The 72089-nt window shown below is 35.4% G+C and overlaps 3 protein-coding genes and 1 non-coding gene across 4 annotated transcripts; 2 read left to right on the top strand and 2 right to left on the bottom strand.

Moving 5' to 3' along the window:
- Positions 1–25148: 25148 nt before the first annotated feature.
- On the bottom strand, positions 25149–27127 carry LOC132286626 (photosynthetic NDH subunit of subcomplex B 4, chloroplastic). The gene is made up of 6 exons (XM_059788986.1): positions 26909–27127; positions 26772–26816; positions 26474–26633; positions 26296–26351; positions 26118–26189; positions 25149–25380 (listed from the first exon to the last, which is right to left on the bottom strand). Exons 1-6 carry the CDS (start codon positions 27008–27010, stop codon positions 25249–25251), a joined length of 567 nt encoding a protein of 188 aa, XP_059644969.1. The 5' UTR covers positions 27011–27127; the 3' UTR covers positions 25149–25248.
- Positions 27128–27248: 121 nt separating this feature from the next.
- Positions 27249–27322, top strand: TRNAI-AAU (transfer RNA isoleucine (anticodon AAU)). Its single transcript has one exon. It is a non-coding gene; the product is annotated as a tRNA-Ile (tRNA).
- Positions 27323–29306: 1984 nt separating this feature from the next.
- Positions 29307–35585, top strand: LOC132286625 (2-hydroxy-palmitic acid dioxygenase mpo1). The gene is made up of 4 exons (XM_059788985.1): positions 29307–29893; positions 34990–35052; positions 35139–35210; positions 35300–35585. The coding sequence occupies exons 1-4, from the start codon at positions 29549–29551 to the stop codon at positions 35414–35416; spliced, it is 597 nt and encodes a 198-aa protein (XP_059644968.1). The 5' UTR covers positions 29307–29548; the 3' UTR covers positions 35417–35585.
- On the bottom strand, positions 35449–37333 carry LOC132286623 (pentatricopeptide repeat-containing protein At1g59720, chloroplastic/mitochondrial-like). The gene has a single exon (XM_059788984.1). The coding sequence runs from the start codon at positions 37238–37240 to the stop codon at positions 35678–35680; it is 1563 nt and encodes a 520-aa protein (XP_059644967.1). The 5' UTR covers positions 37241–37333; the 3' UTR covers positions 35449–35677.
- Positions 37334–72089: the final 34756 nt, after the last annotated feature.

Here is a 72089-nt window from a genome sequence, read left to right as displayed (position 1 = left end):
ATAATCTTCCATAAGAAGCTAAAGGAAGGAACAACCAGAAACTCTTAGGAAAGAGATCAATATTACTGTGATGCGGATAATTCAAGTTGCTTGTTTTAAATTTAGCATTTGAACTGGAATTTTAAGTTTAAATCATATGACAGTGGTATAGGATTAAGCATCACAATTAATATAATGTCGGTTATGCTTAACAGGAAATTAGTTGATGTTTGCAAGTCATTATGTATAATCAACTAACCGGATGATATGGAGTAGTTTAAACGAGCATGTTAATTTTGATATTGATATTAGTATGCTGATAGGGGATTAAAGAATGGATTACACTTATTATCTGCGTTCTTAAACTGTTAGAGAATCATATGTTGTTCATATATGACAAGCTTGCAATTTATATATTCTTGTTGTACTTGTTATAGATGTGTGGATATTGATATTTATAATATCATCTGTATTATAAACAGTTGGATGGATGGTGTTATACTTGTTATGGATTGGTTGATATTGATTTTATCTCATTATTTGTATTATCAACATTGGATGGATGGTTTGTATGCACCGGTATGGGACGGTGACATACTAGGGGGATTAGCTCAAAAACGCTAAGTCCTATCTACTCTGGATTAAGGGATAGATTAACTACAAAAGTTAAGTCCTACCTGTATTTTGTGTCAGATCACTAAATAGTTGAGTGACACTTTTAGTTTGGAACGGATTTTAAATATATTTTTATGGTGCCACGATATGAGCCTGAGTCTCAGAGTCGTTGGCTAGGGAGCATATATGCATTGGGATGCATAGCTGGCTATGATGGTTGGATGTGTACCCTGCTAGGTCTAGGTAGTCATGCCCACCTCAGGTGTATTTTGCATGATGCCTATTAGTCAGGTTGAGACGGGCCTGTAGTCCAGTGAGAGTCCTGTAGTGTGATTATATATATATGTATCTACGGACTATTTAGTTATTGTTGGATTGGTTAGGATGTACATGCGTATCGGGTCTTTGCTTGGGTAGTAGTAGTATAGAACTTGCTAGTGGGCCTGACCCACTTATTATTTTTCAGGTATTGGATGTTTAAGGTCTTAGAGCTTGTTCGAGCTGAGCAGAGATGATTTTTCATTCTACCAATGATGTAGGACTTCTTTCCAGATATTCGATTTGGGCTTTTATCTTCAGTTATTTATTTTCGTTCGGTTTGGATTTTTATTAGGGGTCCACTGGAGATGGATTCCCGAGTTGTAAACTTATGAAGTTTGGATTGTCAAAGTTTAAATATTTATATTTGAGGATTTTTAATTTAGTATTCCTTTAGCTTATTATTATTTCTTAAATTCATTTTGTATTCTGTGTTCGATTAAATATTAATTGTTTGATATCATTCAGATCTGTACTCGGACTTGATCACCCGTGGCTCTAGAATCGAGGGGTATCACAACTTCCATCTTACCCTTCTAATGTAAGTGGATGTAACAAATGTTATTTATGGAGTTGTACCTTTATTGTAATACTTATATTCTAATTAAATTACTGGAAATAACATCAAAACGATTTCATATGTGTCGTTGTAATTAATTTATATGTAATGTAGGAATTATTTCGTAACAGAAGTCAGAAAAAAAAATTACCGTTGAGATAAAAATTTATTTTATAATATACACGTGTACACCTAGACAACATAAATGAACTTTAAAAAAACGTTTTAATGATCCGGACGTGGGAACTTCCACCTTACCCTTCTAACCGTTGTTATATTGAAATGTTTTGACTATTTAATTGCCCTAGGCAAAGTATAAATGGTTAATTCATGTGTCTATTTATATCGCCATATCTAATCGATGGATGTATTCGAAAGCCATGGATTCTGTTCTACAGACTGCGATTGAAGATGTGGTTAAACGAGTTGAGGCTATAGCTTTTACAAACAGTGCGAAGAAGCATGCATGGTGAGTTATTTTTATACTTTACAATTTACATGCATTATCGGGTTATGGGTCTTCATTAATGAAGTGAGGAATATAGGTGTTGTTTGTATTTAAAATGCAGGAAAATGATAGAACTGGGCACGGAACCATGGACGATGAGTCTACAGCGATACGATGCAACAATTGATTTACTTGCACGTAATGGACCAGAAGAAAGTATCCTAGCAAGACGTATGTACCTGGAACAATGTTTTCAATCTAGGGATCATGTTGCAAAGTTCATTAGGGGAGTGGTATGTTTAGTAAGATTAGGTGTACTCTTTTACACATTACACTTTATTTATTTGTAAGGTCTAACATGCAAAAAAAATTGCACAAGTTGATTGGATTGTTTACAATGAAAAAATAGGGTTAGCTTTCCTCTGTAGAAATGGTTACCCGTTCCTCTATCCTATGTGTATTGCATTATTGTTTTCCAGTGAAGCGGACAAATAGGCGGGGATTAATTTGTTAACGTTGTTGAGGACAAATTCAATACTGAGCCCTTCTATCAAGTCTGCCCGTAGAAAGATGTTAACAATTATTCAGAGGAGTTTTGTCTGCAATCGGTCATTCTTTACGCATGTTCCAAAATGTTGTCCCGAAGGCAACCATTGATTGACATTGCTGGATCATAAACATGGATGTCATCAATTGTAATCGTTGTTGGTGTGATTTAAATATCATGGTTTTGCAAGGTCGTCTTTCGTAACATCACATAGAAGGATTATTTGGGTAGTTCTGCATTTTTATTGGGTTTGTGTGTGGGCTTTCGGCACATCACAATGGACTTTATTTATTAATATTTGTAATTCTTATTTAATTTGTGTATGGATATTTGGGTAGTTTTTATTAATTTTATTTTTAAAAAAATATATTTGGGTAGTACTGTTTTCATTCTATAATTTTTTATTTTTTACTTATGTGAATTGTTCACATCCGTCCTTTTTTTCAGCGGTCCCATTACCCCTTAAGGTATGAATTCACACTAACCTTTTATAAATATATTCTTTATATATATATATACATATACATATATGCTTGAAATGTAAATTTTTCCTTGCAAAGGATCCATTCCCACATCACATAACATATGTCACAACTTTATTTATGTTTTAAACATGTGTCACAACTACATAACATAACATAACATGTGTCAAAAGCAGGTTGCTAATGGATAACCTATTTCCTGTGTTTCAAAGAAAACAATCAGCATTCTACAGGGATATTTCAATTGAAACATCGTCGCCATATCTGAATCGCTGCCGAGCACCATTCTGTTGACTGTGTCAGGGATAGAAGCATATATGTTCATGGAAAAAGGATGTGGAATAGCACGAATGAATGGCAATCCACACAAATCTTCTAAAAATTTCAGGTAACCATATCACATTTCTGATTTCACCAGTATGCCGACCACAGTGAACAATAATGGAAACCATGCCGCGAATGCAGTCTGAAAAGAAAGTGCACATAAACTAGTTCAGTGCTCAGACTGATAAGTATAAATTATATATACACAGTTAAGATAAAAAAAAAAGTATAGTTAAGATAGGAAAACTCACCAACTTCTCGGGTTGCAATTTTTTGCCTTGGAATATTTCTCGGGCTGCAAGAAGCTGCCTTGGATATATTCAGTAAACTGAATAGTAATTTGGTGTTGGCCACTATTAACTTTTCATTTATACCCAACAACTTCATTAAGTATACTTGTTTTACACAAATATCTTAGTTACTAATGCAATGCAGCTGCATCTCTTTTTTTCCGAACAAGTAATTAAATACAGCATTTACACTCTGTTTTGACGAACAAGTAATTGATTGTAGGTGCATCTCTCCTTTTGTCACACAAATCTCTCTGATGCATCTCTAAATGCATTTATGTATGGTCAGATATGGTAGGTACATTTCCACCCTATAAATTTCATACATCATACTATTATACTAACTAACATTACAAATATATTTCATATAATGTAAGAACAAATTAATAGTTATATTACATTTTTACACTATTTTTTATTTCAATAAAGATAATAATTTATAATATTATTTAGTATGAACTTGGGATTATGAAATATAGTGATATTATTTTATTTTGAAAAATAATTTAACGTACATAATAAGATGAAAATAATTTAGAATACGGATTCGGGTTGCTACCACATAAATCCAAATCTAACACCAATTATATATGGGTTCATATTTTTCAACACAAATCCAACCGTAATTGTGAAATGTTAGGCTATTTTGGAAATATTTTACTTTATCTATTAAGGAAATTTTGACTTTATCTATTAAAGAAATTTAAGAATTGGAAGAGTAAAAGAGAAAATAAAAATAAAATTTTAGGAACTACAAAATTGAGGGGGGCACTGTAGAATTGTTTTTATATATACGGATAAAATATATAAAATTACCAATTATATTATAGCCAAACATAGCTTAGCTACCTAACTAGATATTCGTATTTATAAAACAATATAATTATAATATTATTTTTATGAATAATAATATAATTTTCAACTTTAAAATTCTTGACCATTGAAATACAACCGTTACAACACTGACATACCACATTGATATACACACACACACACACACACACATGCACACAAATACACACACTTATTTCCCAACTCCTACTTTGATCTTTTTTCTGTTGGGTGGTATCCTTGTAACATAGGTCTTGAATGGCTGAATCCAGTAACAATATAATACGTCGTTGGGGTGAAGTGGCACACCCAAAATGTTTCTGTGGAAAATTGAGTCTCTTGCATGTTTCGCAAACAAAAGAAAATCCAGGGAGGCGATTCTTTAATTGTGCAGCAAGACGTTGTTCTTTTTTTGTGTGGGTGGATTCACCAGCACCTGTTCAAAACTCAGTTGGTCGTGCAACTACTTTTGCTCCTGCTCTAGACGATGATCTTCTTAATCTAAATTTGTTAATTGCAAAAGCTTTCTTTATCTTCTTTGTTGCAGCAATGGTCTTCCTTGGATTAGCGGTTTTTTACTTCTCCTCACCTTGCTGCATAAATGAAATCTGATTTGGACTACTACTTTTGTACTGGGGTGATATGTTATGTAGTTGCATAAATGAAATATCAGATCGCATTACATTGGCCGTTATCTTTCTGCATGTTTTTTTTTTTTACATCATACTGTATTAGCAACTAACATCACAAATATTTTTCATCTATTGTATGAACATATTTATAGCAGAACATTTATTTATATTATATTATAACAGAACAGTCATATAAATAATTCAATGCATTAATCTGATTAATTTAATTGTCATACAAACAAATGTTTTATAATCTCACTATATGTCAACTGTTACTTAGATATACCATCACAAACACATTTTTATCTGATTTAGCATACATCATACTGTATTCGTAACTCAAATCACAATTGTTTTTTTTTCTATTGTATGAACACATGTATAATGTAACAGTTATGTAAATAATATTATACATTTTTGCCTACATTATAGTTTTTCATAAATCAACATTACAAATACATTTCATGTCGTGTAGAAACATATTTATAACAAAACAGTCATATAAATATTATATAAATAATTCACTGCATTTAGTTGATTAATTTAATTGTCATACAAACAAATATTTTATAATCTTACTATATGTCAACTGTTACTTGGATATACCATCACAAACACGTTTTTATTTGATTTGGCATACATCATACTGTATTTGTAACTCAAATCACAAATGTTTTTTTATCTATTGTATGAACACATGTATAACGTAACAGTTATGTAAATAATATTATACATTTTCGCCTACATCATGGTGTTTATAAATCAACATCACAAATACATTTCATGTCGTATAGAAACATATTTATAACAAAACAGTCATAGAAATATCATATAAATAATTCACTGCATTTATCTGATTTATTTAATTGTCATACAAACAAATGTTTTATAATCTCACTATATGTCAACTGTTACTTGGATATACCATCACAAACACGTTTTTATCTGATTTGGCATACATCATACTGTATTCGTAACTTAAATCACAAATGTTTTATATCTATTGTATGAATACTTGTATAACATAACAGTTATGTAAATAATATTATACATTTTCGCCTACCTTAAAGTGTTTTATAAATCAATATCACAAATACATTTTGTCGTGTAGAAACATATTTATAACAAAACAGTCATAGAAAAATCATATAAATAATTCACTGCATTTATCTGATTTATTTAATTGTCATACAAACAAATATTTTATAATATCACTATATGTCAACTGTAACATCACAAATATTTTTCATGTACTGTACGAACATATTTATAACATAAAATTGCTATCAATAAATGAATAGACGTTCTATTTATCATATGTTTTTACCAACTAACATCACAAATACTAATCAATGGTGAGTACCAAATTCTAATTAATGTTATACAGCCATCAATGGTAACATATAAACAAATATTGGTTTTTTGTTTTACATTTATTCATGGAAGAGATGCCGCCAGCGAGTACAAATCATATCTTTTTTTATTCCTATCGTCATCAATCAATTGTAGTAGTGTCTCTGAACGCATTGCTTTTGTGTCTTCCTGCAACATTATTAATATTGTATAAATAAATGAAAATATCAATTAAATTACTTTAAATATACTTGCATGTAAAACTTATCAACATATTTACTTACATGTTCAAATTCACGGGAAAAACATTCCCCATTCCACGTCTCCATAAACCTCATCACATAAAGCCCATATGATTCACTGAAACGAAAATGTAAACACAAGTCAAACCGATCAACTGTATTACAATTGGTTTACAACTAACCCGCCAAAACCGTATAACCTCATGTTTACATGAAACACATATTCAATTATACATACCTGTCAGGTTGCTCGGGTATTTTCTTTGGTATGTATGTACGATATTTTGTCAAATTCTCACCAACCACAATCCCAGCAAACTCTTTCTGTTAATTAAAGCAAGTTTTTTTAAAATATATTGCCACTAAAAATTCTTTATATCAACTGAAACTGCATATACGTACCAACAAATTAACATATCCTTTACATGTATGGGTTCTTCCCTTTGAACAAACGTAATCCACCATTCGCTTGCGACGGTTTACCACAAACAATAACCAATGCCCATCTATGCATGACGGGAATAATAATTGCACCAAGATCAGTATAAAGTTAATCATACAAAAACCAAGGTTTAACAATTTATATCCAATAAATAAAAGACATACTCACCAACTGTGCTTGCATGGGACGTGGAAGAAAAGTCATCTCAGAATCCTTAATGTCTTTTGACCAGACTTGCTGCAGGACAGGCCAGTGTCTAGTTTTAGTTTTTATCTTCATCACATTGAAATCAGTTATGAACTGTACCACTTTACTACTAAAGCATTACTTTTCCCCAGCAGGTCCTTCCTCTATGTTTAGTATATTCCTAAAGAAATTAATCATCTTTAAATAAATACATTTAATTTAGATAAATTCAATTTGTACCATCTACAAGCATAACTATGCAATAGTAATGTGCGAAATTCCTTCAACTCACATCATCGGACAACCACTTATCATAGAATACATTTTGAATCTGATGACGACTTATAGTGCGACCAAACATGGAAACGATTATTTCACTGAAGAGACATTTAACAACAATGCTTGTAAATTAAGTATCATACTCACACATTACATATAAAAAAATGCAATAATTATTTAAACGCAAACATATGTAATGCAGAAGATGAAAAGTGTGCATTAAAAAACTTACGAACTATCTCCATCAAACTTTCCCACATATGTCAACAACATTTTCTACTCCTTGGTGAGACGAACCATTTTATTGTTTTTCTTTACATAGTGAGCTTAAGCATATCCACAGCTCTTTATTTTCCTCTTCCCCCTTGCAACTTTTACAAGTCCTTCATTTTCTGTTAACTCACTGTCTCGACAACTGGCCGCAATAGCAACATTCAACTCATTATTTTCCTCAGTACTTAGCAACAGACTGTGAGTTGGAGTAGAACAGCTCTCATTCTTTTCACCTTGCTCCTACTCATTATCATCATTACACTCTTCCTCACTTCTTTGATCAGTTTCTTCATTTTCGCTTCTTTTATTGCCATTGCCAGACTCTCCATCATTTTTTTCATCCTCACTGGCCTCATTGCCATCCGCAAAGTCTCCATCACTTTCTTCATAATCAGCTTCCTCATTCTCACCACCAGTTTCTTTATCCTCAACTTTTTCATCCTCACTTTCTTCATCCTCAACTTCTTCATCCTGAACTTCTTCATCCCCACTTGATTCCTCAATACGGTCAACATCATCATCATTACCATTTACATCACTTGGTTGCCCACACAACCTATCATTCTTCTCTTTGTTCTCCCTCGACAGTTTTGCTTTTTTCGCATGTCCCGCTTCTTGAAGGCAGATAAAATTTTTGTTAGGCTTCTTTTGGATTTTAATACATTGAATTCAGCCATTTGTATGTCCATTCGCACTTTAGTTATGTAAGCCTGCGAAAAATAAGGACAATTAATTCACATAACTTTTGCAAATATATCCTGTAAATAGAGAAAATGTATTTTACAACACAATTACCTCCACATCCGAGTCAGAAAAATGATAATCATCAAAATCAAAGTTTAAAGAAGGGCCAAAACCATTTTCGGCTTGCACATCATTACCACTGCTACTGCTGCTACATGTCTTCGGCTTCAAAGGGATCAACTATTTCCATTTCATATTTAGATAACACTAGTCTATCATCAAATTATAATATATATATATTTATATATAGATAACTATTTTCAACAATACAAAATACTATTCGTAAATAGACCTGTCCATGTCCAAAACCTCCATTACCTATCTCCCATCTGATTCGTGATCGTACAACCTCTGATGTCCAAAAACCAAAGCTTTTAATATCTTTCTCAGGATAAGCTCAGTATTGCGTATCACAACGCATCAGATAAAGCAGCTGATTTAAAAGACCAATAATTAAAGTAAATAGTTCTTCTGTTTCATAAAATTAATATGTAATTCACACATATTTTAAAGGCAAATGTATAAAAATCATAACCAAGGATACCTGGAAAAAAATCATTCAACCACCGTATGACTTTTTCAGCTTTCCGTCTCCAGATGGTTCCAGCATTCTCACCAAACAATCACGGACATATCCGCACGAGTTATAACTGCTAATTGCATTCACATCATCCACAGTTTTCAACAAGCCCCAATGACAATCATTACGATCGGTGGGACTGAGTACAGTACTGTAAGCAAAGAGCACAAATGCTCGCTTGAATTCATCCATTCCCTTTACCGTTAAAACTTGCTCTAACAATACATCTTGGTGCATTCGATCAGCTTCCTTATAACCACCTTCATCTATCCACTTAGAATCAAGATGCTGATTATTTTTCGGCACTTTTGGAACACCAAATGGTATGCCAAGGATCGAGTGGATATCAGCTGAATGGATGGGTATATAACCTATGTCCTCAAATTTTATACAACATTTTTCAGAGTCAAATTTTTTGACTAAATACATACATAATTCCCGGGACAAAAAAGAACATTTAAGTTCCAGCAATTTTCTAAATCCAAGCTCCTGAACATCCTTTATCTTTTCCTCATCAAGCTGTGACACTGCTTTGCAGAACTTGGAAAGAGAGCATTTGTGCCAGACACCTTGGGTCTGATTGATCTTTTCCTTTTTCTTCTACTTCAAAGGCATATGATTATAACACATCATGCATACATTCTGGGTTTCGTCATCAAATAAAATATTTGCATTAAAATTTAATCACCCTTTCTTTTTTTGGGGCCTTTCTTTCTTCAGGAAGCTTGTCGTACTCTTCCTTTCGTCTTGTACACTCCCTGATCCATGGCTCTTTATCAGCAGCAGACTTTGCATTCCATGTCTGTCTAGCTGATTTGTGCACCGCAAACATCATTACCTTCGATAACCTGTCATGTTTTGAGTGCTCTTGCCAGTACTTTCTAATGCACTTGGCTCTTCATGTATGCATTGCATATTATCACAACTTATTTTTACATGTATCATGTATGAATTACATATTGCATCAACATATTTTTCTAACACGTTAAAACAATTAACTACCCAAACTCAGTTTCACAATTCATAAATTAATAATAAGAACCACAAATACTTTCAACATATATGTACGAAGATTTGCATATTTCATCACCTACTATTTGTAACGCAATACAATACAAAAGTTAGACAAATCAATTTCTTATACTCACAACTTATCTAAACATGTATCATGTATGAAATTAACTTATTATTTTTATTGAATCAACATATTGACCTAACAACTTAAAAAAATTAACTTCCACAACTCAATCTCACAATTCCTAAATTAATAATCACAACCACAAACACTTTCACTATATGTAGGAAGATTTCATATTCGGAAACAGCAAATTATTATTATCACAATTTTTTAACACATGTATCATATATCAATTGCATATACCATCATATTTTGCCTAACACGTTTAAATTAACTTCCAAAACTCAATTTCACCATTCCCAACCACAAAATCTTAAATAAATTTCTAAACCCTAAAACAAACAAACTGATACATAATCAATGTTTACCTATACATTAAGAACACTGTGGGAGGCCAGTTCACCAAATCCTGCTCGCCATCGGAAATACCAACACTGCTTCATCCTTCACCTGAGGTTTGTCCTTTATGTGAGATGTTTTTTGTTCTAGCGTCATTGGTAGAAATTGACTTCTTCTTCTTAGATACCTGGGACGTATGTTTATTGGATTCCTTCCTCGCAATAGATTTTAACCTAACCATTAAATTTTTAAATTTCCAACTTCAGACGAAGAGGAGATTACTGATAAGCACCGAATATTATATATTCAAGAACCCTAAATTGCATTAGTTAAGTTCTTTATTTGTGTATTTTATGTAAATTATCTTCATTTGTGCATTTTTGTTTATTTTCAGGTTCATTGGCTTAAAAGAAGCAAGAATGATGTTTTGTTGAAATTTTGAATGCAAAGGCACAATGCTGAAGCTTGGCAGTAGTGGAACCTGACTTTTGTTGCCATTTTTGACCTAGCAAACTCAAGAACTGGACTTCCATCATAATATAAAATATTTAGAGCTCTTAATTAGCTTTCTAAATCTTCAAATAGTTTGTCATTCGGAGCTCGTAGCAGAGAGTTATGGCCTTGTTACCAGAGGTGCGCAGAACTGCCTGGCAGCAATGAAATTCTGCCTTGATCTTCATTTTCGACCAACCATCCTTGAGAATTGGATCTCCACCAAAACATGAAGTATTTAAAACTCTGAATTAGCTCTCCAAATATTCAAACGGTTCATCATTCGGAGTTTAGAGCGCAAAGTTATGTCTGTTTAACCAAAGTAGGTCTGGGCGGAGCAAGTGAAGCATGGAGCCTTTTACACTAAATTCGAGTGCTCAAGGCCTTGCTTTGAGTGCTCGAATTTTGGGCAGATTGTTGTTTGGGAATAGCCCATTTCAGCCACTTGCACTCTACATTTTCTAACTTTGGATTTCCCTATTGATGAGGTGGTTGAGGATGTCTTTTGGGGAAGAGAGAGAGGCCTTATCTATAAAAGAGAAGAGAAGGGAGGCCACACAAATGGATGATCCTACATTTTTACAAGATAGAGGAGAGAGAAGAGAGCAAAAAAAGGTGTGTTCTTGAAGCAAAGGAAGGAGCACGAAAATGGAGTCTTTCTTCAAGCTTCCTCCTTCCTCTAGTGCATCAATGGGTAACTAAACTCTATCTAGGGAGGTGATGAAGCCTCCCCTTGTTGTTCATGTTCTAGATTAGGTTCTATTTTGGGGATTTTGATGTATAGATTTTGGTCTTTTCATAGTTTAGAGCATATTACTTCTTGTAATGAACTCTATTATGTTTAAATGATTGATGTAAGTTATTTAGCTTGACTTGATGATTCTTACATTAATCTTATTGCTTGTATTCTCATGGTGACAATGGTGAGAAAACTATGAAATGTTTTCAAGGCATGTTGATAGAAAAATGGATAGTCTATTGCTTAGGAACTTCCTTTGATGGGTTATGCTAGTTTCCTACTTCATGTGCTTTGTCGTTTGCTTGAATGCTTGATGGTCTTTAGCTTAAGATAATATATTTGACTCTACATCCTAGTTTAGGTAGTTCAATGTGTTAGCTTTTGAAGGATCATTCTTGTGCCAATTTAATGGATCTCTTAACAAATATATGGTAACACCTCTTTTAATGGAGGATCCTCTAAAAACATGCTTAGCTCATTTTAATTATGCGGATTTTGATGTTGCCAATTCCATTTGGGAGGTGAATTCTTTGCTTGATATTCCTCCACCTATTCACTCTCTTCTTTGGGCAACATCAAATGTATCACTCTCTTGGGAGCTTGCATCTCATCCCATTCCCTCACTTGAGTTGTCTCAAGTTGTTGAGCTCGAACCGCCGGATAAGTGTGAGGAGGATGTTGAAATTTTGAAGGATAAGTTGTCGAGCATTCCCGTGCTCAATATGATCCTTCAAAAGCCTTTGCTAGGTGCACCCTCACCTACTTCCTCTTCCTATAATCCAAATAAGCCCCATAATCCAAAGTTCTTCATTGAGGATGAAGAGTGGGTTGAGGTCTTTCCGTTACCTCTTTTCTACTTTTGTTTTCAAAGTCTTCCTCCGCTTTTAAAAGAATTATCCTATCTGGGGAAATATGACTCTCTAGAGAGACATGGTATAGGGTAAGGAGGACCAACTTGATCTCGGTGCGTTTAGCTATCGACGTTAAATTTAGCACCCATAGGGAGCAATTCTTTCTACTTCAAGGCTTCCCTATCTTTTCAATTGCTCGTGCCTTGAAATTTTCTGGAAAACGGTTTAGAAAAGCCAAAAGTTTAATTGTGTTCCACAATTTTAGCATGGCTTCTTAAACCTTCTCAATTCTAATTTCCATTCCCGGAAGTTTCTATTACCTTCAAGCAATTTCATTGGCTTTGGAATGCTACTCATGTGCATAAACTCTCATTTTTATTGCATTCTTAAAAATTTTCTCAAAAATTTTCAATGAATTGTGTAAGGTTGCAAAAGCTTGAAGTGATGTGGAAAGGTTTGAAAATTTTCCCAAATTGTTGCAAAGTTTGAAAATTTTTCATGCATTGGAGTGATTGTTGCACAATTCTTGCAACAAGTTGAAAATTTTCTCAAAATTTCCCATGCATTGGAATGAGGTTGACAAGTTTGCAAAATTATCCAAGCATTAGAGAAAAGTTGCCAAGTTTAAAATTTTTTCTAAATTCATCCAAGCATTGGCGCAAAATTGCAAAGTTTGAAGAATTTTCAAAAATTAATCCATGCATTGGATTGACATTGCAAGTTTTAAAAATCTTCCATGAATTGTGTGATGTTGTATTGAAGAGATGTTCAAAAGTTCCAAAATTTTCAAATTCATTCAAAATCTGGAAATTTTCCAAAGATGATGCAATTTGAAAATTTTCTTCAGTTCATTCAAACATTATGAGACACAATTTGAAAATTTCCAGAAATTCTTCCATTGCATGGGAATGACATGCAAAGTTTTTTTGTGTCCAAGTCGCCAACTTGCAAAAATTCCTGGAATGATGTTGCAAATCCATCAAAATGCATGAAAATGCATGCAATAGTGCTCACTATCTCCCATAGAATGAGATTATAAATGCAAATGCATGGAATGATGTTGCACATAAATCAAATTGCATCCAATGCATGCAACAGTAACCACTGATAATGTATTTAGATTGCATGCATTCTTTCATCTCCAAGCCACCGACTTTCCATGCATGGACTCCATTTTAAACAGCTTCCATTTCCATGTTGCTCACATTACACATTCCATTGCAATGAATTCATTTTCGAGCCTACTGATCCAATTTAGAGCACTCTACTACCAAGCTTCAAGTACTCGCTGATGCCCTCCAATTTCAGCCCTTCATTTGCAGCCACTGCCTCATTTTCGAGCCCTCTCAAGTTCCTTTGGAGTGCTCGCAGCCACATCCCAGCAAACCCAAACTCTCTGGCTTCATTTCGAGCAATCTAAACTCCAATTTGAAGTGCTCGACCTTGCTTGAATTTTGAACCCCAAAGCTGCTGAGGCTACTGGTCCCAATTCGAGCACTCTACTTCCATGCTTAGAGTGCTCGACCACTTTTCTCAACCAAGAAACCCAACTCCAACAACCAACATCCCAGCAATCACCTTCTCTCACCTCATGCATCACTCTATCTCGGCTCCAACCAAACAACCCACTCCATGCATCCCTCTCACTCCCCATGCCTACCACCACTCACCACCTCACCCGAACCCATCAACACCCCTCTCTATCATCTCTCAACCTCACAACCATCTCACCCATCCATCTCTGCCAACCATGCAAACTATAAACCATAAACCATGCCTCCTGCAACCAACCCCTCTCCAACACTCTATCTCTCTCGGCAACACACCCAACACTCACCACCCAACCAACCCCATGCAAGCTCACACCATTAAACCAACCTTCTCACCATGCAACCAATTTTCTCTCTCTACCCAAACCCACAACCATCCAACCTCACCACTCCAACTTCTTATCTCGACTTCCTTCCACCTCTAAACCAACCTCATCTTAAACCCACCTCAACTCCTCAAGAACAACCATCTCTGCAACCCCTCTCCATGCAAACCAACCCACCCCATGCATTCACAAACCCACCTGCTCGAGCTTGCTCAACCCTCACCTTCAACCAACTTTCTCTCTCTCTCAACCCAAGTTACCCATGCAACCAACCATGCCTGCCCCTTTGGAGTGCTCGACCATCCCCTGCATCCATCCCTCACTCTCTGCCGGTTTCTCGAGCACTCGAAGAAGGCATTTCGAGTGCTCGAGCATGCTCGACACCCAACCCAGACCTCACCTTCTCTATCTCAGCAACTACACCCACCACCACCCCTCACCTCCATCAACCCACCCCAACCCTCACCTTCTCACTCTCGGCATTCCCACTCTACCTCCCTCATTTCCCTCAACCCCAACCTTCCAACATCATGACTCTATCACCCCAACACCCACTCAACCTCATGCATGCCCACCTCTCGGTTTTCACCAAGCAACCTAACCATTTCTCTCTCAGCACCTTCCTCACCACCCAACCATCTACACCATGCACCAAACCAACCCCACCCCAACTCCCCTCACCAAACCATGCCACCCTTTCAAGCATGCAACATCAACCACAAACATACCACTACACACCACAACTTAGCTCCCGGCATCTCTCCACCTCACAACCAAAAACAAACCACCCAACTCTTATCAACCCACAAACCCACCACCATTCACCCTCAACCACCTTTAACCTCCCAAACCTCCACCTCTCCACCATGCAACCACCTCTCACCCTCATCTTAACCAACCTACTCCAACACCCACCCCACCTCTCGGCAACCCCTCCACCCAACCACCCTCATCTCACCCCACCTTGCATGCAAGCATGCACCACCCCCCCACCTTTGGCATGTAAGTTCAAAAAAAAAAAAAAAAAAAAAAAAAAAAATACATAATACTTTTTATATATATATATATATATATAATATTATTATGAAAAAATAATAAAATAAATAAATAAATAAATAAAATAATAATAACAATAATAACTATACTAAATTAAAAAAAAAAAAAAAAATTTAGATTTTTATCTTGCACTAAAATTCAGGTTAGTATTTTTATTTCTATTTTGGTTTTTCTTATGAGACCTATGCTTTTACCTGTGTACATTAGTTCTGTTTCGATAGGTCTTCCTGTCCAAGTTTGGGGGATGCGTTTGCGCATTCACATCGATGGATATTTTTGCATTCGTCACTCCACTTGGTAATATTGTTCTTTTACCTTCTTTGCTCTTATTTTGTTTCACTTGTCTTCACACATTGAGGACAATGTGACATTCAAGTTTGGGGGTGCAATAGGACATTTTTGGTTTCACATTTTTGTTAAGCAATGATAGTATAACTTGACACTTGTCGGAGATGAAACATATGTTTAATACCTTGTGTATAGAAGCAATTGAAATTTTTGAAAATAAAGAAAATTTGAATTGAAATGATCATGTAGATTCAAATTAGTCTGTATAAATGTCTCAATTAAATTCTCGTTGGATTTGACACTCTTTTAAGCTTCACAATGCACAGATGCACATTGGAAACTTAACTGTGAGGCATGCAACTTAATCGACCTTGACCTTGGCCTAGTTAATCTAATTTGATGAACCTAATAGATGAATATCTTTGGCATGATTTAAGTTGTCTATAAAAAAATAAAAATAAAAAAAAAACAAAAAAAAGAGAAAGAAAGAAAATAATGACCAGTTGACGTTCGTAGCCTTTTCAACTCAAGCTATTAAGCCCTAGGAATGTTTCTACACTTAGCACCCTAAAGCCGTCTGGTTTGGGAGTTGTTGGCCTAACGCTTGCTACAGGGGTTGGCTAGAAAGCTTAAAGGACTTAAACATTGCACGGTCATTTAAAAAAAATCTTGTAATAAGCATGGTTTGCTGGAGTTCGTAGCCTTTCCAACTTGAGCTATTAAGCCCTTTGGAGTGTCTCTATACTTAACAACCTAAAGCCATCTGGTTTGGGAGCTGTTGGCCTAACGCTTGCTACATAAGTTGGTTAGAAAGCTTAAGGGACTTCAGCATTGCACAACCATTCTATGTTTCGCTTATGAGTTACAATAAATTGTCAACAAGCAACAAAAGTTGTCTTGTAAATAAAATCATGCCTTAGGGACCTCATTTAAAGGGGAATTCAATGATTTGAAAACTTGTGCTTGGAAATTGGAAAAGAAAGTAAAAGCCGCATGTTGAGAATCCAATCCACTTTCACTGAAGTTAGAGTTGATTTCCATTTAAGAGATGACAATTGAGTTATTTATATGGACTATGATGTTGATACATGCATGTTGAAATGTGTTTAGTATCAATGCTTCATATATGCAAGGTAGTCTTCCCAATGACCCCATCTCCAGCTCTTTTTCTGTTTCAAGTTGTATTTGAGCTATGTATATATTTATTTTTGCCATGGTTGATATTTTTGTTTTAGCATTCCCATGTTTTTCATTCCATCAAGTTTTTCATTCTGGTTTTGCTAAGGGACTAGTAAAATGTAAGTTTGGGGGTGTGATAAACGTTGAATATTGTATATTCAAGCGCCCTAAATTGCATTAGTTAAGTTCTTTATTTGTATATTTTATGTAGATTATCTTCATTTGTGCATTTTTGTTTATTTTCAGGTTCATTGGCTTAAAAGAAGCAAGAATGATGTTTTGTTGAAATTTTGAATGCAAAGGCACAATGCTGAAGCTTGGCAGCAGTGGAACCTGACTTTTGTCGCCATTTTCGACCTAGCAAACTCAAGAACTGGACTTCTATCATAACATGAAAGATTTAGATCTCTGAATTAGCTTTCTAAATCTACAAATGGTTTGTCATTCGGAGCTTGGAGCAAAGAGTTATGACCTTGTTACCAGAGGTGCGCAGAACTGCCTAGCAACAATGAAATTCTTCCTTGATCTTCATTTTCGACCAATCATCCTTGAGAATTGGATCTCCACCAAAACATGAAGTATTTAAAGCTCTGAATTATCTCTCCAAATCTTCAAACGTTTTGTCATTCAGAGTTCAGAGCGCAAAGTTATGGCTATTTAACCAAAGTAGGTCTGGGCGGAGCAAGTGAAGCATGAAGCTTTTTACACTAAATTCGAGTGCTCGAGGCCTTGCTTCGAGTGCTCAAATTTTGGGCAGATTGTTGTTCGGGAATAGCCCATTGCAGCCACTTGCACTCTACATTTACCAACTTTGGATTTCCCTATTGATGAGGTGGTTGAGGATGTCTTTTGGGGGAGAGAGAGAGGCCTTATCTATAAAAGAGAAGAGAAGGGAGGCCACACAAATGGATGATCCTACATTTTTACAAGATAGAGGAGAGAGAAGAGAGCAAAAAAAGGTGTGTTCTTGAAGCAAAGGAAGGAGCACGAAAATGGAGTCTTTCTTCAAGCTTCCTCCTTCCTCTAGTGTATCAATGGGTAACTAAACTCAATCTAGGGAGGTGATGAAGCCTCCCCTTGTTGTTCATGTTCTAGATTAGGTTCCATTTTGGGGATTTTAATGTATAGATTTTGGTCTTTTCATAGTTTAGAGCATATTACTTCTTGTAATGAACTCTATTATGTTTAAATGATTGATGTAAGTTATTTAGCTTGACTTGATGATTCTTACATTAATCTTATTGCTTGTATTCTCATGGTGACAATGGGGAGAAAACTATGAAATGTTTTCAAGGCATGTTGATAGAAAAATGGATAGTCCATTGCTTAGGAACTTCCTTTGATGGGTTATGCTAGTTTCCTACTTCATGTGCTTTGTCATTTGCTTGAATGCTTGATGGTCTTTAGCTTAAGATAATATATTTGACTCTACATCCTAGTTTAGGTAGTTCAATGTGTTAGCTTTTGAAGGATCATTCTTGTGCCAATTTAATGGATCTCTTAACAAATATATGGTAACTAAGTGTTGTCATGTATTTCTTGACCATTGCATATATTGTCCATCCCCAATTTCGACTTAATCTAGCATGTACTTAGGGTGTAGTGTGAATTCATCTCCTTAGTCTCTCTACATAGATCTCATTCCTTTTCATTTCTTGCATTCTTGTTTTATGCATCTTTACATTCCTAGCTTTAGTGACAAACCAAGCAAACACCCTATTCCCCCTTATCATTCTAAAACGATTCTAGACGCTTAGGTTGCCATAGACTAGCGCAGTCCTAGTGGTTCGACTTACCCGACCAATAGCCCTATTTTACAATAATTCGTGCTATTGCGAAGGTTGATGTAAAATTGACCAACCGACCAACTACAGGAGTTGGAAGGAAGAAGAACAGTGGAATTCGGCTTCACAGGATGCGAGGAAGATGACAAACAGAGGAGAGAGATTAGGGTTCTGTAATTTTACCCCTAAAGGTAAAGTTGAAGGTAATTTTTAACATAAAAATATTAAATGTAATTGTAAATTATGTATTCTGAGGCTGTATAATGTATAAGTGTATGGTGTATTAGTATAAGTGTATGGGGTATTCGTACATTTGGTAAATGAAAATAGTATATCGGTAATTTTTTTGGGTAAATGCTGACTGGGTGGTGACGTGGCAAATGGGCTAAGGTGGTTTCACCTCAGCCCTTGGATGTGCACTGAATCTGCTTCAGTGAGAGGCACACTGGAGCAGATTCGGATCCTAATTATTTAATTACAGTGGTATCTGTAATCCGATGGTTTGGCTAGTGGGTGTGCCATGGTAGGGTTTGACATTCAAGAGCGAATATATATATATATATATATATATATATATATATATATATATAGTTTTAACATGGATTCTTCCCATGATTCTCTCCAAGCATTTTCAAATCTATAGATAAACTATTTAGAAGAAAAAAAATTTCATATTATATTTTTGTTTGGATTAAGTTGAATATAAATTATAACATAGTGGATATAGTTGTACAACGTGATATGTTTATTGAAAAAGCTACAGATCAGTTTTACAATGCATTTCTGTATATATATATATATATATATATATATATATATATATATATATATATATATATATATTGGACAATACATTGGGATCGACTTTTTGGTTCTTAATGTAAATGGCACATGGTAAAAAATAAAATAAAAAAAAAATGGCATATGTAAATACCTGTGATTTAAATTTTTTTAATAAGTTGCTCCATGATAATCAATTTAGACCAATTATATATATATATATATATATATATATATATATAAACTCCAAAATATCCTTATTAAATTTTTATATATAAGTGTTTTTTTAAAAAAAATTTGTTTTAAGGATATTTTAGGTATTTCAGATTTAAAATTTAAAAAGTGTCCTTATTTACTCAATTTGAAAAATGTATGGGGTTTTTTTGAACACTAAGAAAGTTTTTGTACATTTTGTTTATGACAAAGTCTTTTTTTTTTTTTTTTTTTTTTCACACTTTACCCTTTATAATTTTATGGCATATGGACATCCTAGGACTTTTAGTAAAAAAATTAAAAATTATATTGTTGCAACTGTGACAACACTCATAACTCCTTGTAAGACCCACCATGAGTGATGATGTGTCAAAACCTGTATTGTGACAAATAAAATAAAAGAGATTTTGGTGACAAAAAAATAAATATGTTGAAGTTAGTATAAACAAATGTAGAAGGACAAAATAAAAATAAATAAATTACAAGGACAAAGAGGGCATGCCCCTTTTAGTCAGTTATATATCTTGATGGGGCGGTAGCCTTTATCTTAGGATTAGTCACGTTGATGTGGTAGAAGTTGAAGTTCAAGTCTGATTAATCCTAAACTCAATATGAGTTTTTCTATTTTTACTGGCTTCACTGCCTTCGTCCATCACCACTTAACCCTCATCTTTCTTCTTCTCTTTCTCTCTTTATATATATATATATATATATATATACACACCAACCTCCACTTGTGCCACCATCGGGCCTCTTTTTTTCGACCGTTCTATCTCTCGCTATCTGCTCCCTCTCTCGATGTCTCTGCATTTTTCGGTGACCAAGGTGATTCCTTGCCGGTCATCATCATTATGCCAATTTCTGGCATTGAGAGTTGCGCTATGGGTCTTGCGGGCTGTTGGGATTCTCTCCTAGCATGTGTCTAGGTCCGATTATAGTTGGAGTCATTGTGTATTGTCGCCCACGAGCTATCGAGCTCCCGGCTTGAACCTCGTCAAACATAGCCGAGCTGAGCTCGAACTAAATTTTTTAGGCTCGAGTCAAGCTTGAGTAGCCTAATACCTAACCGAGCCAAACTCGAGCATACCATTACTTGGCTCAACTCGGCTCGTTTACAGCCTACAAGCGGCACACACATCTCATCTCAAAATAGGAGGTCTGCCATTAGTTAGGGTATGGAAGCTTATACTATTAGTTAGATTATAATAATATAAAGAAATAAAATAAAAAACTTTAGGGCCTTCTATTGGTTAGGGCACGATAGCCTAAGTTGCTTAAGGCTTCAGTTGGCCCTTTTTTGACGAGTCATATTTTTTTATTTTTTATTTTACTCCAGAAAATGACACACATACTTACTTTTATGATGACTTAAATGCTCAACCTTCCACTTTAAAAAGATGAATAAGTACTGATAGGGAAAAATAAACTAACCTATCTTGACCTAACGATAGAGGCAACTAAGTGTTGACCAGATGTCAAATCTCTTCTACTTTCGAAAGATAATATTTCGTTATCAAGGATAACGATTTCCATTGGATAAATTCCATGGGATAATGACAAATCTTATCAAGGGTAAGATTTCCATGGGATAAGTTCTATAGGATAAGGATTATGATATTCCCTTATCAAGAATAAGGGAAGTGACGATAAATAGGAAGACGACTCGGGAATAAGGTACGACGAAAAAACTATTATTAAATCCCTGCCTTTTTTTTAGATCTTCAGTAACTAACTTGATCGTCGGAGAGCTCTTGGCAGGCACCACACTGGTGCTGTCAAGGTTCATCGATCTTCTCCTTTCTTCCTCGCAGGAAAACGATGTCGTATCAGACCGCATGAATTTCACCCTTAACAGTTGGCGCCGTCTGTGGGAATGACGATTCCCTTGAATCAATTAATTACTCAGTTAGGTATATACGTTTGCGGTCCGGTATAGTTACCGAAGGAACACCGTGGCAGGGATCTGGTCAAAGGGTAGAGTCGGGTGAAAACCTAGACATCCCAAACGACTAGACACGGCTTGTAGTGTTGGAATTGTAGATCCAAACTCTGAGTCAGGGTATGGACCAGTTGATCTAGCAAAATACAGCATTTCTGCAACATCTTGTTCCACCGGTTCAACAAAACTTGCCACGACAAGATCTCTCAAATCCAAACAGAGGTAATGGGAATCTTGAAGAGCAAGATAATCATCCTCCCCAAAATGAAACCGAAGTGGAACAAAGCCAAGTGGGAAACCGACATAGAGAGGTGGTCCACCCATCTCTCCCATGGAGTTCCCGACCTCATAAAGGCACATCTTTCTGTCTTAAGGAAAAGACAAAGAAAGTTACATATTTTGACCTGCAAATCGAGGATCTCAAGGGGAAAATGGAAGATGTAAAGCAGGCTATGAAAGGGAAAGGTCCTACTGCCATAGATGACCTTGTACAAAGGACCAATTTGCCATTCAGCCCCGCTGTTATGAAATGTCCATTGCCTAGCAAGTTCAGGATGCCCTCGTTCGAAAGCTTCGATGGGATTAAAGATCCCCTCGATCACCTGGAAACTTTTCAAGCTTTTATGCATTTGCATGCCGTGCCAGATGCAATCATGTGCCGAGCTTTTCCCACTACACTTAAGGGATCGGCAAGAGTTTGGTTCAATAAGCTAAAGCTAGGAACCATCAACACCTTCGAAGAACTAAGCAAGCAATTTGTGAGCCATTTCATTATAGGTCAGAGGCATAGGAGGCCGGCCACCTACCTGCTTACCATGAAGCAATAGAATGGCGAGTCGATTCGGGAATACATCACCCGATTCAACACAGAGATGTTGCAGGCAGAAGATGTGGATGACAAGGTGGCTTTGATTGCTTTCATAGGAGGACTCCAAACCTCCAGATTCTTGTTCGCCTTATCCAAAGCACCTCCCACCAGCATGGCAGAGTTGTTGATCAGAGCGCAGAAACACATGAACACTGAAGACGCGTTGAATGCACGGAAGGGAAAGAAAGGAGAGGACAAGAAGAGGTCAGCACCTCTCACCAGGGATGAAAATGATACCAGTTATAAGAGATCATTCTTCAACCAAAGCAATAGGACATATAGTGAGGAGGACTCAAATAAGTATACCGACTAACAGTTGTCTCAAAGCTGGAATTAACCTTATCAAGTCATTTAAAATAAAGACTAGGGGCATCTCAGTTCATCATTTCACATGTTGTTTCATTTTCTAATAAAGTCACCATCACCAGTGAGATGGATGACCCTTAATTTCTACGCAATAAAATATTATGTTTTCAGTTACCTACCTATGTGGTAATATCAAGCTCAAAATAATCTATTTATCTCCTTAAAGGAACCAAGGGCCAACAACACATTCTTCTCTTATTAAAGGGACAAGAAGCCAATTACTCCTTCTACACAGAAGGGTGAGATAATTAAAGATTCCTTCATTTACTAGAGAGACGAGACGACTACCTCCTGTATTACAAGGGATGATAATAAGTGTCATGTATTAAAAGGACCTAGGCTGAATGAATCCCGTAATCAATATCCCCGTACTATAAGGGATAGTAAATGAGTGTCTTGTATTATAAAGACCCGGGCTGAGTGAATCTCGTAATCAATATCCCTGTATTATAAGGGATAGTAAATGTGTGTCTTGTATTATAAGGAGCCGGGCTGAGTGAATCTCGTAATCAATATCCCCGTATTATAAAGGGTCCTGTATTATAAAGATCCGGGATGAATGAATCTCGTAATCAATATCCCCTTACTATAAGGGATAAATATCCTGTACTAAAAGGGCTCAGGTTGAATGAATCCCGTAATCAATATCCCCTTACTATAAGGGGTAGTAAATAAAAATCCCTTACTAAAGGGACAAGCTGCGTAAAACTCGTAAAATTTAATTCCCTTATTAAAGGAGTGGTGATCTGAGTGAAGTTCGTACAATTTATTCCCTTACCAAGAGAAGATTACCCAAGGGTACCAAAAATAGTACCCAAGGGAAGAGTACCCAAGGATACTAAAAAGACTACCTGAGGGGAGATTATCCAAGGGAAGAGTGCCCAAGGGAACATTACCCGATTGCAAAGTACTAAAGGGAAGATTACCCATGGGTTAAAAAAAAAAAATTACTGTTCATGTGAACAGTACTGCGGGAATAGTACCCGCGGGTACTGTTCCCAGGGTAAGGAAAAAAAAAAAAAAAAAAAAAAAAAACATTCCCAAAGCTAGACGAGCAAGCTTGGGAATGGGGACAACTGATAGGGAAAAATAAACTAACCTATCTTTACCTAACGATAGAGACAACTAAGTGTTGATCAGATGCCTAATCTCTTCTACTTTTGAAAGATAATATTTCGTTATCAAGGATAACAATTTCCATTGGATAAATTCCATGGGATAATGACAAATCTTATCAAGGGTATGATTTCCATGGGATAAGGATTATGATCTTCCCTTATCAAGAATAAGGGAAGTGACGATAAATAGGAAGATGACTCGGGAATAAGGTACGACGAAAAAACTATTATTAAATCCCTGCCTTCTTTTTAGATCTCCGGTGATTAATTTGATTGTCGGAGAGCTCTTGGCAGGCACCACACCGGTGCTGTCAAGGTTCATCGATCTTCTCCTTTCTTTCTTGTAGGAAAACTGTGTCGTATCGAACCGCATAAATTTCACCCTCAACAAGTACTATTAAATTACGCGGTCTCAAAACCCTTGCACTAGTCATATTTCCCTTCCAAAAATCTCAAAACACTAATACAATGTCCTAATGCGCATTCTAGTTGATAAGGAGAAGATATAACTCAAGTTAATATTTGGTGGTAAAATTCCATAAGCATTCCTAGACATTCAGCTTCAATTTATCACAATTTTAGCATATAAAATACAAATAGTTAAAAAAAAATTATTCTCCAAAGACTGAGTTAAAATTATACAAATTCATAGAACCCTCTTGTTTCTTTTCAGAACTCTAAAAAATGGCTTTCAGAAAACTAAACAAAACAGGTCTATTGTTCAACATTTTGGAGTCCATGTTATATATAATATTTTTCATACGAATGGGAGAAATTTGTTGATACGAAATATTTGCATAACACACAATATTATCTAAAAAACCAAGAAATAAAATTTTTCGCAATGCTATAATTCTATGTTTTTGTTAGAGTTCAAACTATTTCAAGAAGTTAATATCTCCCATAATTACATTGAGTTGATGAAAATGGCCAATGCAAAGCATTTAAGTTTTTATTTTTCCAAAATCAATTTCCACCATTGAATTGTTTTCAGCATATAAAGCAATCATGTAAAGGTTGATGTTATATATACAACATTTGTAGCAAGGTACAAATAAAATTCATATTGGAAAACAAATGCAGACTATAAAACAACAATCACTTAACAAGCTCCTCCTCCTTCTTGCCGGCTTCTTCCAACTCCCTCAGCCCCCCAACTTTCTGCTCAATCTCCTCAATCAGCTCCTCACGCCACAACTCCGCTCTAGCAGATTCTTCAATTGTTTCTTGCTGTGAAACCAAACATTCTTAATCATCATTTTTTTTCAGCTTTCCAAACAAAACTTTTGTACTAAGGTCCTATACAATGTGATGAGATATGGGTGTTTGGAAATTAATATAATTGTGGTATTCATCTTGCACTTGAATACCACATTTTTGTGTTTGAAAGAAATTACTCCAATTACAGAGAAACCTATCAAACTCTTGATCAAGGAAATGTCAACTGCATTATTTTTAAGCTTTTAAAATTAACCCGAAAATTTTGGCAGATGGACTTTATTGAATCTAATATGATCATATAGTTTCAATCACTTATATCTTGTCACAAAACTAAAAAGTTACTTTAGTAGGTTCGATGGCTAAGTGTCACTATTTAATCAGTTGATGATGCAATGTCATCAATGCAACCGATGCAATAAAGTATTTCTCGTGCACTACCCCCTTATCCACCAATAGACACATGCTGTTTCTCTATCCCTCATGCACGAATCGGAAAAATTCTCTCTCAATGGGATTCGAATTCTCGACCTCTAAGATGGAATGTAAGTCTTCTGTTAGGCTAGCTATTCCTTTCTGGTTTGAGAGGAAAAGCATATGATGGATGAAAGTTTGTGAAGTACTTTTAGTGTAAAGAAGTTATGAGTTTCCAATAATTGCCAAAAGTGGATTATAAATTTATATACCACCAATTTAATGAATTTTCTCTTCCAAGACAATGAAAAGCAACAAAGCAAGGCAAGTCATACCTTCTCATAGACCCAATGACCAGTACCATCTCCTCCATCTTTCCTGTAGTCTTCTGAATCATAGAATGGATCCTAAACCATTTTCAATGTTTATCAGAAATAAATACAGAAAAATAAATAATTACTAAGCTCCAACAATGTGAATTACTTATTTAGGTAAAATATGAGAAAGCCTTACTTTTGTGGAACCAAAGAAACAAACTCCCCAACATGTGAACATGACATAAAGAGTATCTATAACCAAAAAAAAATTATAATAAATAAATAAATAGAAGGGTGTATAGATAATTATTCAAATCCCAAACATGCCCAATTTTAAAGAAGTGATATATATATATATATATATATATACTTACAGACATTCTTTATTTGTTCATCATTGAGATGCCAAATAGATTTGTGGGTGATGATATCTCTTTGGCCTTCCATATGCTCAACTAGAACTGCCATCAGTGGCCAATCTGGGAAGGCATTCCCTCTGCTTAAAGAACCTCTTTTGCTCTTTCTTCCTTCAATCTATTACAAAATTCCCAACATTTTATTGATGATCTTAAATATTTTCTGATGACCCATAAACAATCAAAATCAGAAAAAATTACACGCAGTACACACACAGTTCAATTAATGATGAAACTTCAAATATATGCTACTTACTTGAGGCCAACCATTGCCAAAACCAGAGCTTGAACAATTCTTGAGCTGCAAAAGCAGAGAGATATTCAGCCATTCTATATATATATATATATATAATATAATATAATTCAACAACAAATAAGGAAGTGAACTATTACATTTACTGACTTCATCAATGGGTTTGAGTCAAATTTTGTTGTGTGGACAGCACTGTGCATATGTGACTTGATAACTGTGAAGCTCATGATAGCTTCAGCCATTTCAATGAATCCTGCAGAGAGAGGTAGTAATTGTTTTTTCAATTACAAGAGTTTTTTTCGTTATATATATATATTTTCTGTAGTTTAGTGGAGAACTAAGAAGATAAGGAAACCATTTACATATTTTCTGTAGTTTAGTGGAGAACTAAGAAGATAAGGAAACCATTCAAATCCACTACTCGATATCAATAACATCTTTAATAAGATAGATATTATTATTTTGGAAACCTAAAAGCAAGGCCTATTAGCTCAGCTGGTTAGAGCGTCGTGCTAATAACGCGAAGGTCGCAGGTTCGAGACCTGCATGGGCCAGATGTTTTTTATTTTTGTTTTTAAGTTTGGGCTGGGGCATTTTTTTAGTGGGCTTGTTCCGTTTAATAACGTGGGCTACTTTTGTTATTATTGACCAGATCGGCCCATAGAATAGATCTGATGATATTCAGTGGGTAATACTTACCAAATTAAAGTGAAATATATATATATATATAATGTGGGCTATTTTGGTTGTTGACCAGATCGGGCCATAGATTAGATTAAAGGTTTTCAGTGGGCTGACCTGATGATATTCAGTGGGTAATTCTTACCAAATTAAAGTGATGTGTGTGTGTGTGTTTTTTTTACCACTTTGGAAGAAAATATAAAAATTGACCAGTTTGGGTCATGATGCAGACAAGCAAGCTGATCTGGGAATCAGGGTTATACTTATTATTGGTGTGTTCAGTGGAATTTGAATAGGTGGAATTGAGTTTTATTTTATTATGATTAACTAATTCTTAATGACTTAGTCTTAATCCATTTTTGTTCTTTTGGGTGCAAACAATTTTTTAAAGAAGGTGTGTGAGTAAATAGTTGGAGGAATATTTTTTCAAATAATAATAATAATAAAAAAATAAAAAAATTTAAACTTGAGATTTTCTAAGGTAGCAGGACCAAAAATTTTAGTTGATACTCTCTTTTCTAGTTTTTTCTAGTTAATACTCTCTTGCTATATTTGAGAGTATCAAATGTTCAAAAAACTAATTAGTGGCTATACTTTTGGGTCACTTCTGTTGCAACGTTTTTCTTTTAATGGTTTCCGTTACAGAGTTTTGGCTCTCATTTCTTCACAAATCTGGAATTGTTATTCATTTTTCTTGTTTTGCTTTGAGATTTGTATGCCTTTTTTGATTTGGCTTTTTGCCTCTGTATTGTCATTCTGACTTGGCCTATGTGGCTTTGCAATAATTAAAAAAAACAAAAAATCATGTCATGCCTTTAACTATCTATTAGTTGGATAAGTAAATTAGTTATTTAGCCTTATTTGTTTTATAATTATATAAAGCACAAAAAAAAAAAAAAAAAAACCCCCGAAATACCACAATACAACCCTCTCACCGTTTTTCTTTGATTAGGTTTTATTTTTTTCTTTTCTTTTTTGGTAATTTGTAGAGATAATGATATTTTGGGCTTCTTTTTAGTTTACTTAATTAGTCAGGTATTTTTTTTTATTTTTTATTTTTTATTAATATAGATACATGTAATCAATGAAGAAATTTGAGTCACTGTGTTATTTGTCACTTGAAATCTCCATAAATAAAAAACATTTTCATAATAAATATTTATACCGTATTTTACTGATAAAATCCCTCGAAACTGACCGTTTGACTGTAAACTTTTTCATAATAAATTTTTATATTATATTTTACTGTGCATTAATATTGGAGATTTGATACCATTCAACACATTTAGAAAAAATAAAAATAAATCCCTCCACCGAGTCATTCACTTGAAATCTCCATAAATCTAGAATTTTTTCATAATAAATTTTTATATTATACTTTACTTTGCATTTACATCGAGATCTAATACTATATAACTCATTTATAGAAAAAAAATAAATCCCTCCCGACCGATTACTTGTGTTATTTGTCACTTGAAATTTCATTAAATCTAGAAATTTTTTATATTATATTTTACAAGCAAAATGAAAAATTACTCTTTTTTTAAAAAATAATAAAATTCCTAACACGTAATTATCATGTGTCTCACAAAATTATAATTCACAATAATAATTGTGGTGTGAATTCACTCAAGTAGTGAGTGTCCAAATATAATACCTCCGACATCAGTCACGCGATGGTAATGTAGATAAATATTGCACCATGATTACAACCTAATATATTTGTAACGGGGTAGAGTAACGTAGGAACATTCATCTCTGCGCGTCCAGATTAATAAATAAATTAATTAATTAATTAAATAAAAACTCTTAAGCGCGTATTTTAGAGAGTAATAGCCTACAAGTGCGTGTTTTAGACTTATCAACTTATTTTATTTTTTATTTTTAAGTTCATCGCTATCCTCGAGAACCACAAAATTCAATTCCAATGGTCCAATGAATAAGGTATTCGGCTCTGGATTTGAATTTTCCTGTTGTCGCACTTCTATAAATATACCCAATTCTTTATTCTTCATTTACTCGAATACCCCCACCTTGTCCACCAGGAAAAACTAGAATTTTCTCGCCCACCGAACCCTTTTCTTTCTCGGGAAAATCCAATGGGAAATATGGGATTGTTTGATCTGGAGAAGCACTTTGCCTTCTATGGGGCATATCACAAAAACCCAGTGAATATCTTCATACACATGTTGTTTGTGTGGCCAATCTTCTTCACTTCTCTTGTTCTTTTCTATTTCACACCTTCTGTCTACTACCTGAACTGCCCATTTCAGTGCAGTCATGGATTGGCTCTCAACTTTGGCTTCTTCTTTGCCTTGATCTATGCTTTGTTCTATGTGTGTTTGGACAAGAAAGCTGGTTCTTTGGGTGCTTTAATCTGTCTAGTCTGTTGGGTTGGGAGTAATTTTCTTGCTAGAAATCTCGGATATTCTCTGGCTTGGAAGGTAAAGTTTTCTGTCATCAATTTTATTTTATTATTTTTATTAGTTTTTGTTAATGAATGTTATGCGAGTTTTGTTTTTGATGTCTTTAGTTTTAATGAATCTCATTTGGGTTTTGTCTATGAAACACTGATTAGGTATTCATAATCTGAAAATAAAACCAAATCAATTGTTGTAGTGGTAATTATTATTTCATTTGTTCAATTAGATAGTAGTGCTGTTTAGATCACTAATTTGTTTGATCATATGAATTGTGTATTGGATGTTCATAATGGGCAAATAAGTCAAATTATGCTAGAAACATTTGAATGCGATTCTAGGAGTTTTAACATATGTTTGTATTGTGGATTCTTTGTTTGAAAAGTAGTTAGTGCCATGTTTTCAGGTAGGTGTGAATTTAATGTACAAGGGGGCAATATAAAAACTCAGTGCTGGCCAGACAGCAACTGAATGATCCTGTTACAATCCTATGATGGCCCTACTGCGATTTTACTACAATCCTACCCCTCTATGATTATTAATAGAATCTGGATTGATCAAATAAGTTTGAATCATAGGATTGCGCAATCATACTATTCAAATTGTGATTTTGGTTGCCACGATGCCTTTAAGGTTGTTGTTTGCAACACCATAGAATAGGATAAACAGAGGCAACATGTACCTCTGACAGGGTGCATTAAACACATCATGTGGCCCTTTGAATTGTCACCCATTCCCCTGATACTGGTTTATGATGTTATGATCTTTTTTTTGCAAAACCCTTCCAAAATATGTGCATCGTATAAAGTAGATCTTTGAACTCCCGCTTAAGTAGAGGGGAGGTCAATGTGATTTACCCTAAATTAGAGAATCGAGTGAGGATGAGTACGATTTAAAATTGTTAATCCCCGACACAACCTGATTTAGTTAAGAGCAAGTGTATCATAAGGTTGCTCTCATATTTCAATCATGATTCTCCTCTAAATTAGCTTATTTTGAACACGGAAAATAATGCACAATCCACATACTATTAGCTTATGTTGTACCAAAAGAAAGCCTCAAGTGAGGGGGCATGTTGAAGGATTTAAATATTAATATCACACCCTCTCTAACAGCCAAAGCTTTTAGAGTAGTTGGTTGTTAACACATGCAACCCATTTTATTGAGATATAATTATGCAACAACTTTACTTCAAAAATGGAAGACATTTGCATCCGTGTTGCATTGTAATTGTAATGGATGGAGTAGTCTAAAAACCTCAACTCTTGAGCATGCCTTATCAAATATTTTATGGAGTAATGTGACACAATAGCGTGTTTTAGACATAACCACTTTTTACTTTGTCTTGACATTCTAGTGAAGCAGTATTCAATTCCAATGGATAAGTAGGCTCTGGTTTTGATTTTCTCTGTTGTAGCCGCCTTCTTCAAATACCCAATCTTATTCTTCAACTCCTCGAATTCTCCGTTTTCCTTCCTTTTCTCTCTTCCTTATCCACCAATCCTCGAACTCTAGACCTGGAGGCCATAAGAGGACCAGTGTTTTCCTTCCTTTTCTCTCACAGCTTTGCCAGAAAAAACTTAAACTTTCTCGACGACTGAACCCTTTATTTTCATGAGAAAATCCAATGGGTAAGATGGGATTGTTTGATCTTGAGAAGCACTTTACTTTCTACGTGGCATGTCATAGCAACCCAGTGAATATCTTCATACACATGTTATGAAAACTAGATAGTGCCATGTTTTCAGGTAGCTGTGAATTTAATGTACAAAGGGGGCAATATAACAAATTATGTTGCTGGGCCAGACAGCAACTGAATGATCCTATTACAATCCTATGGTGGCCCTATGGCGATTTTACCGCCAATCCTACCCGTCTATGATTATTAGTAGAATCTGGATCGATCAAATAAGTTTGAATCATTGGATTTGCGCAATCATACTATTCAAATTGTGATTTTGATAACCACGATGCCTTTAAGGTTGTTGTTTGCAACACCATAGGATAGAACAAACAGAGGCAACATGTACCTCTGACATGGTGCATTAAACACATCACGTGGCCCTTAGAATTGTAGTCATTTTGATGTAGTTTTTCACCAAAATCCCCCTGATGCTGGTTTGTAATGTCATGATCATTTTTTTGCAAAACTCTTCCAAAATATGTGCATCATATAAAGTAGAACTTTGTACTCCCACTTAAGTAGAGGGGAGGTCAGTGTGATTTACCCTAAATTAGAGAATCAAATGAGGATGACTACTACGATTTAGAATTGTTAATCACAGACACAACCTGATTTAGTTAAGAGCAAGTGTATCAGAAGGTTGCTCTCATATTTCAACCATGAGTTCTCCTCTAAATTAGCTTATTTTGAACACGGAAATTAATGCACAATCCACATACTATTAGCTTATGTTGAACCAAAAGAAGGCCACACGTGAGGGGGCGTGCTGAAGGATTTAAAGATTAATGTTGCATCCTCTCTAACAGCTAAAACTTTTAAAGTAGTTGGTTGTTAACACATACAACACATTTTATTGAGATATAATTATGCAACAGCTTTACTTAAAATAATGCAAGTCATTTGCATCCGTGTTGCATTGTAATCGTAATGGATGGAGTAGCTTAAAAACCTTCAACTCTTGAGCGTGTCTTAGCAAATATTTTATGGAGTAATACCCTATAATAGCGTGTTTTAGACATCACTACTTTTTACTTTGTTTTGACATTCTAATGAAGCAGTATTCAATTCCAATGGATAAGTAGTTACTGGCTTTGATTTTCTCTGTTGTAGCCTTCTTCTTCAAATACCCAAACTCATTCTTCAGCTCCTCGAATTCCCTCCTTGTTTTTCTTCCTTTTATCTATTCTCTATCCACCAATCCTTGAACTCTAGACCTAGAGGCCATAAGAGGGCCAGTGTTTTCCTTCCTTTTCTCTCCCAGCTTTTCCTGAAAAAAGTTAAACTTTCTTGCTGACTAAACCCTTTATTTTCACGAGAAAATCGCATGGGAAAGATAGGATTGTTTGATTTTGAGAAGCACTTTACTTTCTATGGCGCATGTCACACCTCAAATTCTCTCTCACTTTCTATGGGGCATGTCACTTTACTTTTTCTCTGTCTCATCTGTTGGCTTGCGAGTTATTTTCTTGCTAGACATCTCGGATTCTCTCTCGCTTGGAAGGTAAAGCTTTCTGTTATCAACTATGAAAAAAAAAAAAAGAAGCTTTCTGTTATCAATTTTAGCTTATGTGAGTTTTGACTGTTTTATGTACTTATATTTTAATGATTCTCATTTGGGTTTTGTCTATGAAGCACGGATTAGGTGTTAATTATCTGAAAATAGAACCATATCAATTGTTTTTGTGAGAAAAATAAAGGAATTAATTAGAGATATTATTTTCAACTTTCTGTTCTCTTAAAGTTAACCTTGCCTTTTATTTGTGTTGTAGTGGTAATTATTATTTCGCTTGTTTAATTTGATAGAGCTTATGAAGCACAAACACTTCTATGAGGTGTCGTGTCGTGTTGGACACCGTATCGGACACCCACATTTTATGGACACTCCCGGATACATCTCCGACACTTCATGAACATATGGATGATTTAAAAATAATTTTTATTATCTCAGACACTTTTTTTTTTTGATAAGTATATTATCCCGGACACTTGGTCAACACATTCTGGACACTTGACAACATATCCCACACACTTTCTTATATAATATATATATATATATATATATTTTTTGATATTCAAATAGCTTCAACCTTCAAAGTTATTTAATTTAATTATAGAAATTAGAAAGTAGTTAAAGTTCTATAATTGTCTTATCCAATAGATATATAAATGAAAACTTGTATTTATAAAAGTAGTGCCCGTGTCCTACGTTTTTTAGAATTTGATGTGTCGTTGTATCTGTGTCGTCCCGTGTTCATGTCCGTTTCCATGCTTCTTAGGATAGAGCTTTTGATTTGTTTGGGTTTAAAAAACTAATTTGGTTGATTATATGAAATGTGAATTGAATGTTGATCATGGGCAAATAAGTCAAATCATGCTAGAAATATTTGAAAAGTGATTCTAAGAGTTTTAACATTTGTCTCTATTGTGAATTCTTTGTTTGGAAACTAGATAGTGCCATGTTTTCAGGTAGGTGTGACTTTAATGTACAAGGGAGCAATATAGAAATGCAGTTGCTGGGCCAGAGTGCCAGACAGCAACTGAACAATCCTATGATGGCCCTACGGTGATTTTACCACAATCCTACCCCTCTATGATTTTTAGTATAATCTGGATTGATCAAATCAGCTTGAATCATAGGATTGTGCAATCCTACTATTCAAAATGTGATTTTGATAGTTATGATGCCTTTAAGGTTGCTGTTTGCAACACCATAGAATAGACTAAACAGAGGCAACATGTACCTCTGCCAAGGTGCATTAAACACGCCTTGTGGCCCTTAGAGTTGTGTTTGGTGTAGATTTTCATTAAAATCCCTGTGATGCAGTTATTATGATGTTACGTAGCTGTTGGCTCTGAACTCTGAAGGAATTGCAACAGAATCATTTCGTTGCAAAACCCTTCCAAAAGAGAAACCATAGGAATCTGCTAACTAAAAGTGCGGATGTGTATTAGAAGTCCTCTTAACACAAGATTTAGGCTAAAAAAAAAATCACCAATGGATAAAGTTCGTATTTCTTTCCAATTTAGAGAATTATAGAAAATGCCTTCCATACCAATGTTAGAAGTAGGCATGATTAAATTGAATTGCAGTCGCTCACAATCCCTTCATGATAATCTCATAAATGTAATGGCTGGAAAAAAAACATAGCCCAATGCATCTCCTTTCACGATGCACCAAAAAACTTTGGCTGACCGAAACCTCATTTAAGCAGAAACGTGACGTTGGCTAAGTTGGTTCCTCCAGAAAGTTAAATACTCATTTATCTGAGGTGTGAGTTCATTGAGTCAGTAACATTTATTTTCAAATTCATTGCTACAAATTAATGTATATTCATCTGTTTCCTCAAATATGTAAATTTAGCTGTGAGATGTGTTTTCAGAATAATTTTCTCTTCTAAATATTTAGCTCTCATGTTTTAGTACGACTATATTTCAGGTTGTTCTTGCAGCACAGCTGTTCTGTTGGACTGGACAGTTTATAGGCCACGGTGTGTTTGAGGTAAGCTATTACTATGTAATTTGGAGCACAATTCATTTCTTCCGTATATCATTTGGATAATAAATCTAGTTTATTATATTTTGTAGAAACGAGCACCAGCTCTTTTGGACAACCTTGTTCAAGCCTTCTTAATGGCTCCTTTCTTTGTATTACTTGAGGTAAGTTCTGCAATTCTCTTAATGGATGATGCCTCCTTGTCGAGTATTATTATTAAGTTGGATATGCTGTTATTGTTGGTTTCTTGCAGGCTCTTCAAACGTTCTTTGGTTACGAACCATATCCAGGATTTCATGCAACTGTAAAAGCAAAGGTAGATGCTGAGATCAAGGAATGGCAGGAGACGAAACAGAAGAAAATTTCGTAGCTTGATCTAATTGATGTTTTATTTGATCGTAGTTTGTACTTGCCAAAAAAAAAAAAAATGATCACTGTTTGTGCTAAGTTTCTGTAAACAAAGAGAGGAAGTGGATTGTGCAATACCAATCCGTGTACACACATGAAATATTAATAAGATCTTCTCAACTTCTTAATCAGAGTTCATGAATATCACTCTACTTTGATTTCTCTCTGTGGTGTGGATCAAATAATGATCATTTGAATGTAACTAGCGTAAGTGTGAGACTTCCTATAAAGGGAAGCTGGATTGGTGGTCTGTATCCATCCTTAACCTCGTATTGTGATGAATACCAATGATGCTATAACCAGGTTTTGGCTTTTGAACTCCCCTGTCCATCATTGATTTTCTCACTTTCATCGTGTCGCTCCACTGGCCTGCACTTGCATACATGTTTGCAAGAAGAACATAGTCACTGCTGTGATCTGGTTCCAAGTCCAAAAGGTGTCTCCTCACCTGCTCCCCCAATTCAACATTTCCATGCAACCGGCATGCAGCCATTAAAGTCCTCCATACGACGGCATTGCAGTCTATTGGCATGCTCTTTATCAACTGATAAGCCGCCTCCACGAACCCAGCTCGACCCAAAATATCCACCATGCACCCATAATGCTGTATGGTTGGCTGGACATTGTAGTCCTTCATCATGCTATCGAAGTACCTTCTCCCTTCTTCAACCAGACCTCCATGGCTACAAGCACTCAACACTCCCAAGAACGTGACATCATTTGGCTTCTGAAGCTTCTCTTCTAACATTTTCGAGAAGAGTTGCAGTGCCTTATCTGCATGACCGTGCCTTGCCAACCCTAAAATCATCGTATTCCACGACACTATGTTCCTTTGATTCATTTTATTGAATGTCCCATATGCTTCTTCAACCGCTCCACACTTTGCATACATGTCGATCAGTGAATTAGAGACCGAAACAATGTCAATGTAGGTATGTTGGTTAATAAATGAATGAACCCACCTCCCAAGATGCAATGCCCCCAATGCAGAGCATGCCGAGAGGGTCACAACCAATGTGGCCTCATCAGGTTCTACGCCGAGTTGCAACAGTCGCCAAAACAGCTCAAGTGCTTTCTTATACTCCCCACAATTCACATGGCAATCAATAATTGTATTCCAAGCTACAAGGTTTGAGCTGGGCATTTCTTCAAACAGTTGGCGTGCAGTGTCAATGTCCCTTAACATGCCATACACGTGAATGAGAGTATTCCTCACATAGACATGAGTTTCTAGACCATGTTTAAGAGTATTACAATGTATTTGCTTTCCCAATACAAGTGATCCTAACTGCCCACTAACTTTGAGCAAGAAAGAGAAAGTGAAGTTGTCTGCTACCTCTCCTCTCTCTTGCATTCTGTTATAGTACTCAAAAACTTTTCCCACTTGACATGTCCTCCCAAATCCTCTAATTATTGTGTTCCAGAGAAACCCATCTGGGTTTTCGATCTTTTCAAAAACCGAGACAGCGTAATCCATTGAACCTCGCTCAGAAATGGCACAGAAGGCAATGATTTTGCCTACAACGAAGAGGTTTTGAGCAAAGCCAGTTTGTATAACATGGGCATGAATTTGCTCTACATGTTTCATTGTGGAACAGTGTTTGAACAAAGAAAGAAGTGTTTGCACTTTTGAATTGATGAAAACTTCATTAAGGTTTTCAGATTTAGTTGTTGTGTGTGAATGGAAAGGACAGAGATTGAGAATTGACAAAGGCAGTGCAATGAGGGACAGTTTTTTTTTGGTTTGGTGTGATTTTAGGCAGTTGATGAAGTAGTTACTGAACATAACTATAGAATTCCAAAGGGGTGGTCATGAAAGTCACAACCCACCCACTTAAATTGGCTCCTTCTTAGCAACTGTTGATTCCATTGCTTTGAAGTGTTGCCATCATTGATTGAGAGCTTTTTGTATGTGTATTAACAAACTGATAAAAATATGAGGTGCTGATGGAAGGATCACAAGAGGGCCCATGGATTTTGATATTCTTGGTTTATCCATCTTAATGATTTGTTGGTTGGTCCACCTGTCTTTTGGTCTAATCCCAAATGTAATTCCAAATTTAGCTCACCTGCCCACTTTATATATTTATTCTTTATTTTATTATTATTATTATTATTATTTTTTTGTCCACAAATACCACACATTTCATCACCGGACAAAACCAAACATACACCAAACATAAAGAAATACTTTGAGAGGCCAAAGAGAATTCAAATTTTCAGACTTCCAAGAGGCGAACCGAAAGCCTTATCATTAGACTGTTTTTTTTTTTTTTTTTTAACAAAAAACTTACAAACTCCTTTCCCCTTGTAGATATTTGAACTCTCAATTCTTACTTTGAAAGGTAAGGGAGATATCACTATATCATAAAATTATGGTTAATTTCCTTAACTTTCATTTATCCACTCTTGTAATTTATTTATTTTTTATTTTTTCCTTTGTAATCACCCTTAACAATTTTTTTTTTTTTTTTTTCAATTGATAAAATGAATGTTGTTGGAGTATTTGTTAAATCATAGAAACAAACCTAATAATTCCGGATACTAATAGTAAATAGAGTATTCTTTGATTTATTATCAAATACATGCAATCTCTTGCTCGATTTCTTATTCATTAGGTCATTATTGGATCAAACACTCAAGACAACGCTTCGAAAGTGTCAAGTCTTGTGAAGGAGCCATCACCCAAAAAAATCCAAAATGTCAATAAAAAGATGTGTCAGGTGACGCGTCTGCCCATTCCCCTTGAAATGGATAGGCCAATTAAATTATGGTGGCATAGTATTTGAATATGTACATTGTGTTTTAATATTATAGTACTGTAAGTATTTCTTATTATACAGTTTAATATTTGGGAATGTGGCTACTATCCTTATCTTAGCGCAAACCTTTGGCCTACTGTGAATTAAATAAAAAATGTAATTGAAATTCCATTCTAGAGTAGTCACATTACATTAATTTTAAATCTCTAGACTCTCTAAGTTCAAGCATCACCAGAGAAATAAGCTAGCAACGTGTGCACTGAGAAGACAATAGTGTGTGTGTGTCAGATTACTTTTTGATAATGTTGATGACATGTTCTTGAACTATAATTTATATATATATTATAGTCCTATATTATTGTTGTTGTTAGTATAATTTATAACTAATGTGGTTGTAACTAATGTTTGGCGAATTTTCTACCTTTTGAATTTCTCTGGACTTTTTTTTTCGGGTATAATTAAGGTTTTATTTGGATAAACAGAAAAAAAGAAAAAGAAAAGAAATGATAGCATTACTAATGAGAAAAAAGAAAAGAAACAAAGAGATATCAATAATCACTATTTATATTTGGATAAATTATAAAGAAAAAGATAATATTATTGATTGAAAAAAGTAGCCAGATGAAAGAAAAGAAGAGGAAGATAATTTACAACCAAATTACTTTTATTATTATTATTTTTATAAAATGTAATAAGATGTGACTTAAATATCATAACAATTTTCTTCTTTTAATTATTGAAAGTATTTTCGTAATTATGAAAACATCAATTAACTTGTTATTATTTCTCTCCAAATATTTTTATTTTTTGAAGAACAACAAGTGAAGAATTCGGCGAGAGATACTATTCTTCTAAATCTCTCCAAATCATTTCCTTTCTCTCCTCAATGGCAATGATGCAATTCAAATATAAAAATCACTGTCTTCTCTCTTTTCTCTTCAAATCATTCCAATTCTATCAATCCAAACGGAGCCTAATTGAGAATAAAATAAATAAAGTTTTTTTTTTTTTTTTTTTTTTTTTTTTTTTTTTGGCATAATAAATAAAGAGTTAAAAAAGAAAAATGAGGGCATAATATTTTGAATTACTAGCAAATCACATTTTCAATCTATGTCTAACACATTATGATCATACTAATTTTTTCTTGATTATTTTCTTTTTCTACTCAAAGCATTGAAGGGATTTTCACCATTTTTGCTTTCACAAGATCTCTCACACACACGTAGAGAAATGCGTGTGTGTGTGTGAGAGAGAGAGAGAGAGAGTTAATATGATAGAATGAACCAGACAAGAACTACTACATCACACAGATCCGGTATATTCCATCATAATGTAAGTTTAATACAACTTCCAAGCATGAGTTGAAAAATAGATACTAATATATTAGGGCAATATATATTGTATCATCTTAGGAATTAAAAAATATATATAGATTCTATATGTACGACCTATCGTGAAAATATGATTAATAAGTGAAATGATTTGACAAAGGATACTATATATTATAAGTACTGTACGTATAAAAAACAAAAAATGATGACATGGGTGACTTATTCCGTATCTTTTTCGTTGATTTTTCTTAATTTTTAAACCTTGCTAATAAAATACAATAGAAAGAATGAGAGATCTCGAATGATCTTATCACGACCCTTTCTTTGTTGCTTTTTGTTCTATAATTGACAACTAAATATTAACAGAATAAAAAACTAGAATTAATTTATTTTTTACGATATGAAATTGTAAAAATTTATTATAATAACTTCTATAAAATATATAAAAAAAATTCATAATTGTCAATGCATGTGAAAATGAAAGATTGTGCTATGTTTGGTTGGAAGGATAGAGGATGAAGATTGAAGTATCCCTAGAATACCCCTAGTTTTCAAAAAGGATAAAATGCGAATTTAAATTTAATTTATGTGCATTTTGTTTTATCAATGGGAATTTGACTTATGTGTGTAATTGTGATTTTATGTAAATTAATTATTTATTTGTGTTGACTGATTTGTTGAATTATAATTATTTATTTGTTTGACTTTATTTATTTATTTTAATTGTAATTATTTATTTGCTTGACTTTATTTGTTTTGTTTTAAAGGTATTTATTTAAATTCCAATTACAATTGTGTTGTAGGGTGGACGTAATTGTTTAGTCATTAGTTTAATACATCGTTTGAGTTATAATTAAGTTTAGGGTTTATGTTATAATTAGGTTAGCCGACTTATAATGAGTCGTGGAATTAGGATTAGGGTTTAGCAGGCACCTATATATATATATATATATATATATATATATATATATATATATAAAAGACAGTATGATCTGCTAGGTTGAAAACGCTATTCACGACATAGTATCTTGAGAGGAAAAACAGAGAGAAGCTGCAGAGGGAATCAGAGAGGGTCGTGAGAGATCACCTGTAAGGCTAAAAGAGAAAGAAGGGGTTGCTTTGGGATGGGATTAAGAAGTAACAGAGGAATAAAACTGTGATCAGAGGAGAAACAGTCTTGGAGAATTCTGAAACTTAGAGACGACGTTGAAATGTTTCAAACCGAAACCTAAAGGCAAGTTTCATTCTCTCCTTCCTGTAAACTTGTGTTCTGCGCATTCTTTATAGTCTCCAGGGACTAATTCAACTTTTTAAAATTAATGGTTGACGCATAATGTATCAGACTGTAACATGTTTATGGTTTAAATCACTGAAATTGGTTCTTTTATAAAACTGTGTTGATTATGGTTTTAAACTTCTGTAAATTAATTTGTAAGGGAATCCAAGGAGTTTCTAGGATGGTTTGGACCATAATTTAACACTGAAAACTTTAAAACGGAATGTTGATACATGTTTCAGACTTTAAACTGTTCGTATGCTTAGTTAAACTGAAGTTGGTTTTTCTTGCATAAACTGTTGTGTGTTGTTTTAGCTTTTTGTCAATCGGTTCACACTGGAATAGGAGGAGTCTCTTGGGATTTAAGAACTTTAATTGAACCCTAATAATCTTAAAAAGGTCTGGAATAGGACACTCGACTTTGCCGGAAACACAGAAGCAACCGGACGAAGTAGAGAAGAAGTCTGGACTAGGGAAGGCTCTCAAAAGGGGCAGAGCTAGCTCTAAGCAGGTTAGAGCCTGCTCCAATTGTTTTGGGAGCAGGCTCTGTGTTTTTGTGATGTTCTGGAGCACACAACGCATTGTTTGGTTCAAATTGCGTTATTTTGGACTGTGTTTGGGTTAGGGAGATGATTTTAAACATTAATTCATGGAGTATTAAAGCCCTAGGATGTATTAATTTATTTATATGTTAAGGTTTTAAACCGTAGGAAAATCTAACGCAAGTCGCAGGCGGTTTACGGACTTAACAGACCGGAAGGATTTAATTGTGCAAATTGTGTCTAGCACTTAAAAAGAGTTGGAACATGGATTAAAACATTGTACCATGCTATATCAGAGCCACATTTGATAAATTAATATTTCTGTACTCATGGATTTAACCGTAGGAAAGTACAGCGATGTAGGCTGTTAACGGAAGGAATGAGTTTGATTACCTAGTTTAATTTCAGCAATTTAACGGAGTATATATATATTTGTAAATCTTATTATGGTTGCATGCTAGGGTCATTTATATATTATGTTTGATCTATGCATACCTTGGATGTTAATTGTTAAAAGACTAAATTCTTTTCTACAATACATGGATTTGAGCTTGGGTTTTAATTGCTATAATATTAAGCACTACCCTGTAATTATTGGATTTTGGTTTGGACTTAAAATGCTGAACTAATACTTAAGTTCTGTCAATCTAGTTGGATGTTGGCCTGGAATTAATTGCAGAATTAGTTATATATTTTCTGTCAATTATCTGGATGGATGCTGGATTTTAACTTGATGAACTATTAAACTTTGTTTCGTTAAGTTACGTGAACGGATTCTGGATTTGTAGTTGATGAACTGTTTAAATTTTGCATTTATCAACTATTTGGATTATGTGGACATTATTTGATAAACTGCTTAAAATGTTGCATCATTTACGAATCATTTGCATGATATGCACCGGTATGGGACGGTGGCATACGGAGGGACGGATTAAATCAAAACACGAATCCCTACCCATTCATACATACGGAATGGATTAACTAAAATAATTAAATCCTACATAGATGTATGTCTTGTTAACTAAAATAGTTGAACGACATAATAGACAATTTTTTTATTTTTCTGCACTAGGAAGGAATTTATATATATATACTTATGGTACTGTGGTACGAGCTTGAGTTTCCTGATCACGGTTAGGGTGCGTATATCGCTTGGATGGATAACTGGACCTAATGACGTTCCCTGGTAGGTCTCGGTGTGCATAACTATGCTACGGCGTTTTACGTGTTACCTTCTATTCAGGTGTGATGACTATAGGTTAGTGAATATCTTATAGTATGTATCTATATCTATATGGACTATTTTAGATATTGCCCAGCTATCTAAGATGTATCTGCGTATCGGGTTTATGTACTGATTGTGGTAGAATGAAACTTGCATGTGGGCCTGACCCATACAGATACTCACTCTTCCGACTACATAGGATATTCTTTCTTTTTAGTTTTGGTTTTACATTCTGTAATTTTAATTATTGTTTGGGATTATTAGGGGTCCACTAGATGGATTCCCGAGTTGTACGGATTGGAAGGATTTAAATGATATTAATTTATTATTTAAAGTTTGAGGATTTTTATTTTAGATTTCTTTCAGCGTATTATTATTTTATTCTTAATTCAGTTTTTATTCCTACTTGTTTACATATTGACAGTTGGTATTCCTCGGATCTGTGCTCGAACTTGATCACTCGTGGCTCTAGAATCGAGGGGTATCACAATCCCTCTTAACTCATGTTTTTAAAAATTATTTTATCCATCTAAAATTAGGCGAAAGGAAAAGAGATATAAGAAACTTCCTTTATTTGATTGGAAGAAAAGAAAGAGAGGGAAGAAATAAAGTGAGATGAAACATCCCTTGTAACTCATGTTTTGAGAAAAAAATTTATTCGTTCAAAATTAGATGGAGGAGGAGAGGGAAAAAAAAAAAAAGAATTTACCCTACAACTATATGATATCAATTTTAATCTTTAATTTATTACAAGATTACTTATTAAATATTAAATTTTTCTCACAAATCATAAAAATAAAGAAAAAGGTAAAGAGGACACATTTCCTTACGTAGAGTTGCTTCAATCATCCATCTCTCTCTCTTTGATCTCTTTCTCATTTTTTTTATTTTTTTTTATTTATTTATTTTTTTTTTTCAATCAAATGGAACATTATATATATATATATATATATAGAGAGAGAGAGAGAGAGACACACACACACACACACACTAAGTGTTGCACAATTTTAACAAGCTAAATCAACATGATAAACGTCCTAGGGACTTGGACGCGCTTGTGAATTTATCATGCCTAAATCTTAAGTCCTCATGTATGAAACCATTGACCCAAAAAAAAAAAAAAAAGATAATAATTCGACTCATTAATATAAATTTGGAAAAGTTTTCATTACTTATTCTGTAGAAATTATGACCAATTTTTTTTATTTTTATTTTTTCATAGTTAGTTATTCGCCACAAATTTTATATACCAATAATGTTGTGCGAAATTTCAAGTAGCATATATAACCCAAAGACTTGGATTAAAAATTTGGAACGAAGGATAAAAAGGAGAAGGGAGAATTTATCTTTTGTTCGGCTAATAAATGAGGAAAGAAAATGAAAACAAAAGTTATGACTAAATTGCTAAGGCTATGTTTGGTGTGCATTTTATTTTTGCGTTTTTGTTTTAACACCAAATAAAATAAGTATTTTGTTATATGGTGTTTTGGATAATAATCAGAAGTATGTTTAATAATATCCATTTATTGCAAAAAATTTGAAAGTAAAAACATGTTTGGTAAAAAATTGTTGCAGGTTTGAAAAATATAATGTTGCGTTTGGTATGTAGGAATGAAATGGAATGCAAGTGGGAATGAAATGAGAATGGAAAGGAAATGGAATGGTCATTCTTATTCTATTCTTTGATTGTAAATATAAAATGTGTAAAATGGAATGATAATAATCATTCTAGTATTTGGTTAGACCAATTTGAAATGAGTAATAATACTTACACCGAACACTTGTAGTGAATTGTCTAACTGAATAATTTTTAATTTTTTATTTATACCAAATACAACTATGTGGAGGGCTCCACTTCCTTATTTGTTGCATAATTGGCCAATTTAAAAAGTAAGTCTAGCAATTCACAACAATTATTTAGTGTAAGAATCATTTCCCATTTAAAATTTAGAATGAAATGAATTTCAAATTGAATTCTCCAAAATACCCATCTTAGTGGCAAATCAATTAAATTAACAAAATAACATTATTCTATATTTTTTTAAAAAGAAATGGCGGTGACGATAGTGGTAAAGTTAGTGGTGTTAGAAGGTGGCCACAGTGTTGGTGGTTGAAGGCAGCAGCAGTGGTGTTGGTGGAAGGCGGTGGTGGAATGCGTCATTGGTGTAGGTGACGATGGTGGAAGACAATAGTGGTGGCAATGTTGTAGGTGGTGGTGGTGGAAGGCAATAAAGGTGTTGTTAGTGGAAAACGGTGGTATAGGCGGCATGCAGCAACAATGGTTGGTGGTTTGAGATTGTTGCGCTACACCATAAGCTTAGAAAGTGTGCATTAAGGCGAGAATCAAGTTTTACATTTATAAAAGCCACTACTGCCTTCACTAAAAATATAGTTAGGGCGAGTAGGGATCGTCCCAAAGGATTGGAGTCGAATTTGGTTGTGGAATTACTATTGGGTTAGTAGGTCAAGTGATCAAATAAATAGTTGGTTGGTTGATTAAATTAGAGAGCAAATTAAACTAAATAATTGAATGCAATAAAGAGTAAGTAAGAGAGAGAGATCTTGGGGTTTAGAGGTCACCACCAAACAATACTTTTCTACACCCTTAACAAGTGACTAATGAGGGAAATGTGTGTTACAATATTGATGTGTGTGTGTGTTTGGTTGATTCAACTAGCAAGGATGACCAATTAAGTATATATTGTCTAAACAACATGTGAAAAACACAATATATCTAATAATTAAGTATATATTGTCTAAATAGCATGTGAAAAACACAATATATCTAGCAAATCATTAATCCTTTCATTAAGCTCACATGCCAAATACACCACAAGGTTAGAGACATATGCTACTTGTATTCAAAAGTATGGAATATCAAACAACAAGCATGGATTGTCCTCCCATCTAACAACTATGCTACCACTACACTACAATTAAGTTAATGACATGAAATTAAACTAATTAAGTTAAGGGAGAGGCACAATCCATCAAGAAAATTACAAAAGTATTCCATTAAGTACTATGTTTTGACAATCTCTAGATATATGGCATTAATACACATAGACATGCATCAATAACACAAGAAATAGAGACAAACACATGAACATCTATTCTAGCATATATAGACATATAGATAGAATGAAATGATCAATTGGAAGCATTAAACCACATAAATCATTGAATAAACAAGATCTATATATATAAAAGTACCAAAACATGTATTACAATACTAATATCTCAATAATACACAAAATCAAGATATAGAAAGCATGCTCGGGGTTAACTCTAGCCCCAAGAGGATGTCTAGCCACTCATGGTAGTGCTTCTCCAACCCTCAAGGGCAAACTCCATGGAAGAAATCTATTCCCTGGTTGATGAAGAGCTTCTAAGCTTGTGTCTCTAGCATTCTCCTCCTTTCTTCCTCCCTAAGAATAGCCTCTATTGTGATAAATCTATCTAAGTGTCTCCTAGTATCTCTCCTAAAAAAATGTATCATATTTTATATATAGGTAGGTCAAGTGACACACAAAATGAGCTGGGGTCATGCACAAAATATTCTCCAATGATCGGACAAGGACTGCTTTCAATGAGCTGGAAATTTAACTTTTTCGCACTGGAGGAAGTTCGATCGATCGAACCTTGGACTTGGATCGATCGAATATGGCTGAGATCTATCGAACTGAAGTTGGATCGATCCTCAATGACGGCGCTTTTTGGATAAAAACAAATCTGAGATATTTCGAAGATATTTTTGGGAAAAGGACAAAAGTGGTTGGTAGGGTGGTACAACTAGATAAAATCAATCATTTGGATAAGGATAAGGTAGTTCGATCGATCGAATAATGATGTTGGATCGATCGAACTTTTGAGATCTCTAAAAATGTCATCACGGCTCTGATCCATCTTGAAGTGCTGAGATCGGTCATGTTGGATCGATCGAACCTTGATCTGAGATCGATCGAAAATGTTGAATTCCATCTTTTTCTTCCTTTTGCTTCCACTTGGCTCCTTTTTTGATTCATCCCAGAATTGCTTCATTTCTGCTCTTATTTGGTTGAGTTAGCTTATTTTTGGGATAAGTGCCTGAAAATGGAAATAACTTGAAATCAATCTAAACGGTAAAGTAAGATAGATAAAGGTATTAGAATACCTAAGCTTAAGGGGTTTAAATACGCACTTTTCAGCGCTCATCAGTGGTGGCAGTAACAGTGATGATGATGGTGGTGGTGGTGGTGGAAGGTAGTGCAAGTGGTGGTGGTGAAATGCAGAGACAGTGATGGTAGTTTTGGAAGGTGGCAATGGTGTAAGTGATGGTGATAGAAGGCACTGGAGATGGAGGCAGTAGCAGTGGTGGCGCTAATGGTGACGATGGTGGTGGCAGTGACGATGGTGGAATCAATGGAGGTGGCGGTAGTAGAAAGTGGAAGCGGTGGAAGACAATGGAGGTGTCGGTGGTAGAAAGTGGAAGTGGTGGAAGGCAATGGCAGTTGTGAAAGTCAATGGTGGTGGAGGTGGCGGTGCTGGAATGCAGTGGAGCCGATAGCGGTGTGGTGGTTGAAGGCGGGAATAGTGGTGGTGGTGGTAGTGATGGTGGTGGAAGGCAATGTAGGTGGTGGTGGTGGTGATGAAATGCTGCAGCGATTATGGTGGTGGTGATGGACGATAGTGGTGGCGGCAAGAGTGATGGGTTTTGGACTTGGAACATGATCAGGGTTTTTTAGGAACTTTTATTTTTTTTTCAAAAAAAAAAAAAAAAAAAAAAATTACTTGGGAATGGAATGACCATTCCATATGTTTAGTTGTACAATGAATTTTCTTTCTAATGGAATGATTATTCCCGCTTTAAATTGTATACCAAATAAGAGAATAGTTGGAATAGACATTCCATTCCTACAAACAAAATATAACATAATGGTTGGTTTAAAAATGTCATTTAAGATTTTGTTTGTTTATTTATATATTTTTTAATTGTTCATCGCTACAGTGGCGTTGCTACAGTGTTGAACACGTGTAAAAACACGAAATTGAAATGTTTCGGCACTGTGCAAAACAAAATATTTTTTACTAAACACATTTTTTTCACTATTCACTACAACAGTATCCAACAAAAATAATAACATCAAAAACAAAATACATACCAAACAAGCCATAACTCATTGAGTTGTGTAGAAAACGGAACAAAGATAAAAAAAGAAGTGAGTATTAGTCATTTTACTAATGTTAGAAATAAAAAAAATAATAATTGAATATTGAATTCAATGAATAGTACATATGGTGTTATAAATAAACTAAGAATTTGGTAGGCAAGTGTTATACATGGAATTTGGTAGGTAGAGTGTGTAGTATAAGAAATCCTAGTGTGTTGTGCAAGTAATACAATATCCTCTAACAATTTTTCTAAAAAGTCAAGGTAGATTATATGAAGCCATTTTGAGTTTGAGACGAGATTTCAAAAATAGCTCGGTGGAAGAGATTTGGTTAAAATATCAGGTAATTTCGAACAAAGTGACAACCAATCTCAATGTGTTTGGTGCACTCATGAAATACATCATTGTGTAGAATCTAAATTGCATTTATATTATCATAATAGATAAGAGTGGTACTGGGCAAGGAAATCCCATATCCTAAAGACGTCAACATAACTACAAAAGCTCTTAAGTCATATCAACAAGTGCTCTATAATCATCTTCCATATACTATCATCTAACAACCCAAAACAATGGTTCTTACGTTTTTTTCCTTTTCACTTACAAAGTAAATTATCTATTTTCATTATCTTTTATTCATGATCATTTCTAAAGAGGAGTAAGAGGAGGTTATTGTGACGTCCTGTAATACCCCTATATTTTAAGGGTTTTATTTAATTTAAATTAATTGCTTTATTTTATTTATTTGCCTATTTGGTTTATTTAAATTGATTAATTGTTTCAATTGATTATTTTGTTTGTTGGTTTAATTAATTGGTTATTTGTAATTTTTTTAATTGGCGTGTGAAAATTGTTTAACTAATTGAGTTGGTAATTTAACTGCTTAAATTGTTTGGTTAATTTAATTGTCTTATTTATTTATTGTAACGCATTGGATTGAGTTATGACTTTGGGCTGAAGAATTGGTCTTGGACTACTTGGGAGGAGGCCTTAAGGGATCATTAGGCCTAAGGCCCATGGGTGTTTAGTTAGCTATACATATATAATTTTATGTTTAGTTAAGTATATATAATTACATATATATATATATATATATATATATATATATATATATATATTACATGTACTATTTATACATATATTAGTTGTTGTCTTCATGCCTTAAGAAGGATTAGGGTTGGTATGTGTATAAGTATTAAGGCATGAAGACAACAACTAATATATGTATAAATAGTACATGTAATATATATATATATATATATATATATATATATATATATATATATATAATAGTTATATTATAGGGTTTAGTACGTGAGTTACAGATAAGAGAAAAGATAGGAGACAGAGAGAGAATAACGAGGGTTTGAGAGAGAGAACCAGGCAAGAGCAAGAGGGAAGAGAGAGATACTGTGTGGTGTGGTAATCGAAGCCAGTAGAGTAGACAACGGCAACCCGAAGACTGCTAGCATTGGAGAAGAAGACTGGAGAACTTGTGTAGTTGATTTTTAATCCGAAAATCATAAGGCAAGCTCCTTATGTATCTCTTCCCCTTTGAATATGTAATCTCTCCATCACATGTAAGATTTTAGGGCTTGAATCAAAGAATTAGACGAACTTGATTTGCTATAATATAAACTAGTACAAACTGTTGCATGCTTATATATATGTGTGTGTGTATAAACTTGCTTAATTATTTGAATTAATGCATGAAACTTTGTTTTAATTGTTGAGACATATTCTTAATCGTTGTATTAAATGTTGGGGATGATTTGGAACATAGAAACCATGATTACGGTCTCGAACAAAGGAGTTGCAGGGTAAAAACTAGGAAGATGAAGTAGTAGGGGAGCAGGCTTCGGTCGACGCATTGGAGTCAGGTGTGGACCGGTTTGCCTGTTTCAGTTGACGCAAAGGGTCCAGGCGTCAATTGGTTTTCCTGAACCGGTCGACCGAATCCCTGTAGGCGTCAACCAAAACCACTGAAACAATGGGCTGTTTGGTTGGGTTGTGTTTGATTTTAAATGGTTTAAAAGGTGTTTAGATGGATGCAATGGTTTAGAAGGTGTTTAGGGAGGCTGTTAATGCATGTGAAAGCTTTAAAAATTACAGAATGTTTTTAAAAGTGATAATTGAGGATTAAAGCAATTTTATAAATTGTATTTATTCTTTTTATGGCAAAAATTGAGATATTAGAGTTATTATTCTATTTTAATCATATGAGTTATTGTCCTTGTGATCTAAAAATATAATCAATGTTGTATATGTATGTTATATCATTGTTATATATGATATTGATGAGAATTCGTAGGATGACTAATAAGTTTATACTCATTAATGTGGTGCCATTATTAGATATGGCTATGAGGTGATGAAATGAGCTGGCTAATAAGTTTAGACTCATTATATGGTGTCATTGTTAGATATAGCTGTGTTTGTTGATGATGTTATGTATATATGTATGCATGTGCCCCGATACGAGTTGATTCGTGGCCTCGGGATCAGTGGTTAGGAATGAGGCGTATATTGCCAGAAATGAGTAGTTGAATATAGAAGATGTGTGTGCCCTAGTAAAGGGGGACTCTTGACCACCTCGTGTGCAATTTTTCTTGAGATACTCACTATCCAGTTGAGACTGGCCTATATTCAGTGAGCGACTTTAGTGTGTATATGTATGTATGGATTATGTAGTTATTGTATAAGTTTAGCTAGGGATGTATTGATTATTGATTCTCTGATCGAGTTGTAGTAGAGAGTGTTCACTAATGGGTTTAACCCACAATTTATTTTTCAGGTTTACGTTATTTCTAGACTTAGAGATTGTTCGTCTTGGTTAGAGAGTATTCATATTCACTCTTCCAGATTATTGATGTTTGACATTATCTTAGTTTTATTTAATGTTTAGACTTAGATAATATTTATTTCGGTTTATGGGTTCCATTTAGGGGTCCATGATATACGGATTCCCGAGTATACTTTGGAGGTTACGTTATTATTTATTGGATTTGTTGGAGTTTTGTTATCAGAAGATTAATTTATTAATTATTTAGTTTCTCTTTTCAGAATTTTAATTATTTATTCTTATTTCTTCTTGTATTTCGTGATTGTTTATTATTAATTGTCATGATATCCCCCGGTCTGATTAACATGCACTTGGAAATTGGTGGGTATCATAGTTGGTATCAGAGCACTCCAGGTTCAAGTGTCTCTAGGAGTTTTTTTTGGTAGTTGATTTTTGCGTAATGTATTCTTTTGATTTGAGCTTAAGTATTAGGGTTTATTGTATTCTATTTACGATCCGTTAAATGTGTACTAATGTCCATCTTTCTGTGTTAACAGAATGGTTAATGCTAGGAGAAGATGGGAAAGGGAAATTATTCAGAGAAAAAAGGTGATAAAGAAGACTGGAACGTAGGCATCAAATCCTATTTCATTGTTAGAGAGCTGCAGAGGAGCAGCAGTTGCTTATTGAAGAAGAGGAGGAGCAGCAGTACTAGAAGCCTTAGGATTAGGGCAACACTCAGGGCAGAGATCAAGAGTCCTTAGGATTAGGGCAACACTCAGGGCAGAGATCAAGAGTATCCTTCTCAGATGGTTGACATCATTGCTCAAGCTGTACCCGAAGGAGTAGCAGTTGTACTTTAGAATTTGTAATACCCCTAATTTTTAAAGGATTTATTTATTTATTTTATTTGCATTTTATTTGATTATGTGACTATGTGTTTATATGCTTAATTGATTTAATTTGTTTAATATAAATTATGTGATTTAATTACGACTTGCTTGTTTAATTATGTGTAATTATTTTTAATTAATTGTTAGGTTTAAATGTTTTATATATTTAATTTTATTTAAAGGGATGGATTTGGATAGTAGTAATGAACCAAGTTGGCCAAGTCTACACCCGAATACCCGAGGATATCAAAAACAAATTAGTAATAATTGAACACAGAGTACAAAATAGATAAATAAGAATAAATAAATTTTTGAAAGAAAACTAAAATGATAATCCTTTATTTGAAACCTCAGTATAAAATTCCATTAAATAATAAATTATTCTGATATAATTAATCCTCCAATAATACAACTTGAGAATCTATACTGTGTGGACCCCTAGAAAATCTCAAAACAAAAATCAATAGTAAACAATTGTCTACTACTAGATACTGAATCATAAAGAAAACTCCTATATAGACAATCCAAAAGAATGAAGTAGATGATCCCTGCTCAGCATGAACAATTCCTACTCCTGACGAATACTTAAAAAATAATGGCGAGTCAGGCCCACAAACAAGTTCTACTCTATTGCAGTCTAAGCAGAGATCCGATACACGTATACATCCTAATCAATTCAACAATAACTAGTAGTCCGTATATATATAGATACACACTATATGACGCTCACTGGACTATAAGTCTGTCTCAACCTGAATAGAAGGTAACATGCAAATCGCATATAAAGTGGGCATGAGCACCTAGACCTACCAGGGCACCCAGATGTCTACTATATCCAGTTATCCATCCTAGGCAATATACGCACCCTAACCATGATCTTGAGACTCAAGCTCATATCATGGCACCATAATTATATATATATATAATCCAGTAACCATCCTATCCAGTAAAAAGTAATTCTCTAAAATTAATCCTCTATAAGTAATCCTCTATAAGCAATTCAACTGATTTAGCTGATCTGACTTGAATATAGGTAGGACTTAACATCCTTTTGGTTAATCCATCCCTTTACAAAAATAGATAGGACTTAACTGATAAGTTAATTCGTCCCTAGAATGCCATCGTCCCATACCAGTGCATTACATCCATACAATCCAATTATTAATGAAAGAAATAAAACAATACATTAATAAATTCGGGAATAAGTATAATAATAATCAGATATAAAGAATCATATTATACAACCAACACAAGATTAAAATTATATAATCTCCATTTAAATTGCAAAAATAGTTCAAAGTAATTAAATCCACCGTTATCAATAATTGATGAAGAAATAAAACGGTACATCAATGAAATCCGTAAATAAGTATAATAATATCGGAAACAATACCTGATTATATTATACTACCAATCTAAAACTAACATCCTCCAATATCCATTTATTTTGCTAAAATAACATTAAGCAAATAAATCATTCATTAACAATATGCCAATTTAATTAAAATTACATATTATTCAAATTATTTGCATAAGAATATAAATTATGCTTTCAGAGATTTTAACATGTCAATTGATATTAATTGAAACCCCCAACATCATCTAAACCATCACTGGAACCTTAAAATCCCAAAACAGTATCAAAGTATTTATCCCGTAGAAGTCCCAGCCATTGAGTATGCTCCCTTCTGAAAGGAGCAAGCTCTACCCACAATGGAGCCGCCTCCATTCCCAATGGAGCCTCCTCTACTTCAAATGGAGCCGCCTCCATTCGTGCTACTCTCCGCCTTCCTCATCTCCGACGTTCTTTGATCATTCTGATCATCTTTCTTAAGGTTCCTAACCTTCAGTTCCAAGCTCCAGATGATTCCAATAAATTTATAAAGTCCATACACATCTTAAACACGAATTAAAACAAGGTTTTATACAAGAATTTTCAAGATCAAGCAAGAACATCTTAAACATATAAACTTAGTTCTAATTCTAATTAAGTATGCATAAAAGATCAATTTATTATCTAATTACTCCTGGAATTAACTTAGGCATGCATAGAACCCGAAATCTAAGGGAAAGAGTTAGAAGAAGAAATTGCCTCTAGGTTTCGGATTGAAACCTTAACCTCTTCTTCCTAACTTTTTCGGCGATCATTGGCTCCATCGAAGCCCCTGCTGCTCAGTCCTAAACCCCCGAACAACCTCCCTTCTTTCCTCCTTGGTCTGGCTTTAACCTTTGGCCGAGCCTCTCTTTCTCTCTCTCGGTTTTCCTTTCCAAAACCCTCTCTGTATCTTTCTTTCTCTATGTACATAATATCACGTAATATAAACCCTAGCCTCCTCTACAGGCTACAACATATATATATATATATATATATATATAGGCCTTATCATAATTAACCTAATCCTATATCAAAACTAAGTCTGCTAAGGAAAATAGGGAAAAGAAAATAAAATATCATAATATATATACTAATTTTATACGTGATATAGAGATACACACATATATAATAATAATAATAATAATAATAATAATTAACTTTAATTATATATATAATATTGACTATAATACCATATTTTTATTAATAATTTATAATTAATAACACTAATAATAATAAACCATCTTTATATATATTATATATCCATATATATATATATATATATATATATATATATATAGATTAATATCTATGGGTAATCATCCATACCCATCAAACCTCCTATCCAAGTAGTCCATGTGACCCTTTAGTTGGTCCATTACTACTATCCAAATCCATCTCCTTTTAAAAATATAAAATAAATTAAAATAACATTTAAATTAATAAATAACTATTCATTGTCCGACAACACTTAAACAAATAAATACAATCAAATAAGCATATCAATAAAGCAAACACATCAGATGACAATATAATTCAAATAAACCATTTAAGCGCACACAATTTAAATTAAACAACCAAGTCAAGTAAACATATAACAATTAACCAAATAATCAATTAAACAATTAAAAAAGCAACTAAAACAAATAAATAAATACTGAGATTATCCTTTTAAAATTAGGGGTACTACATTCTTTCCCCTAACAAAAGGAATTCCGTCCTCGGAATTCGCCCTTATTTTATTCCATTATTTTTGGAAACTGTGAGCGAATGATATCCTCTTGTTCCCAAGTAGACTCTACCTCATTAGGATTGCTCCACTTAACTCCAATGTATCAAATAGTATACATGGTTCTGATAAGTGCCGAATATTACATATTCAAGCGCCCTTATTTGCATTAGTTAAGTCCATTAGCTGGCGATAATGTACAGTTTTGCTTTATTTGTTTGTTTCCGTTGTCTTTTAGGTCGGTTGCCCCAAATATGGTTAAACAAGCGGTTTTGTCGATTTACACATGCCGTTGCTGGGAATCATCTTTTGGAGCCAAAACTTTTTGAGTCCTCAAGTATGTGGGGTTGTGATATTGAGCTTAGGTGAAAGAGTGCATTGATAGACATTTCATTTAAAGTTCGAAGGAGGGCTGAAATTGCTGAGGGATAGTATCCGCGGGAGCCCGCCAATCATGCCAGTAGCCATCCTTCATCCGCGGGGCCCCGCAGTGCTCGCGGGCCCCCGCTGCATGTTCCGCGGGCGCCCGCCGATCTGCAGACAACTCTGCACTCCTCCTCCCAATGCTGTCCCCTTGACTTATTTTTGTGGTTCTAATCCTCTTAAGGTTGGTAGGGCACAAAAATGGAGGGAAATTGAGAGGCTAAGGGATTAATAAAGGGCTTGAGGCTGAAGGAAGATCTATCTCACATTTTACATCAAGATTTCTAGAGAGAGAAAGATTAGAGAGGAGAGTTCTTGGGTGGCTAGGGCTGAGCTCAAAAATGGAGAGGGATTCTTCATCTTCTTCTTCATTCTTTGTCTTCATGGGTAACTAACTCCCTATCTAGGGAGGTGATGAAGCTCTATTTTGTAAGCATTGTTTTTTATTATTATTTATATTTGGGGATTTAATGTAAATATATATGATCTTTCTATGAACTAGAGCACTCTCTTTGATGTAAAGAACTTTAATGTCTATTAATGATCATTTTGAGTTAAATATCTTGTCTTAGATTGTTTCTCTCTTATGATTGTATTGCTACATTTTCATAGTGACAATGGAGATGAGTTTATGGAAGTGTTTTTATTGGCATGATATTTAGGAAATTTGATAATCTATTGCTTAGGGCCTTCCTTTGATAGGTTATTCTTGATTTCTATTTCATATGCTTTTATTATGTGATCAAGGGCTTGATAACCTTTTGCTTGGTGAGCATGTCCAAGGTTACATCTTAGTTTAGGTAGCCAGAACATGTGATGCTTTGATAGGTTATTCTTGCCTATTGATTTTATATATTTCTTGAAAGTAATGTAGCAATTTTGTGTTGTTGCATTCTTTGGTCATACAGATATATGTTATTCCCCCAAGTAAATCATGTTCTAGCATGCTTATTGATAGGTAGTGGATTCACTTCCCTAGTCCTCTCTCTTTATTATTCTATCTCTTACTTCCTAGCACAATATTGTTTTATGCATTGCTCAATTCTTAATTTTCGTGACAAACCAACAAACCTCTTTACACCCCTTTCATCATTCTAAAAGTGGTTCAAGTATCTTAGTTGCCATAACCTTGCAGTCCCGGTGGTTCGACTTTCCCGACCAATAGCCCTATTTTACAATGATTTGTGCTATTGCAAAATGGTTGATTTATAATTGTAATCGATCCATCGATCAAATTTTTGGCGCCGTTGCAGGGGACTGCAAACGGTTTTGCAACCAAGATTTTAGGATTAACTTTGGTTTGATTGTTAATATTGTGAGATTGTGAATATTTACTTATCGGTTTCGATAACTTGTGTTTGAAGTGTTTGTGAGATTCTAGATATTCAAGGTTTGCTGAGGAAAGTTAGCAAATTTGTAAGTCTAGACGACTTCAGGTAAGTTTTCGAAGCTCTATTTTCAAAGTTGTGACTATCTTGCATGTGTTTAGTTTAGATATAGTTAAGTTGTGAAGCCCTTATCGAGGCTATTTATCTTTCTTTTCAATTGCAAGCATCGGTCCTTGTCGTGGCCATTTACATTTCTGTCTTGATAATTGAGAAGAAAGGGAATATCGTATGTGGAGTTGATGGTGATGAATTATTGTCTTGATTGTGCTATGAGTTGTTGATGTTTGGCCGTAGGTCACTTTCCTTACCAACTCTTGACTCGCCAGTTGACATAAATTCACTTAAAAGAACTTTTAGGAGAAACCTTAGGGAATCTACTAGCATAAGAGAACTTGAAACTGAATTTAACACAATGACTCAAAATGCAGGAAATGTCGGAAATGAGGGAATCAATAATGATAGGGCCAAAATTTCAAATGTGGTTCCCATGACTCTTAGGGACCATTTTATCCCTACCACTTATGCTTCTCCCTCTTGCATAGTGATGCCAAACATTGAGGCCGCTCAATATGAAATCAAATCTAGCACCATCCAAATGCTTCAATCTTTTCATGGCTTTGAAAATGAGGACCCTTATAAGCACCTTGATGAATTCCTTGAAATATGCTCTACCATCAAGCTGAGGGGCTTCCCTGACAATGCTCTCCATTTGCATCTCTTCCCATTCTCCTTAAAAAATAGGGCAAAATATTGGTTGAACTCCCTTGCTGCAAATTCCATCACTACATGGGCTCAATTGCAATAAGAATTCTTAAAAAAATATTATCCAGTGAGTAAGACCAATCTAATGAGGCAATCTATTCTTAGCTTTTCACAAAATGATGGGGAACAACTCCATGAGACTTGGGAAAGACTACAAGACCTCCTTAGGAAATGTCCGCACCACTTAATTCCAAAATGGCAATTGGTGCAAGCTTTCTATGCTGGTTTGACCGACACCAATAGATTCATGGTTGACTCTTCATGTGGAGGGATGTTCATGTCTAAAAGTGAGGATGAGGTGTAGACCTTACTAGAGAATCTGAGTAAGAATTCATTGCAACACAATTCTCGTAGGGTTCCAGCCTCAACCAATGCCAAGAACACCAACCCTTGTCAACCGAAGACAATGAGGGAAGAATCATCTCAAGTGGATGCCATAGCTCATAAATTCTATCAATTGATGGCACCACATCTATCTCCTTCCTTGTCTCAAAATTCAGCTAGTACGGTGTGTGCATCATGCACTAGTCCTTTCCATCTCTCGAAAGATTGTCCCACACCGGAACAATTTTCTAATCCTAATCAAGAGCAAGCCAATGCGATGTTCTCAAGGCCCGGAAATAATCCATATTCCAATACCTACACTCCGGAATGGAGAGATCATCCGAATTTTTCGTGGAGGCAACAAGCCCCACAAAATTCCCAATTTCAAAATCAGTCCTCTTCTCAATTTCAAAATAGGCCATTTCAGGCCTCATCAAGCTACCGTCCCCCGTATAATCCAAAAGTCTCTAATCAACCTCCTGCTTTCCCAACTGATGAGATTTTGGCTGCAAACAAGCAAATGATGGAATCTCTAAACAAGCAAATGATGGAATCCAACAAGCAACTCTTATCATCTTTGCAGTCCACTCTCTAAATGGTTCATTCCCACACTCAGTCTATTGCTAAACTTGAGAATCAAGTGGGCCAAATAGCCACTTCAATGAACCAACTCCTTCAAAGAGATAAAGGGAAGCTTCCCGCTTAACCATTTGAGAATCCTAGAGGGATTCATGTGATTGACGAAACCCCTCCTTTGAGTGGGCTACTCATGAACAAGTCCAAGCAATCACCACCCTAAGGAGTGGTCGAGTTGTGGACAACAAGGTTGATGGAGAGAATGATGAAACAACCCTTCCTTCCAAAAATCCAAATCTTCTCTCTAATCCAAAAGTCACTCCTGGAAATCCAAATTCTAGCACTCATAAAAATCCCAAGCTTGTTAACCCAAATGTGGAGACTTCTTATGAGCCTAAGGTTCCGTTACCTCAACGTCTCCAAGAGTCGACACATTTTGGGAATAAGAATTGCAAAATTCAAGACATGTGGGAAGTTTGCAAGCAAGTAAAGATCAATTTGCCTCTCTTGATGCTATAAAGCAAATCCCTCCCTATGTAAAATTTTTCAAGGATTTATGCACTCAAAAGCGCACCTCCAAAAATCATTTGCCAAAGAAGGTGAGATTAACTGAAAATGTGAGCGCAATCATTCAACACAGTGCTCCTCCAAAGTATAAGGATTTGGGCGCCCCAACTATCTCGTGTGTTTTGGCGACAACAAGATAGAAAGGGCCCTCCTTGACTTAGGATCTAGTGTAAATTTGATTCCATATTCGGTTTACTTACAGCTAGGTTTGGGAGATCAGAAGCCAACCTCTGTGGTATTGCAGCTTGCCGATAGATCAGTTAAGCACCCACGAGGCATTATTGAGGATGTCATTATCAAAGTGGATAAATTCTACTTCCCGGTAGACTTTGTGGTTCTTGACACGAAACTAGTTCATGACCCAAAGAAGCATATTCCCGTGATCCTCGGTAGGCCCTTCTTAGCTACGGCTAACGCTTCCATTAATTGCCGAATTGGGGTGATGGACATTGCTTTTGGAAACATGCAAGTCAAACTCCACATCTTCCATGCAACTCAACATCCTTCCGATAAGGATGATTGCTTCCTTATTGATGTGATTGATGAAGTGGTTGAAGAATCTTTCCCCTTCATTCTAAGCAAGGACCCTCTTGAAACTTACATGTCTCACTTTGACTTCTCAAGCTTTGACATTGATCAATCTATCCAAGAAGTAAACTCTTTGCTTGACATTAATGCCATTATGGATCTTCCTCTTTGGAAAATACCGAGAGAACCACTTCCTTAACTTTCCATTACTCCTCCAGTCACTTCCTTGAAATCTCCTCCACAACTCGAGTTAAAGTCGCTCCCGGCCCACCTCAAGTATGTGTTTCTTGGCGCAAATCAAACTCTTCCGGTCATCATTGCATCGGACCTTCTTAAGGACCAAGAAACCAACCTGTTAGCGGTGCTTCAAGAGCATAAAGAAACTATTGGCTGGGCAGTGGTTGATTTGAAAGGAATTGACCTCTCTATTTATATGCATCGTATCCATATGGAGGAGGACGCTAAACCTTCTAGAGAGGTGCAGCGCTAGTTGAATCCCAACATGAAGGAAGTGGTCATGAAAGAAGTGATTAAGCTACTAGATGCGGGAATCATCTACCCCATCTCTGATAGCAAGTGGGTGAGCCTTACTCAATTTGTTCCCAAGAAATTTGGCCTCATCGTCGTTGAAAATTCTGCGGGAAAGCTTATGCCACAACACACCACCACCAGGTGGCGTGTGTACATTGACTACCGGAAACTTAACTCTAACACTAGTAAGGATCATTTTCCACTCCCATTCATTGATCAAATCTTAGAGAGGTTAGCCGGCCAAAGCTTCTATTACTTCCTTGATGGTTATTCTGGCTATAACCAAGTGGCAATTGATCCGCAAGATCAAGAGAAGACCACATTCATATGCCTCTTCAGAACCTTTGCTTATAGACGCATGCCTTTTGGGCTATGCAATGCTCCAGCCACGTTCTAAAGATACATGATGTCCATATTTTTTGATATGGTTGAAAAGTTCTTGGAAGTTTTCATGGACGATTTCTCTGTCTTTGGCTCATCCTTTGACTTATGTCTCCACAATCTATCTCTTGTACTCCAAAGATGCAAGGAGACAGATCTAGTTCTAAGTTGGGAGAAAAGCTATTTTATAGTCCAAGAAGGCATTGTTCTAGAACATGTCATTTCTAAAGGGGGAATCGATGTGGACAAAGCCAAAGTTGAGTTAATCTCTAACCTCCCTCCTTTAATTTCTGTCTATCAAATCCGTTCCTTTCTTGGCCATGCCGGCTTCTATCGTCGCTTCATCAAAGACGTTAGCAAAATTTCTCGGCCCTTGTGTAATCTTCTTGCCAAGGATGTTCCGTTTAATTTTGATGAAGCTTGTATGGAAGCTTTTGTGAAACTTCGCACTCTTCTCTCATCCGCCCTAATTATGAAACCGCCTAATTGGTCTCTTCCATTTGAGATCATGTGTGATGCATCCGATTATGCATTAGGTGCGGTTTTGGGCCAACGTGTGAATAAACTTCAATACGTCATCTATTATGCGAGCAAGACTCTATTTGATGCTCAGTTAAATTACACCACCACTGAAAAAGAATTGTTGGCCGTGGTGTATGCCCTAGATAAATTCCGTTCCTACCTTCTTGGATCCAAGGTCATTGTCTTTTCGGATCATGCCGCTCTTAGGCATTTACTCGCGAAAAAAGAGACCAAACCCCGCCTAATTCGATGGATACTTTTACTTCAAGAGTTTGACATTGAGATCCGGGATAAGAATGGGACAGACAATGTTGTCGCAGACCATCTCTCTTATCTACTTATTAAAAGATCTTCTGAATTTGCTGTAGTCCGGGATTCTTTTCTGGATGAGCAACTATTTCAGATTTCTTATTCAAATCTCCCTTGGTTTGTAGACATTGTCAACTACCTTGCGGTAGGTAAAATCCCCCCCAATTGGTCAAAACAAGAAAGAGACCGTTTCTTCTCCCAAGTTAAGCATTTCTTTTGGGAAGATCCGGAATTGTTCAAGTACTGCCGGATGAAAACATCTGGAGATGCATTCCCGACACTGAAACCACAAGTGTCCTAAATTTCTACCACACTCTTGCTTGTGGGGGACACTTTAGTGCCAGAAAGACTTCTGACAAAGTCCTTCAAAGTGGATTTTATTGGCCATCTTTGTTTCGGGATGCTTACAATTTCTGTAAATCTTGTGAGCGTTGCCAAAAGCTCGGATCCATGTCTAGGAGTGACATGATGCCCCTCACTCCCATCCTCATTATTGAAATTTTTGATGTGTGGGGGATCGACTTCATGGGACCATTTCCATCTTCTTATGGCTATGAGTATATCCTTGTAGCTGTGGATTATGTTTCCAAATGGGTTGAAGCCGAGGCTACCAAAATTGATGATCATAAAGTCGTGATCCAGTTCATTCAATCTAACATTTTTAGTCACTTTGGTATGCCCCGAGTATTCATCAGTGACGGTGGATCTCATTTTAGAAATCATTATCTTAAATTCGTCCTCTCCTAAGGTTGCCACACTGTACTCTGTCATTCATAAGGTTGCCATACCTTACCATCCTCAAACGAGTGATCAAGTGGAAGTATGTAATTGGGAGATTAAATATATCCTAGAAAAAATGGTTCGACCGGACCGCAAAGATTGGTCATTGAGACTAAACGATGTGCTTTGGGCTTACTAGACAGCTTACAAGACACCCATTGGCATGTCGCCATACCGACTTATCTTTGGCAAAGCCTGTCATCTTCCAGTCGAACTAGAGCACTGTGCTTATTGGGCCATAAAAAGGCTCAACTTCGATCTCAAACAAGCCGGGTCTACTCGCAAATTACAACTCAATGAACGTAAGGAAATTTGAAATGATGCGTATGAAAGCGCCAAAATCTATAAGGTAAAGACTAAGGTATTTCATGACAAGCATATTGTCAAAAAGTCTTTCGCCCCTGGATAGAGAGTTTGGCTTTTCAATTCTAGATTGAGACTCTTTCCCGGTAAACTCCGTTCACGGTGGGATGGTCTATATGTCATCACCGCCGTCTTTCCTTATGGTGCAGTCGAACTCCAAGATCCTACCAATGGATCTCTCTTCAAGGTTAATGGCCAACGGCTTAAGCCTTATGTTGATGGCATAATCCCAATCCAAAAAGTTGAGATAATCTTATTGACGTACCCAATTTACGAGGACTGATGCGCCATGCAATCTTGGTTCGTCTAGCTATCGACATTAAATTTAGCATTCATGGGAAGCAATTCTTCCATTTACTAGGCTTCCCTCTTTCATATGCCACTGTGCCAAGAATTTTTTGGGAATTCGCTAAGTTTAACTGAAAATGTACTCTCTTACGGAATCATTTCTTCTAGCATTCCGGCGGTCACATTCGGTTTTCTTTATCGTTTTCGGGTCTTTGTACCATTTCTGGAAGTATTCACAGTCATTTCGGCATTTGTCTTGTCTAATCCAAAGTTTCATTAGCATTTGGATCTCTTAACTGTTGCTTGTAAGATTATGAGCCCAATACAGTTCCAGTGGTTTTGCATGGTTGCTTAGATCTCCAAAGCGCTTAAGTTCATGACTCATTTCCCTGAGATCACGTCCCGAGCCCGAAATGCTGAATTAGGTTGCATAAAGCAGCATTTACAAAAGCATCGCGGGCGCCCACTATGCCTCCTCGGGTGCCTGTGAAAATGCCCAGTAGCATATATCCTCCGTGGGGCCCTGCCGAGCCACGCGGGCCCCTGCCATTAGTTCCGCGGGTGCTTGCCGCGCGTCTGGGGGCACCAGCTGCCTTCGCTGGTAGGTTTTGAATGAGTTTTCAAGCCCATTTCACTCTTTTAATTCTCCCTCTCACCTCTAAGCCCTCACCCCACACCTCTTATACCCTCAAGACCTCTCACTTTCCTACTAATCTCATCCCATCATCCTTTCCTCCTCTATCTCCATCTTCCTTCTCCTTCCAATCCCTCACATCTTTCCTTCATCCCTCAATCTCTCATCCTTCAAGCTTCAAGGAAGTGTGCTCCTCCATTGGGTAAGTTTCTTCTCCCTTCTTTTTCTTTAAATGTGCGATCCAAGGAGGATGGGATTCTAGTTGTGGAGGATTGGTGATTGTTGGGTGTGCTTGCATGTTCATTTTTAGGTTAAATTTTTGGGATTTTCATATATTTAACCTCATTTTGTCCCTCTTTCCAATTCTTGTGCACGCTAGGTGTTTATAACAAGTCCTGAACCAATTACCTTCCTCCCAATGGCTTCTAGAGTGGACTCTAAGCCTGCTAGATCGTCCGAGGGCCCTTCTAATGCACCTCCAACCCCGAATTGGGCTGAATGGCCAATCGTTCCTGAAGCCAAGTTCGCTATCAAAGATGGAATCATGAGACAGCGTGGTCCGTCTGCGACTTGAAGGAGCGTGGTCTTGAAACTCTCTTCAAACCACGTGCTCACTCCTACTACCCACGCATGGTCCGTCTCTTCTATGCCAACATGTTTTATTCATGTGTGGAATCGGACAAAATTAAAACCACCATTGATGATTATGAATATGAATTCACCCTTGATAACCTTGCTATGGCTATGGACTGCCTATTGGACTTTCCCGTGGATGGGGCAGGCTTGCCTCTCTATGTTGCTGCCCCCGACGCCACTTTGTCCAACATTGTGGGGGAGATTTGCCACGGCCAATTCATTGGCACTTGAACCACAAGCACTAACAAGTCTTTTTGCCATGCCGGTTGTGGTTCCTTGATTCGATCCTTGCTAAGAATGTCCTTCCCATGCCAGGCCATTCCGAACGCAAGGGGGATTTTCTGAAAACCCTCTATAATGCTGAAAAAGGGTATTGGTTCTGTGTCCCGCAGCTTGTCTGGGACCAAATGCTAAAAATCTACAATGAATTACTCTTGGTTAGATCGCACGCTACCACCACATGGGCATTCCTTTTTCCTTATCTTATTACAAGGATGCTTAAAGATGCCGGATTCAAAGCACCCCGGGGTGAAGCTAAAGAAAAGACGGTTCTTGATTTTTCTCTTGGGGTCTGGAAGTTGAGCACAGCTAAGCCCGCATTGAATCCGCTGTGGCTCCTGCTTCGCTTGTTCATGATGCCCCTGCACCTCCGCCGTTAGATGTCATGACCTGAGCTGACTATCTCACCCTGAATGCTCGTCTCGATGCATTTAGCCTAAGCTTTGACGCTATAGAGGGCACCGTCCAGAAGACTCGGGAGAATCAAGAAATTTTACAGGCTATGCTCCAGTCATTGATTGACCGTGCGCCTGGCGCACTTGGTGCTTCCTCCTCCACTCCGATGGTGGAGTGATTTTATGCTTTCAGTTTTATTTCTCTTTTTCCCGTAGTACTATTTTAGACTTCTTTTGGGCCGCGTTTGGCATTTATTTTCCAGTTTCTTTTGAACTTATAACTGCATTCAATTTTGCTTCTTTGCATCGATTTTCGCTTTGAAATAAATTGCAGTTATCGTTAGTGATTTTTGGATTCATATGATTCTTGCTCTGTATAGATGCTTTTGACAGGTTTTTGAATTCAAGTTTGGGGGTATGCTCATGGAATGCACGAAGTGGCCTATTTTTGCACCGCCACTCCATTCCTCCTCAACTTGGTACTATTGTTCTTGGCACTCTCCATTTTTATTTCTACTTTTCTTATCCTTTGTCTTCTCACATTGAGGACAATGTGACATTCAAGTTTGGGGGTGCATGTCCGTACATTCTTATGATTTTTGTTCATTTTTAATGCATGTTAATTAATAAAATCATGCTGTTGGGAGTAATGATAGTGTAATTTGGAACTTTTGGAATCAAAACATGTGTTTAATACTTTGCATATAGAAGCCAAGAGATATTTGAAAATAAATAATTTTTTTTTTTTTTTTTTGAAATAAGTATGTTGATTCATATCGGTCTGTATAAGTACTTCAATTAAATTTTTGCAGGACTTTATATTCTTTTATGCTTTACTTTGCACATTTGCACACAGGAAACCTAATTGTGAGGTATGTAACCCAATTGACCTTAACCCGGGCTCAGTTGATCTGAATTGATGACCCTAATGAATGGATACCCTTGGCACAGTAATGAATAATAATAATAATATTGATGACCAGTTTGAGTTCATAGCCTTTTCAACTCGTGTTACTAAGCCCTAGGAGTGTTTCTACACTTAACACCCTGAAGCCATCTGGTTTGGGAGTTGTTGGCCTAACACTTGCTACATGGGTTGGTTAGAAAGCTTAAAGTACTTAGACATTGCATGGTCATCCAAAAATAAATAAATATGGTTCGTCGAAGTTCGTAACCTTTCCAATTCGAGTTATTAAGCCCTAGGAGTGTCTCTACACTTAACACCCTAAAGGCATTTGGTTTGGGAGTTGTTGGCCTAACACTTGCTACATGGGTTGGTTAGAAAGCTTAAAGGATTTTGGCATCGCACGACCATAGTAAGTGATCTCTTGAGTTGATTAATAAAATCATCATTGAGCAACAAAAGTTATTTTGTGAATAAAGTTAAGCCTTGGGGACCTCATTTAGAAGGAGATTTAAGGATTTGAAAGCTTGTGTTCTTGGGATTGAAAAAAAGAGGGTAAAAGCCGTATATTGGGAATCCAGTTCATTTTCACTGAAGTTAGAGTTAAATTCCATTTTAGAAATGACAATTGAAGTGTTTATATAGGTCTTAATGAGCAATGCGTAAAAGTTGTAACTTATTTTGCCATTTTGAGTATCAAGGCTTTATATATGTAAGGTAGTTTGCTTACTGAGTCTATTTCCAAATTTTTGTTGTTCTAAGTTACAGTTGAGCTTCGTAGGTAATTTCTTGTTTCATGATTAATGCATGTTGTTAGCATTTCATATGTTGTCATTTTTCTTAGCTTCTGTATTTTGGTTTTTCTATGGGACTAGCAAAATGTAAGTTTGGGGGTGTGATAAGCGCCGAATATTGCATATTTAAGCTCCCTTATTTGCATTAGTTAAGTCCATTAGCTGGTGATAATGAACAGTTTTGCTTTATTTGTTTGTTTCCGTTGTCTTTCAGGTCGGTTGCCCCAAATATGGTTAAAGAAGCGGTTTTGTCGATTTACATATGCCCTTGCTCGGAACCGTCTTTTGGAGCCAAAACTTCTCGAGTCCTCATGTATGTGGGGTTGTGATATTGAGCTCAGGTCAAAGAGTGCATTGACAAACATTTCATTTAAAGTTCGAAGGAGGGCTGAAATTGCTGAGGGATAGTCTCCGCAGGCGCCCGCTAATCATGCCAGTAGCCATCCTTCATTCGTGGGGCCTCGGAATGCTCGCGGGCCCCCGCCGCACGTTCCGTGAGCACCCACCGCCCCCCACGGGCACCCGCCAAACCCTCCAGAGAGTGCCGCTGGCGCCCCGTAGGCCCCTGCAGATCTGTAGACAACTCTGCACTCCTCCTCCCAATGCTGTCCCCTTGACTTATTTTTGTGGTTCTAATCCTCCTAGGGTTGGTAGGGCACGAAAATGGAGGGAAATTGAGAGGCTAAGGGATTAATAAAGGGCTTAAGGCTGAAGGAAGATCTATCTCACATTTTACATCAAGATTTCTAGAGAGAGAAAGATTAGAGAGGAGAGTTCTTGGGTGGCTAGGGCTGAGCTCAAAAATGGAGAGGGATTCTTCATCTCCTTCTTCATTCTTTGTCTTCATGGGTAACTAACTCCCTATCTAGGGAGGTGATGAAGCTCCATTTTGTAAGCATTGTTTTGTTTTGATTTATATTTGGAGATTTAATGTATATATATATATATATATATATATATATATATATATATATATATATATATATATATATAAAATCTTTTTATGAACTAGAGCACTCTCTTTGATGTAAAGAACTTCAATGTTTATTAATGATTATTTTGAGTTAGATATCTTGTCTTAGATTGTTTCTCTCTTATGATTGTTTTGCTATATTTTCATAGTGACAATGGAGATGAGTTTATGGAAGTGTTTTTATTGGCATGATAGTTAGGAAATTTGATAATCTATTGCTTAGGGCCTTCCTTTGATAGGTTATTCTTGATTTCTATTTCATGTGCTTTTATTATGTGATCAAGGGCTTGATAATCTTTTGCTTGTTGAGCATGTCCAAGGTTACATCTTAGTTTAGGTAGCCAGAACATGTGATGCTTTGATGGGTTACTCTTGCCTATTGATTTCATATATTTCTTGAAGGTAATGTAGTAATTTTGTGTTATTGCATTCTTTGGTCATACATATATATGTTATTCCCCCAAGTAAATCATGTCCTAGCATGCTTATTGATAGGTAGTGGATTCATTTCCCTAGTCCTCTCTCTTTATTATTCTATCTCTCACTTCCTAGCACAAAATTGTTTTATGCATTGCTCAATTCTTAATTTTCGTGACAAACCAACAAACCTCTTTACAACCCTTTCATCATTCTAAAAGTGGTTCTAAGTATCTTAGTTGCCATAACCTTACAGTCCTAGTGGTTCGACTACCCGACCAATAGCCCTATTTTAGAATGATTTGTGCTATTGCAAAAGGGTTGATTTATAATTGTAATCGATCCATCGATCAGGTTCCTATATTTGAGAAACATAAAAACCGTACTATTAATAGGTTGTATTTAACAACAACTCCATCTTACCCAATATTTATTCAAGGGTAACGATCCATATTCCTCCAAGTGTCATATAATATATGCACAAAATTCTTATGCACCCAACGCTAACGATTTGGTAACGCTAATCGATAGGCAACTGCCTCAAATGATAAACACAATTCATAAAAAGTCAATAAATTTAAATAAAAATTGACCATCCTCCAAAATCGCATTTCTTCCTATCTGGAAGACATCATGAGCAAACTATTTTTTGATAGAAAACTCTAGTATACGAGTTTGACTATTTACGTAAATCTATTGCCACCTCCAAACCACGCGCAACCCACTACAAAAGAGAGTATTTCTCTCCAACGTATCTTTAAATGAAGTCAAGGTCTGATTATACAACCCTTACTTCCATTTAAAACTAACAAATGAGAGATCTGCATTATGTAATATACAAAACCTCAAACGTTGTCACACCAACCTCCTTATGCCAACAATATGACAGACAAAAATATGTAAAGCAAAGTAAATACTTCCAATTATCGATGAAAACCTAGGATATATGCCTCAAGCATATCCTCCACGATTGAATCAAATCTCTTGATCAATTTCTCCATCTAGAGTTATGAAGCAAAACTACTGCTCCAACATCTTCAGAAAGTTCCTTCGATATAACACTTTTTATCCGCTATAATGGATAACCACATGCTATAATTCCGTTATTAGTGCAATGTAGAACTGAGGTGAAACTTTAAAGTGAACATTTCTCTAATTAATGTTCATAAGCGAACTTACTCAATCCATCACTCTTATCCCATATAGAAAAATTTCCAATTCAATGTCGATAATTCCTAACGACCATCCACTCCTGATTAATTCTACTCCCATTTTGATATAGGAAGTGGCAAAATCTCCAATAATATTTGATTATCAATTTTTTACCTTTCTAATAGGTGTTACATTTAGAAACAATTATGTACATGTCTCTATCCGTACCGGCTCACCAAAACTAACATTGGATGTCTTGATGTAACTTATAATCATTGGAGTGCACCGTAAAATTATGAATTTTATATGTCAGTCACTCCGACCTCCATAACATCATTTACGAAATTGACTAAACCTCCTCCAGTACCTTAAACTTTATCTGAGTAAGGTAATACCTCCTCCAGGGTCAGCTCTGATATTTAAAGTTGACCTCCTTAAATACCTTGGTTATAGCAAGTGTTATTATTACACATGCTAAAAACTTTAATTGATAACTCAACAACTAACCGAAAGATTTAAATATCATATCGGTTGTTAAGACCATTCGTTTCCATATCCGTTCTATTCAAAGTGTGAATCACCACTTTGATTCATTTAAGTCATCTCATAATCCATTCTATTCATATGAATTGATATCCTACCAGTTCAAAATAGACAAGAATTGAGCTGATTTAATTTGTCAATCAACCAATATCCCAACCAGAATCCTGACCCTTTTGTAAAGTCAGTAATCCCTCAACTAAATCCGTGAAAAATGCTCTGTCATTTCCACTTCAATATAGGAAATAGCTGCAAGGATGTAGTGAACTTTGATGGTCCATCTCGACCATCTAATAAATATTAGGCTCGGAGACAAAATATCTATGTCCTTCTTTCTGCCTATCCTCCAAACATTTGCTTCATACCATGAAGAATCATGTTTCCACTAGGATGAATGAATAACTAAGAGTTGTGAACCTCAGTCCTTGCATTCTACTTCTAATTTATCTACAGAAAGTACCATTAGTCTGGTACCACCAGCTTTCATCTGCACCCATTGTTTAAATTAGAGTATCTTCAAAAGCTAACTTCGCAATTGAATTCATGCACTCCGTGATAAACTTACCGATAATGAAAGTCAACTGGTAATTCTATTCATCAAAAGTCCACTAACTACAATTTTCCTATACACATTGTGCACCTTTTCTTTATATAGGTGTTCGATCTCACCATCATGTCTTTGACACGCCCTGTTTCTTTAACACAAGTAAGTGTCAATCAAACTTCTTATCTAACTTCAAAATAATATGGAACTTTTTATTCTCCAAACAAGGCATCAATTTCCTAACAATAACTATTTGTTGCGAATTGTGACCTAAAAAAAAAATTTCTCCATATTATTTATGCAAGTGAAAAGACTTAGTTTCTTCCTCCACGTGCAACACTGGCAACTCCTCCTAATGACACGCCCTTGTGAATAAATTCTTAATTAATGATAAACTGATGAAGATTTATTCAATCTACTAGCCTCACTCGGCGTCATTCTAATAAGTATCTAAACCAGCACGAAATCCTCCTTCCGTCTTGGTGACAACTTTTGAAATTTCCAAGAAGATGTTCTGTAACTTCGACACCTCTGATAAACCATAATAGCGTTACAGTGGTCTTTATTTACTACAACCTCATGAATACTGAAATATTAACAACCACCATTATCATGACGTTGTAATATGATACAAATCTATACCAAGCGTAAAGTATATCAAACTAATTGTACTAGATTACTTGACTAGTAGTGACGGTTTAACTATCCCATCCCAAATAACATACCATAATGACGTATGTCCAAGTTTAATAGATTGGCTAGAATTATGTATATTTACCAAATCCTATTACCACATGCTCACAATCCTAGCGTAACATAGCGCTATTATTCCATGTTATTAAAAACAATAGTTGACTGATCACATACTTGTGTCTCCTAGTAAACTACATACCAAAATCCTGAATAGTTAACGAAAATAAAACACGTATGACAAACACAATAACATAAAATATACTCCTACTTAAGACATCGTTCAATCTAGAAAAGAATGTCTCCTTTGAAATCAACCTTACCAGATTGTTTCACAATTTCCTTTTATAGTTTCATAGGTAATCATCCAACCGCAAAACAGATCCTTTAAACATAGCTTAAAAGCAACATGATGAGCGCTGAAAAGTGTGGATTTAAACCCCTTAAGCTTAGGTGTTCTAGGACCTTTATCTATCTTATTTTCCCGCTTTAGATTGATTTCATATTATTTCCATTTTCAAGTATTTATCCCTAAAATAAGCTAACTCAGCCAAATAAGAGCAGAAATGAAGTAATTCTGGGATGAATCAAAGAAAGGAGTAAAGTAGAGCAAAAGGAAACAAAAGGTGAAATTTCAGCAACTTCGATCGATCTCAAGAAAAGTTCAATCGATCCAACTTTCATCGATCTCAGCACTTCAAGATAGATCCAGGCCATGATGTCATTTTCAGAGATCCCAAAAGTTCGATCGATCCAACTTTATTCTCTGATCGATCGAACCATCTTGTCCTTATCCAAATGATTGATCTTATCCAGCTGTACTACCCTACCAATCGCTTTTGTCCTTTTCCCAAAAATATCTTCAAATATCTCAGATTTGTTTTTATCCAAAAAGGCACCACCATTGAGGATCGATCCAACTTCAATTCGATAAATCTCAGCCATGTTCGATCGATCTCACCACAAGTTCGATCGATCGAACTTCCCAAATCCCGAGAAAATCTAAATTCCAGCTCATTAAAAGTTGTCTCATATCCAATCATTGGAGGGATTATTCGTGTACAAGCCCAGCTCATTTGGGGTGATATTTGACCTACCTATATAAAGAATATGAGCCACTTTTTGAGATACTTTTATATTTAGAGAAGAGAATTCTTAATGAGGAAACAAAGGAGAAGAGGAGGCTAGAGACACCATTAGAGGCTCTTCATCAATTAAGGAGCAGATTTCTTCCATGGAGCTTGCCCTTGAGGGTTGGAAGACATCATCCATGAGTGGCTAGACATCCTCTTGGGGTTATAGTTAGCCCTAAGCATGCTTTCTACATCTTGATTTATGTATTTTTTAGGGGATTTATATTGTGATACATGTTTTGACACTTATATATATATAGATCTTATTTATTCAATGATTTGTATGGTTTAATGCTTCCAATTGATCATCTCATTCTATCCATATGTCTATGTATGCTAGAGTAGATGTTCATGTGTTTGTCTCTATTTCTTGTGTTTTTGATGCATGTCTATGTGTATTAATGGTATAGATCTAGAGATTGTCAAGACATAGTGGTTAATGGAATGTTCTTGTGGTTTATTTGATGGTTCATACTCATTTCTTGATGGATTGTACCTTTCCCTTAGTTTAATTAGTTTAATTTCATGTTATTAGCTTAATTGTAGTGTAGTTGTAGTTTTGATGTTAAATGCGAGGACAATCCATGCTTGTTGTTGATGTTCCATACTTATGAAAGCAAGTAACATATATCTCTAACCTTGTGATGTGTTTAGATTGTGAGCTTAAAGAAAGGATTAATGGCTTAATTTGATATGTTGTGCTATCTACCATGTTGTTTAGACAATATATGCTTAATCTG

This window comes from Cornus florida, unplaced genomic scaffold, assembly GCF_030987335.1.
Source record: "Cornus florida cultivar Cherokee Brave unplaced genomic scaffold, ASM3098733v1 CherokeeBrave_3.0.0_Hap2_Chr11, whole genome shotgun sequence".
Lineage (NCBI taxonomy): Eukaryota > Viridiplantae > Streptophyta > Magnoliopsida > Cornales > Cornaceae > Cornus > Cornus florida.
The sequence above is the reverse complement of the archived record's forward strand: the minus strand, read 5'-3'. Positions and strand labels throughout refer to the sequence as shown.

What these genes read in the sequence shown, in the direction of transcription:
- LOC132286625 (XM_059788985.1), top strand. Translation starts at nt 29,549, where the DNA reads ATGGGAAATATGGGATTGTTTGATCTGGAGAAGCACTTTGCCTTCTAT. An exon ending in GATATTCTCTGGCTTGGAAG is followed by an intron (nt 29,894 to 34,989) that starts GTAAAGTTTTCT and finishes ACTATATTTCAG; the next exon opens with GTTGTTCTTGCAGCACAGCT. An exon ending in TAGGCCACGGTGTGTTTGAG is followed by an intron (nt 35,053 to 35,138) that starts GTAAGCTATTAC and finishes TATATTTTGTAG; the next exon opens with AAACGAGCACCAGCTCTTTT.
- LOC132286626 (XM_059788986.1), bottom strand. Translation starts at nt 27,010, where the DNA reads ATGGCTGAAGCTATCATGAGCTTCACAGTTATCAAGTCACATATGCAC. An exon ending in CATTGATGAAGTCAGTAAAT is followed by an intron (nt 26,817 to 26,908) that starts GTAATAGTTCAC and finishes CTGCTTTTGCAG; the next exon opens with CTCAAGAATTGTTCAAGCTC. An exon ending in TGAACAAATAAAGAATGTCT is followed by an intron (nt 26,352 to 26,473) that starts GTAAGTATATAT and finishes TTTTGGTTATAG; the next exon opens with ATACTCTTTATGTCATGTTC.
- LOC132286623 (XM_059788984.1), bottom strand. Translation starts at nt 37,240, where the DNA reads ATGTTCAGTAACTACTTCATCAACTGCCTAAAATCACACCAAACCAAA.